Source organism: Pangasianodon hypophthalmus, chromosome 29, assembly GCF_027358585.1.
Source record: "Pangasianodon hypophthalmus isolate fPanHyp1 chromosome 29, fPanHyp1.pri, whole genome shotgun sequence".
Classification (NCBI taxonomy): Eukaryota; Metazoa; Chordata; class Actinopteri; order Siluriformes; family Pangasiidae; genus Pangasianodon; species Pangasianodon hypophthalmus.
Window position 1 is genome coordinate 10,736,846 of NC_069738.1, and position 53,734 is coordinate 10,790,579.

At 39.0% G+C, this 53,734-nt stretch overlaps 4 protein-coding genes across 7 annotated transcripts in view; all 4 read left to right on the plus strand.

Moving 5' to 3' along the window:
• The window catches only part of lin28ab (lin-28 homolog Ab), a 16,873-nt gene extending 15,617 nt beyond the window's left edge, over positions 1–1,256 (plus strand). For both annotated transcript variants that reach the window (XM_026942157.3, XM_034301513.2), the window contains exon 4: positions 1–1,256. This exon is cut by the window's left edge and continues 3,319 nt beyond it. The gene's annotated coding sequence lies outside the window, so the exon portion shown is untranslated.
• Positions 1,257–7,048: 5,792 nt separating this feature from the next.
• On the plus strand, positions 7,049–22,379 carry pdik1l (PDLIM1 interacting kinase 1 like). Of its 2 annotated transcripts, XM_053231498.1 has the most exons (5): positions 7,049–7,215; positions 11,067–11,363; positions 16,452–16,736; positions 17,090–17,548; positions 17,651–22,379. In XM_053231498.1, the coding sequence occupies exons 2-4, from the start codon at positions 11,079–11,081 to the stop codon at positions 17,528–17,530; spliced, it is 1,011 nt and encodes a 336-aa protein (XP_053087473.1). In that variant the 5' UTR covers positions 7,049–7,215; positions 11,067–11,078; the 3' UTR covers positions 17,531–17,548; positions 17,651–22,379. The 2 variants fall into 2 exon arrangements, with proteins under 2 accessions (XP_053087473.1, XP_026798098.1); XM_026942297.3 differs by having other exon boundaries at positions 7,050–7,215; positions 17,090–22,379.
• A 3,683-nt stretch (positions 22,380–26,062) lies between these two features.
• LOC113543857 (replication protein A 32 kDa subunit-A) lies at positions 26,063–34,028 on the plus strand. 2 transcript variants are annotated; one of them, XM_026942359.3, is made up of 9 exons: positions 26,063–26,232; positions 26,392–26,453; positions 26,664–26,765; positions 28,025–28,138; positions 32,099–32,173; positions 32,370–32,444; positions 32,949–33,032; positions 33,270–33,364; positions 33,662–34,028. In XM_026942359.3, exons 1-9 carry the CDS (start codon positions 26,220–26,222, stop codon positions 33,741–33,743), a joined length of 702 nt encoding a protein of 233 aa, XP_026798160.3. In that variant the 5' UTR covers positions 26,063–26,219; the 3' UTR covers positions 33,744–34,028. The 2 variants fall into 2 exon arrangements, with proteins under 2 accessions (XP_026798160.3, XP_026798159.3); XM_026942358.3 differs by having other exon boundaries at positions 26,067–26,232; positions 32,370–32,489.
• An 872-nt stretch (positions 34,029–34,900) lies between these two features.
• Positions 34,901–47,404, plus strand: ppp1r8a (protein phosphatase 1, regulatory subunit 8a). Its single transcript, XM_026942326.3, has 7 exons — positions 34,901–35,020; positions 37,254–37,314; positions 39,413–39,566; positions 40,674–40,888; positions 41,017–41,161; positions 42,199–42,263; positions 44,367–47,404. The coding sequence occupies exons 1-7, from the start codon at positions 34,971–34,973 to the stop codon at positions 44,724–44,726; spliced, it is 1,050 nt and encodes a 349-aa protein (XP_026798127.1). The 5' UTR covers positions 34,901–34,970; the 3' UTR covers positions 44,727–47,404.
• Positions 47,405–53,734: the final 6,330 nt, after the last annotated feature.

A 53,734-nucleotide genomic window follows, 5' to 3' on the forward strand; every position in this document is an offset into this window, starting at 1 on the left:
TTGTATATTTCCCCACATAATAATATAATTGTTTTATTCTCTGTTTGCATGGTAGTTGATGTTAGAGTAGAATAGTGCCATGTAGGCATAGCTTTTCAGTTGAAAACAAAGCTGCTGATTAGTAGTGATTATAAGTATTCCAACTGAGTATTTGCTGTGTCTACAGTAATCTTTTTTTCTTGTTGTATTTGGGACTGGGTTATTTCTTCCTTCCTTTTTTTTAAAGAGAAAACAAGGCATATACCTTGTTCAGAATCTATACAAGTCTACCTCAGGATGTTGAAATGTAAGTGGACCTGGACTGAGTCTGCCCCTCTAACCAGTGCAGTGTCCAATTAAATGTGTAATGTGAAAGGTGTACGTGTGTGTATGTGTGTGTGCATGTTATTTAGTTTTTAGTGCTAAAATAATTTCGGGTGTAATAGCAAAGTCAGGTGTTGTCAGACTTGGAATGCAAGTTCTTTTGCAAGATATCAGTGACTTTAGAACAAAAGCTGAAATGCTGTTAGAAATTCATGTTGAGGTTAAAATACACGCAGTAGTTTGTGTGAACCACTTAAACATTGTCTTGTCATTTTCTCTGGAGAAGACAACACTGCTATCAGTGTGAAAAATTCTCAAAAATTTTAATGGATGGAATCATTAAAGATGAGAATTAGACCACTGTTATTCCTAAACAAATCACGAGGAGCAATTTCATAAATGTCAAAATATCTTAAAATGTGCCTATAAAAACTGCATTGTGCACAATGGGTACTTTTTCCAAGCCATTTGAAATAGATACAAATCGAAAATCTGTACTTCGAATTGACACGTTTTCTAAGTTCATTCATGTATTTAATGACTTCAGTCGGACATTACGTATTTAATAATTGATGCTCATGGTTTTTGTTTGAAGCACAAGCAGGAATCACCTCTCATTTATAGAATATTCTTTGTGGCTTGAGTTTGTGTTGTTTTGTACATTTTATGTTGCCGTCAAACCTGTGCATTACATTCAGTGTTCAGTGAAGGTTGAAATACCTATTTTGTATTCAAATGACCAAAGAATGTAGCCATGTTGTGGCAAGCTAGTGGGTTCATTATGGAGCCCCAAATGAATGGCCTCAACAATCACCCAAGTACATGGGTTCAGCTGTCAGCTTTATCTTTTTCAACATATTGTGACAAAGCATGCAAAGAATGTTGTGACCAAGAATGTTTTAGTGTGACTATTCACTACTTGCTTTCTAGTGAATAAATATCTTTAAATATTACACAGTTGCTGTATGTTTTCCTTTTGTCTTTTAAAAATGAATATCATGTCTCTCTTTAATCTCAGTGTAGTTTACTATTACAAAATAGACAATATATTGTACCTTGCCATGCGCATAAATGTCTGTTCTATATCTGGATTTTATTTGAGATTCTACACCCTGTGTACAGGCACTACATAGGGCATGAAATAATGATTCTGTTTCACCCCTCCTAACTGCCACTGGTGGTGAGATACACCCGGATACCTCCTTCTACACATGCTCATGCAGGCTGATATCTGCAACTAGACATACCCTCGACATACCACGCTAAACCGCAGCTCTGGGGTTGGAGTTGGACTTCCCCACACACAACACAATTGCCCTTTTTTCTCCTCAGTTGGGATTGCCCCCATAGAACATGCTGTCCTGAGTGGACAGCCAAAATAACCATGCTGCAACACTTTCACCCAGCAACCAATGCCTGAATCACTTTGGAAGCTAAAGATGGGCATCAGCTCATTGCCTGAGCACTGGAAATCTCAAGAAAGTGGTGGCTCAGGCATATACCTGAGTGGTGATTCCTCTGAAAAGGAGCTGATTGAGACCTTGCTCCTAGTGGTGGGACCCCTAGGACTGGATATGGAGAAACTCTCCACTAACATGGTTTATACACTCTGTCAAGTGTAGTTAGCACAAATCACACTGCTTGATGTGTGCAAATCAACTCTGCAGAATCTCCCTTGTGTGCTGGGGTCAATCTTCTGGCCTGCCACCAAAGAGGCCCTGGTTAAGATCATGCAGGTTTCAGTATCACAAATCCAGCATGGCCAAACAGACCATTCTCATGGCACCTTTAGGTCAGTGCAATCTGGTTATATATTTCAACACCCAAATGGGAAGTACCTGCCTCATACAAACCCTAGGCAGTGGGAGCAATGCCCTCAGACCTCTGGTAGGCATCTGAATGCCCCTACCCTACTCCATGCAAGCCATAGATGGCTTCCACCCACCACAAAAGAATCTTGTGAAGTCTGAATACCAGGGACATGGGATTGGTTGCTTTAGAGCCAAAAACATTGCTCATTGAACTACAACTACAGCAGATCAGGTCCTGTTGTCAGAGTGATATAACTTGCAGGTCCAGCATAAGCCCCCAGCTTCATCAATATAAGACCTAATATCAGAAGTCGTTGCACTGTCCCAGGAAGTATGTTTCCTATTGGAGAGAGATTCAATAGAAAAGGTAGATCTCAGAATTCTGTTCAGCTTACTTGCTTGTTCGATAGAAAAGGTAGATCTCAGAATTCTGTTCAACTTACTTGCTTGCCTGGCATATTCCTCCCCCAAACAGAAATGCTGTCCCAAATGGATGGTGAGATTAGGCATCCTCACTTAGGACACCTGTCTCAGTGGTTCCTGCCCATTGGGCTGAATTGCCAGTTGAGGACTGTGACCTAGTAGCCCAGGAAAAACTTTTGAATGCAAGAATTAGCAGATTAGTCTTGTTGGCCTATAAGTGGATGCTGTTCTTTGAATGGACCTCATGCACTTGGTGCATTGAGTGATTCCCAAGATCCTGATTTTTGTTCAGGGAATGCTAGACAGTGACAAGCCCACATCTATGATAAAGTTGTACGTGATAGCCACAGCACCATGGATCTCTCTTTCTGGGGTCTCATAGGCTTATTACTGCCATTTTTAAAAGGGCAAGGCACTTCCATCCTCAATGATTCCCCTAGGAGCTTGGTGTGGGACTTCCCTCTTATGAACTACAGTCCCTTAAGGACCCATTTCTGCCCAAGTTCATACTACCCAACTTTTTGGGAGATTGACATCCTACGTAGCCTGCAGAGTGTTCCTTGCAGTGTCTACTACATGGTGCATGGTATTATTTAGACCAGACAGCATCCATCCAATACTCAGACCAACTGCCATGGATGAAAGATACAAGGGGCATCCTTACTCAAGCCTAGAGGCTGGCTTGGTGGGTGGTGGAAATAATCACCATGTCCTATAGGATGGCTGGATGCCTAGCTCTTACTGTGACAAGCCACTCTAGGTGGTGTCTTCCCCCTTCATGGGCATTATTTAGAGGCTAGAGTGCTGCTCCAGGACATCTGTGCTGCTGCTTCCTGGGCATCACCAGTCACATTCTCTAGGTTCTACAAGGTTAACATCACCCTTCCATTGGTCTGAGTGGGGCAGTAATCTCTGAGCACCTTTCATGGTAGTCCATAGGTAAGCCCTTGACATTATCGGCATACATTATCCAGTTGTTTCTCACTGTTTACCCTAGTTGATGCACTATATGTCCATCTCTAGATGCCCTCTAAAAAGAGCCTGATTTGTTCAGATTATTTGTCCTATTTCCAGACTCTTTGAAATGGTAGCCAGTCAAAAAATGTCCTGTGGTTTAGCTGTGTTACATAGCCACAAACTATCAGGAGTCAGCCAGATTAGGATATTTCATTTGGTTCACATTAGTACCACTAGAGTAATTTCACAACACAGCCATATTTATACCAGAAGTCAGGCATATTAAAAAATTTATTGGCCCACATCTGAGTCTTATGTGGAATATTTATGGCTGAGTTCTGGCTCTTCTGTGGCCCACATATGGCTGACCTACCAAAAGGAAGTGGAACTACAGATCTTAAGCAAAACTGCATAAAGCCTATTTAACCTCACAATAAGAATAAACATTTGAATCAAAATGTCCTATTAATACCAGTTACTGTATGTTATATATCCGTTTCAAAAGGTTTTCATTTTCACTAAATACAATCAGGTAAAATCGGGTAAAACATTTGCATCAAGTACATTTTAGCGTTAATTGAAAATCAGCAGTTTATGTTTTGATGGTACCCGGTCTCCGGGAAAGGAAAAGAAAAATAGAATGGATAGAATTATTTATTGCTCAAAAGTGTTTTTGGTTTGGTGTAACAAAAAGTGGTTTGGGCTAATAAAAAGCTTTCAAATTAGTTCCAAAACTGTTTTTCTTTCCTGCTAATTACTACTACTGCTTCTTTTTGTCTATGTTCTTGATGGAAATTATAGTATATTGTAAATATCTAAATAGTTGGATTGATTGACTCACTTTCAGTAACTGCTTTATCCTGGTCAGGGTCACTGTGGATCTGGAGCCTGTCCTTGGAGCGCTGTGCGTGAGGTTGGAATACACCCTGGATGCCGGTCCATCACAAGGCACCATTCACACACACACTCACACCTAGGGGCAATTTATCTTAGCCAGTCCACCTACTGGCAAGTTTTTGGGTAGTGGGAGGAAACCAGAAAACCCTGAAGAAACCCACATGGACACAGAAAATCCACACAGAAAAACCAGAGAATCTTCAAGTTTTGATATGCACTTTTAAAGTATGCATTACTTTACAAATGCATTACCTACTTTCCCCTGAAAAGAGTTGGCAACACTGCTATTGTGTGATCCAAATATGTATGCCAGGTGTTCCCAAACTAAGGATTGGGACCTCACCTGGGGTGGCTTGATTTACAAATGGGGTTGGGAGAGAAAATCTCAATCTCGTCTTTTGTTTCATTCATTTATTTTATAATTTAATATTACAAATTTTGAAGCTGGATGTGTGTGCTAATATTTTGAAATGTTACTGGGAGTCCCAATCAGACAAGCCACATTTAAATTATCAGGGTACATTCATAGGGTTATTTTAGTCTTATTCATTATCCTGACAGGCTGCAGTAGCGTAGTTCAGCACCTCTGTAGAGTTGTTTCTCAAGTCGCATACTTATGTACTATTATGTATGTATTATGTACTGGACCATTATTGAGTACTAACACTAACCGGTTTTCCTGTTACATTTAGCGTTTGAATTTTAAAAAGCCTTCAAACCTACCAAAAGATCTGTTTTGTGTACCACTTTGTCTTCTGGACTTTCTAGACTACTAAATAACTTTGTATGTAAGGTCTGAGTTTTTTATTTGAGAAAAAGAAGAAAGCTTATGACAATAATCACGATGACTAGAGAAAACAGCTCGCCAGTGTGTTTGACTTTGCTGTGCATAAAATTGCTAAATATTTTACATTTTCACAGTACAACTTTGAAACCTGACAGACAGGCTCTGGCTCTGAGATACCATCGAGTGAATATCGCTTTTAAATCTTCCAGATGTACATAAGATACGCAGCGAGAGTGAACAATGTCGCTTGCATTACCACAGCTTGTGCAAAATCATGTGTCAAGTATAAACCTGGCTGGCATGAATAAATAAAAGTGGATTATTTTCCCATAAGAACACAACACTGCCCAATAGACTGGTAGGTCAGTGCAAGGAGTATTCCTTTGTTTTTTTTTTCAGTTAATTATGTGACACATACACACGTTACTGGCATAATAACATGTTTAAATGCTACACTAGTCCTATATTATTTATCTCTGTTGTGGTCAAAGTCACAGAAAATTCAAAATGTCCATTTGGGAAAAGTTTGGGAACCCCTGATGTATGCTATCTGGGTAAAAAAAAAAAAAAAAAAGTTGATGCTCTTGAACACTGAATTTGAACTTGCACACAGATTTGCACAGAAGGCAGACACATACTTGGTGGCATATCATTCAGACGTTGAACCTAGGGATGGATTATAAGAAAAATGGCCCCTTGGGCATGAACACACAGTGGCATCAATAACAGAGGATTCGGTCCATAAAGTCCTCCAGAAAACTAAAGTGATAAACACTCACTTTAAAGGAGTAATGATGGTTTCTTTCTTGAGACATCTTCAAAGTTAATGTGTAGGCTACTTCTTCAGTTTTTCAGGGAGACTTTTGGACTTTTGACTGGGTAGTTAATAAGAGTGACTTTACGCAGAAGCTCTGGCTTTGGGGCCCACTGACTCATTGGGCCTGTGTATGAGATGCGGTAATCCATCTTAGGTTTGACCTACGTGCAGAGGAATTTCGAGGCACTACAGGGTGTCCCAAAAGTCTCCATATATAGGGGACTATGTTTGCCAGCACCACGTCGTTTGTGCCTTCGTCAGTGGATGTTCGTGGACGTCCACTTCTAGGTTGGTCCGCAACGCTGTCAGGCTTTTTTGAAGTTGTGTGTGATGTGTTTGCCGTGTTTCCTGTTAAAGTCCATTGCAACCTTGTGACAGCTTCCTGATCCAGCCATAAGAATGATTTCAGTATGTTCTTCTTTTGTCAAAGGCATTCTTAAAGGATATCAGAAATAATAATAATAATAATAATAATAATATATGCACAAACACATATATAATATATAATTTATATATAATTTCCCCTGTGTATTAGAGCTGCATGATACTGAAGAAAAATGCGATAACTTGTGAAATAATGCGGTATGCAATATGTTGCATGATAATGCTATAAGTGTGTAAAATCAATTTCAATTATATTTATATATTTAAAAACTGAAATTGACATAACCAACATACATGTTTCGTGTTTTTTTTTTTGTGGAAAAGAAAGCATTCTCTGCATCGCCCTAAAACTTTGACTTTTCCTAACTTTTTAAAGTATTAAAATCATTCAGTTATCGCAAGCCCTTGTGCCCTTGTGATATGCATATCGCGATATTTGCATGTGCGATATTTCGATATATTGTGCAGCACTACTCTGTAAGAACTGGAGACTTCTGGGACACTGTGCATGGTGTGTTTTTGCAGAAAGAGCAGTGCTCCACACTGAGAAAAGCTCCCCAGCGTGTTCTGCAGAGAGGGGGCGGTGTTTCTCACACTGCTTTTCAGGCTGGGAGCGGATTCACGCCTCTCCATGTCACACTGTTGTGTTTTTTTTTTTTTTTTTTTTTTTTTGGAGGCGCTGAGAGCGCGTGAAGCGTGCGCGTGCTGGCGGAAAGGGGGGAAGCTCGCCCTGGGCAACACGCTCGCGCGGACGGGAAGTGTGTGTCTGTGTGTATAATGGCTGCCAGAAACAGCCAAGAAACGAAACAAGTGAATTTGGGATAAACCTGACGAAGGTAATTATTCCTCTCCTTTGTGTGTTGAATGTCGGCAGGCCGCAGGACTCTTTGTCTCGGTGTGCAGGTGTCTGCTGTGTCTTATGGCCAGGACATTTTACATAGTTGTCAACATTAGTTAGCATTAGATTTAGCCTGTTGTCATGATGGAGCATAGTGGACAACAATAACATTCAGGACTTTGTTAGCTTATAAGACAAAATGCAAAAGAAACGACTGAACAGTCTAAAAGCCTAGAATAACCTTAGTGCTTATCCGACGGCTAAAGGCTAATTAATTATTATTAGCTAATTAGCCAGCTAGGCAAATAGCCAGCTAGCTAGGTGTAAGCTAATGAGCATGTTTCCTACAATGTGTATTTAATTACATCTGTTTCTGATATGACAAAAGAATAACACAATTCTGGGTTGTTAATAATACCACAAAGCACATTGTTTGGCTTGGCCTAGCCTTAATGCTGTTATACATTATGCTCAATGCTCTATACAGGGTGTAAAATGCATTATATATTAATGAAGAGCACAAATATAGGGAGCAGGAGTGCATTTAGGATTCAGCCTGAGATCCATCAAGCCTTGTGTTGTCCCTGTCCGAGCCTGAGGTTTGTGCATGTAGGCTGTCTGTGTACACTGGAGCTCATTTGGACTGTGACATGCATGTAGCTGAGACAGGAAAACAAAAGTAACACGTCTTACCAAACTAGCTCAGCTTGTTCCTTTAGTTGGTTTGCTGTCGAGATGATATGCTAGACTAGCTCTATATGTTTTACAGACATCCCAAACTCACGCGTTTAAAGCATGGCTCAGTGGACACTCAGTGGTGTGCATGACCAATGTTTACCAGCTCTCTTCAGGGGAAAGTAGCTAATGCTCAGAGGTCACTAGAAGGCGCCGGGTGACGTCACACACCCTCATTTGCATATTAATTGAGTCAGCATGCTCATTTGCATATCAAAACCTATGACATGAAGAAGGAAGATTTTCCGAAGACACTTTCAACAGAGTTTTATCAGAATAAAAAAAATATGCGTAAAGGAATAAAGTACTTAAAGATGTGCTGTTACAGGAAATTAATCCAACCCCATTACAACCCTGAAGCTGATTATTTTCCAATAACAGAATGTTCGGAAGTGTTTTATTCCTCTTGCCTGTGATTACACTTTTTAATTTGTTAACGAGCAAAGCTTCATGCTTTTTAATCATGTCTAGTTACATGTACTGTTGTGGAACATCCGCAGAATAAGTAATTTCCTGTTATCATTTATTCTACTGCAGCTATAAGCAGCCATTACCTCACCAACCTCGTGAAATTCATATAACAACAACAACAACAACAACAACAACAAAACCAAACACAGCTTTTCATGTTACTAAGAAACTGGAAAGTGCAAACTCCTCTGTGCTGAAGACTCTCTGACACTGGAGACTCCTTCCCTAAATGTTTACATCAACATATTCTTACAGAAAGCTGCACTATATCAATGATGTTATGATACCACGTTTCTTATCCATTTATTGTTATAGATTATGTAGAGCGTTTGCAATACAAGTCCCTCTGAATGAGCTGTTACCATAGAAACGATTTGTGATTGGTTGTTAGGATCATAGGCTTGCACAAGCACAACTCAGTCCTCTATAACACTGCACACCTAATATAATGTCAGGTTAAAAAAAAAAATTGCAGTAACCAAATACATTGTGCCTGTCCTCCCCAAGCTCCACCTACCTGTGTGTGTTTACAGCACTGTTGTCATGGCAACCTGTTTCTCATTGATCACGCTCATTTCCTATTTTTTGCGGCCCAAGTCTCATTTTTTGTCCCCTACACATTTCAAAAGCCTGAATATAAAACACTGTTCTTAAGATGCTTCAGTCTAAACAAACAAACAAACAAACAGACAGGCAAACAAACTAATTAATTAATTGATTGATTGATTGATTCATTGATTCATTGATTAATTGTGTGACAATAAATCATACAGTGGAAGCTGAGTGTAAATTAAATGTTGCACAAATAATATGCATTTCACTATTTATCTATTTCCTCATTCCTTTAGTTCAGTGATGCGGTGTGCTACCTGAAGTAAGCCTTTTAACGTTGTTTTCACACTTGCGTTTTTCCAGACTCGGGATTGTTTGCCCTGAGAGTTCGGTACGTGTGGTGAAAGCTGTTTTTGAGCCTCAGAGCGGTCCAGAAAACCAATCCCTGGTCCTCTTGAAAACAGTGGTCTAGGGCTTACTTCCACCGAATTATGGTGCGGTCCGCATTGTGTGTGGAAACTATCCGCTCTGAGCGTTGCATGCTGAGTAATGTTATTGTTTAACTTGCTAAATTACTTCCTGTTTCAAGTTTCATGAATAAGGTACTGAGGTCATGAATAATATACCAAAGTTCTTAAATTTCTCCACAAGGGGTAAGCACCTAAAGTGAGCATCCCACTCTTTTCCAGGAGACTTGGAGGTGCTGATTTTTATCCCAGCAGCTTCACAGTTAGCAGTGAACATTTTTTTCCCCACAATGTAGATTGTCTTTTGGGAAGTTATTTGCTTTACTCGGTAGGCACTTCTATTTTTGCACATAAGGTTTTTTTTTCAGTAATATCCTGAGTAGAATTTGAACGTTATGTAAGATTCTTTATTCATACCAGTGAGCACTGGCATTAAATGAACCTGGAACATTTGGAAAATGATGAGAATGCTTTCATTATTAGTTTATGGTGAAATATACATCTACACATTATAAGGGTACCTCTCATTTGCACTTAAAAGGTGATACTAAATTTTGTCAGATTGTTTTGCATTGTAAGCTTAATTAATAGAATTTTGTAGATTGCTTCAAATAAAGAAGTGGTTGAAATTTACCTAAAGAGCAAAAAGTATGAAGCATGAAAGAGCAACTCCAGTGAATTTCATAAAAATGTAACCAAAACACGAAGCAGTAAGATTCAGATTATTAATTTCTCGCCCTAAACACAAAGTAATTTTCCATTACTAGCTTTATATCAGTTTCAGTTAAACATCAGAATGTGGGAAAAATTTTAGATCTCAGTTACGTTGACTGTGGCTGAGTTGTTGGTGCTAGACGGGTTGGTTTCAGTATTTCAGAAACTGCTGATCTACTGAGATCTTCACACACAACTAGTCTAGGGCTTGTACAGAACGGTGCGAAAAACACAAAAACATCCAGTGAGCGGCAGTTCTGTGGGTGGAAACACCTTGCTGATGAGACGGGTCAGAGCTGACAGGAAGGCTACAGTAAGTCAGCCACTCTTTACACCCGTGGTGAGCAGAAAAGCATCTCAGAACTCTCAAGTCAAACCTTGAGGCGGGTGGGCTACAGCAGCAGAAGACCACATCAGGTTCCACTCTTGTCAGTTAAGAACAGGAATCCGAGGCTACTGTAGGCTCGCCAAAATGGTTGTAAACAGGTTTTTTGAGTTGCCGTAGCCTTCCTGTCAGCCTGAACCAGTCAGGCCGTTCTCCTCTGACCTTGCTCATCAACACGGCGTTTCCGCCAACAGAACTGCCACTTGCTGGATGTTTTTGTTTTTCAGTGACGCAGATGGTGTTTTAACACAGGGACATGACAACAGGAAAAAAAGGCAGCTGGATTAAAGAACAGTGTTAGGTTGCTTTTGTGTTACTCGCCACAACTTTTCTGACATGGTATGGTAGTTGACAAAATTGCAACTTTTCGCTTATTTGAAATTTAACACCATGTTGTTCTAATAGCATATGATTAATCACTTCTCAAACTCTGTGCATAGTGGTGCATATCTACGTCCGATAAATAATTTTTAGGTGTGTCTGTATGTACTTATTGGATATTTATTGCACTCTCTCGACCCGCAGCTGAGGAAGAGGATGGTGAGCAGGCAAGCCAAGTACGAGCTGATTCAAGAGGTGGGCCGAGGCAGCTATGGTGTGGTGTATGAGGCTGTGGTGCAGCGGACAGGAGCGCGTGTCGCCATCAAGAAAATTCGCTGCCACTCGCCTGAGAATGTGGAGCTAGCTCTGCGTGAGTTCTGGGCCCTCAGCAGCATCCAAAGCCAGCACCCTAATGTGATCCACCTGAAGGAATGTGTGCTCCAGACAGGCGGACTGGCTCAGAAGATGAACCACGGCTCCGGCTCTTCTTCATACCTGGAGGTATGTCCATAGGTGATGATGATAATTCCTTACATTTATATTGAGACTGCTTTACACTGAAGGTTGCTTTGCTACTCAAACCACTTTTCAGGACTCATATGGCAACATTTGTTGTGTACGCAAATGCAGCTTGATGTGTCCCAGACAAAAGTGAAGGACTGCATGAACAGCTACATCATGTGAAAAGTAACTGGAAAGCCTGATCACAAGTGGTCACTGCGGAGACACTTTCAGGTCTTAAGTAAAGACCAAGTGTTTCGGTGGCTGCCTCAGCTATCCGCTTGTTATCAGACCACGTGAGACAGATGTTAAAAGCAGGTCTGAACGTGGTCTTCTTGTAGAGACCTAGCAATAACTAAAGATGCAGCAATCGCAGTGAATTACAATACGCAATGTCACTCTACTGAGTAGTCTTAGTGATTGTGCAATACTTTCCAAACTGTTCTGACAATGTAATGTTAGATCTTTTTCTAACATCTGACGTACAGTCTGGATGAGGGCCAAACTTGGCACAAACTTGAGTACTTGGGGAAAATACTGTAGCAAAGCCATTAAATGTCTCTCACCACTCACCATACAGCAGTGACTCTAGTTCTAGTGGCGTCCGCCTGTCCATCTGAGATTCTCTTTAGCGCTCTATATCAAGAACGAGGGGTTGAATGTTTGTAGACTTTATGTGGTATTATCATTGTAACCAGCAGATGAACTGATTAGATTTTGGAACTGATCCAAACAGGGTCAAGGTCACAGCAAGGAAAATGTTAGAAATAGATTTTCTTCAATAGTTTCCTTCATGTCTGAAGTATGTTTTAAGGGTAGTTCTGGCATAAAAATTAGTAACAAGGCGGACTAGACTTCTTGGTTGATGGAGGCATCCTTGTTCACATAGTTGGTGTCAAGTTCAAATGGTTTAAACATAAATCAGCTGAACTTCTGTAGCAGATCCTCTTCTGTGGTTTATCCTATCACATGCGTTTATTTATTTTAAATTATTTAGCTGAAGACAGCTCATCAGACCAGAGACTAGCTCCCGGGCGAGAGACATTCAGTAAGAAACGAGAGCATTTCCACAAATGTTTATAGCTTTTTTTTTTTTTTTTTTGGTTTACCATCTCTGGTCTGATTTGCGAACCGATGACATGGCTTGTTTAAAGAAACGTTGTTTACGAAAGACAGCAAATGTTTAAAGATGAATGGACAGAGGTTCGTTTATTATAGTCCTGCATCAAATTCGGAATAGATGTCTTGTCTGTTCAGTGTCTCTGGCTCTAGTCAAAAGTGGTAACATGAAGCGCCACTATGAAATAAAACATAACCACTTGGAATTGTCTTATTTTTAATGGTTAACTGTTGTTGACATTCAGTCATGTTAGTTGCTTATCCGGACCTTCGTAAGCAAGGAATTGTAAATAACTGGACCCTTCCAAAGTTTAGTTGAATATCCCGTATTTAAAGAGTCTAATGAGCTAGCTGACTTCTTTGAGTTAAATCAGACAAAGTAAAACAAAAATAACAGCAGCACTTTTTGTGAAGCCCATGCTTATATTGAATTATAGCCTCATTTCTAATTATTTATAAGCAAGGATCACTGTTTATAAATCTATTTACAGAAGACACATCAAGACCTGTACTTCATCATAATAAAAGTTTTAGTTAAATTATATTATTGTTATAATTACTTATAAGTGATGCACTTGCTTTTTCAATGTCCATGCTCTTAATGCATTATGCACTGATTTATAAGTATTAATTAGTCAGTCTTATGGTTCCATGAATATATTTATGATGCTGCATCTTTATAAATACATTCATGGAACCATGTCTGAATACTTATAAATCAGTGTATAATGCATTATGAGCATGAGCTTCATAGAAAGTGTTAACAAAATACCAACTTTTCTTAGATATGGCTAAAAGTATGTGGACTTTTGTCCTGATGTTTTCAGCAAAAGATATTCGTGTGCTTGTTGAACATCCCATTCCAGATTTAGTCCCCCCTTTGCTGGTATAATAAGCTCCACTCTTCTGGGAAGGATTTTCACTAGATGTTGGAGCGTGGCTGCGGGGATTTGTGATCATTCAGCCACAAGAGCATTAGTGAGATCAGGCGCTGATGTTGGTGAGGAGGTCTGGGGTTCAGTCGGTGTTCCAGTTCATCCCAAAGGTGTGCAGTGGGGTTGAGGTCAGGGCTCTGTGCAGGACACTCGAGTTCTTCCACTCCAACCTTCGCAAACCGTGTCTTCTTGGAGCTCGCTTTGTGCGCAGGGTGATGCTGGAACAGGTTTGGGCCTCTTAGTTCCAGTGAAGGGAAATTGTAATGCTACAGAATACAAAGACATCATAGACAACTGTGTCCTTCCAACGTTGTGGCAACAGTTTGAGGAAGAACCACAGATGAGTGTGATGGCCAGGTGTCAACATACTTTTGGCCATGAAGTGTATTCCTCTTGGACTATTCTTAGTTGTTTTTGTACGCTGCTGCATGATGCTAGTCAGCCAACCATCACTGTGAGATACAGGACTAGTGCAACAGGCCTGATACTCTGCACCGGAACAGCACATCCTGTATGTTGTTGCTTTGAGTTCATGCAGAAGAAAGTGTGGATGAACATCACATCTTGTATGCAGCTGCTGTTGGCAGAGAAGAGTAGAAGGGCATTTTGTGCTGTCGCGTGCTACCAAACACAGGAAACTGGAGGCAGCTCAGAGAGAAAAACATTGGCTAACACTTCCGCACATTTTTGTATATTAGGGTTTCAAACACATGGTGTCTAGGAAGACATTTATTGTGGTTTGCTTAACAATAAGGTTAGTGGTTACCATGCTTTACATAAAAAATAAACAAACTTTTTAGATGCATGTAGCTGGATTTTGCATCTGAAAATATCAGTCCTCTATTTTTGCCCCAGATCATGGAGATAAGTAACTCTCATGGTGCTCATTAAAAATCATGCCAGACATGTTAGCTTCAGCATGTTTTCTACTGATGACACATTCCAAAAGGATGAGCACACACACACACACACACACACACACACACACACACACACACACACACACACACACACACTCACACTCACACGCTGTAGCAGCCATGTGTACTGGATGTGTACATCTCCCAGTGAAACCTAAACATTTATGCCATTTGCTCAGGGCTGCTCTTGAGTATCACATGAACCAAGTGCTAGACTTTGCTCTGTTTTTAATATCACCTTGTATAAAGCCACATGCTGATTAGGCCTGGCAGCTAATTAAAAAAATTAGACTCCAAGAATGCTGGAGTATTTTTTTCTCTTCAGCCTGCATGACTGTGGCAAAAATGAAACACTTGAGCAAGCAATTTCCTATATCACTTTGATAACTTGGCTGATGAATACAGATACTTTCGATGCGGCAGGATGTGGTGAGATGTACCAGCACGCAGCAGGTCCTAGTGGTCTTGCAGTTGTTTTGGTTCTGATTCATAAACAGCACTGATATGCACCATGATTGGCACAACTGGGGGAAAATGGATCCTTTTGCTGCAAACAGTGCCACACACATGGAGGCTCATTTCACAGTATAACGTAGTAAATGCATCATCACAAGAAGTGTGCATTACTGCATGTTTGAGTGTGCATGCACTACAGCCTATGCACTAGCTGAGAGCTGGTGATAGCTTTGTTGAACAACACAATGCAACAACGACACAGTGACGCATGCACACTTAAAGGAGCTCTAATGCATACTTCACTATCACTTCTGTGGATGCTTTTAGCTCTGAAAATTACAAGCAACAAAATATAGAGTCTAGCAATAGACAGTGTTGAGCCTTGGTGTTGCTCTTACCTTCCTTTCTCTGTTCCTTTCTGAAAGACGTTATTATAAAAGTACCCCAGAGGCTGCTGGTGCACGATTATAGTCTCTCAGTGACAGCTAAACTATTGTCCAACTCCTCGTTAAGCCGTACAAAGCTCACTTTGGCTACTTTCCCAGAACTCCATAATATTTATGCTTTTGTTCTTTCTCTTTGTCTCGTTAACTCTTTTTATTATTTTTGTTTCTATTTTTATTTTATCCTCTTTGGCTTTGTCTTTCCATAGCCTGTCTACAACTAGCAAACATTAACAAGACTGAATTGCATATAATGATTTTGTGGATTGGATTCTGTTATTGGTATTGATCAGCACACTTTATAGTCCGTTTGCACACAAGTTACTTCTTAAGTAATGAAATTTGTAAGGGAGTGTTAAGTCTTTTTGTAAACATGTGTTTTTATGTAGTTCAAGGGTGTCAAACTCAAATTCCTTCAGGGCCACATCAATATTACTTTGACGGAACGTAAACTAAAGCTATTAATTTTTTTAAATATTTTATCTATTGTCAATTTACACCAATAATAACCATGGCTCTAAAATTAGAAAAGGATAATTATAGGGAAAAAGAAGTGCTAATATATTAGCGGTTGTGTAGACTAGTTGTTTAGACTAATGCATTCACTAGTCACCTTATTCTGAAGTGAACGTTATAGAAATATTGTAACCATAAAATGTGTACTCATATTGGATAACATGTAATCCTCAATGTTGTAGACGTATGGAACCGGTATAGTGCACAAGGTGACACGGAGGCCTGAAAGTGATGTTTATGACCTTACATAGGCATTGGTATCCTGCTAAGCGGGGAGAGCAGGAACAAGCTGTAAATTTAAGTAAGAAAGGCGTAAACACTAACATGAGCATATATGGGAATGTTGGGTCTTGTGAAAAAACTGGATGTGGAAGTTTTTGTTCATGTAAATGTATATAAGAATGGCCCTCTGAAGAGTTGGGGAGCTTTCTCTGCAGAGAACCGCTTGGCTTTATTTTTTGAAAGAATAAAGTCTATGGCCTCAAACATCTGCTCTCCGGAGTGATCTTTGATCTTCAGTACTGGCTACAACAACGTTCATCTGTTATCTGTAGGAAAGCTTACAGATAATAATAGTAGTAGTAGAAGCAGTATAAAACTAACTTCTCTTTTTAATACGTCTCTATGTTAATAAATTTTTGTTATTAGAAGCAAGCAGATTGTTGCTGGATGTAACGTTGCCCATTTTTGCCTTCTCAGTTGGTGGAAACGTCCCTGAAGGGTGAGCTGGCGTTTGATGGGCGCCGTTCCCGCTACCTGTGGTTTGTGATGGATTTCTGTGATGGTGGCGACCTGAACGCGTACCTGCTCTCGCGCAAACCGAGCCGCCGCACCAACGCCAGCTTCATGCTACAGCTGGGCAGTGCGCTGGCCTTCCTGCACCGCAATCGCATCATCCACCGGGACCTGAAACCCGACAACATCTTGATCTCGCAGGGTCCAGCCGAGCCCACGCTTAAGGTGGCTGACTTTGGCCTGAGCAAGGTAGGAGTGTAGTATCTTTTAAAAGATGCCAAGAAGATACGATCAGAAATTCGAGGTCTGATTATTGTACCGTACAGCTGAATGGATAAATAGCAGCAGATGTTTTTACACAAACACCAGCCATACAGCTGTCATAAAAAATGTAACCGTAAGTAAAATTTTAAAGGATAGGAATTTTGGCCGAAAATAAAAATGAAAATAAAAAACTTCATATTTGAAAGTAATTTATTTAATGTGGTTTTTTAATAATGGTCATTTATAGATTACCGTGTTGTGCCATATTACTTGTAATGTAAAGCACCCTGAGATTGAAAGCTATGTGAAAGTTGAACTTTTCTTGTTATAATTTTAAGGTTTGCTCAGCATCAGGCTTGGACCCAGATGAACCGGCGAGTGTTGAACGCTGCTTCCTGTCCACAGCATGTGGCACTGACTTCTACATGGCGCCTGAAGCACGCGAGGGCTGCTACACGGCCAAGGCGGACATCTTTGCGCTGGGCGTGATCATCTGGGCGATGGTGGAGCGCCTCACGTTTGTAGAGGCTGGCACACAGCGCGAGCTGCTGGGCAGCTATGTGCGCCACGGCGAGGTCATCGTGCCGCTTGGCGAGGCGCTGCTCGAGAACCCCAACATGGAGCTGCTAATCCCAGCACGGATGAAAAGCATGAGTGCCGGAATGAAGCGGCTCATCAGGGAGATGTTAGCGGCCGACCCACGGCAGCGGCCCGACGCCTTCGAGCTCGAGCTCAGGCTGGTCCGTATCGCCTCCAGGGAGCTGGACTGGGACACGTGAGGAGTGTCCATAGAAAATGTGAATAGAAAATGTTTTTTTATATTCCTTTTTCCATTTAACCAAGCAGAATGAACATGCAAATAATTGCAGGTGTTAATACTTGTCCTCCTCTGTTCACAGGTACAAGTGAACAATGTTTTATGAGGTATACTGGGCTTTCAGATGAACAAGCATTTTATATATGCTGTGCTTGGTGTGCATTGCCTCCAGAGAGATGGCACTGGCACATGTAAGGAGGTGCACAGAAAACCTCTTTTTTTCCTCTTTATCTGTATACCATCAAACCAAACGAATACATAATTCCTGCCTTTTTCTTTACTTTTGCCCCACGTACACACAAGTGGGCATTACTATAACGTTGACCGGCTTACTAGATTAAGTAAATGATACCATACTTGTATGGTAAATATACCATACAGATTGTTTATATGGTAAGTCTGTATATGGCTGTGACAAGCACATAGGAATTGTGGATCTAGCTTTATGCCACACTGTGTGTCTCTGGAATACAGCTGCTGATCCACATCTTTTTTTTTTCTATTGTTTCTGGACTAAGCCTACACACAGATCTGACTTTTTGACCTCGAGCTAATTATACCAGCACCCTCACAGAGCACACAGCAGTTTAATTGGGCGTATCGCACACTGCTTTGCAAAACAAACCGATGACAGGTTTTCCCCTGGTGCTTCCAGCTTTTGTAGGGAACATTGATTTCATCCACTTTGACAGACTGAATTTAGCTCTCCAGAATTTTGCCTGCCTTGCCCTTGGTGCTAATGTAACCTCTGATGCAATGCAAACCCAAACACAGGAAACGCATCCAACTCCTGTACATTCAACGTTAAACTGGTGTCTGCTGATGGATCAATATCTTCACTGTATCAGTTTCTCAGGATTATACAATTTGTATATTATCTTAAACATTACTCACGTTTTCCTACACAATGTCTCACAGTGTGAATTGCAAGAATACTGTAGGTGGAGTTTTGCAGGCAGAGGAAGTACATGTGTCTGACATGTCGTCGCAGAGCAGGAAAAAAAAAAAAGATAGAAGCTGATTTCTCATCCAGCTTTGATCCACAGAAAGAACGTGTGCCATAAATAAATGGAAAACCATAGTAGGGGTCAGCTATTTATTTAAGCCTTTGCTTCCTGAATAATGTTTAGAGATGTTCTGACCTTGGCACCCAGCCCAACGATTAACATTTGCAGTGTGAGTAATGTATTTCAGGACGAGTGATGTTCCTAGCTCTTCCATTTATTCACCCCGGTCCAAGTTTTTTAATTCCAGCTGAGCTTGCCAGTGACCGAGAACTGACTCAAACATCGACAGATTTATGTTTTCCCTCTCCTCTCTAAATGTACAATTTTTTTAGATGTGTGTGATACGTCAATCTGTTTATTCAAGGAATAGAAAAAAAAAAGGAAACAAAGAATTAAAACATTCATCGAGAATGTTGGCTGCTTTGCATTTAACCATTGCCATTACTTGAATTTGCAAACTTGAAAGTCAATGTCAGACAGAAATGCTGCTGTTCAGCTGGATTGAACTGACATTCCTACGCAACAGCACTTATCCCCTGTGACTTCACATATCTTTTCAGCACGTTGAACAGTGCAGCCTCTTCATGTGTCCTGTCTGAATTTAAGTATGTATATTTGTAAGCATGCATCTTGCCTTCAGGGTGACAGTCAGTTAACACCAGCACCCACACTTGTACACTGTGTGGAAACTATTTATAAAGCCCTGAATGCCACTGCGAGCAGAACATTTTGATGCACCTCACACTCTCGTTTTTCCTTCGCCGTAATCCCCTCTCGTCAGGCGAACACTAAGCCTGTTAAATTGTCATAACAAAGAACAAAGGCTTTGAAAATGGATTGAAAATGCCATTCAAGTCAGCATTTTGTACTGAGACAAAGGAGTCCTCAGATCTCACTGCAGCAATTGCTGTTTCCCTGCTGCAAAGTTACAAAATTAAGTATTAATATTTAATACTGTTTGAAGCTGATATTCAGGGTACCCTTTCTAGTGGTGTACTTATTTCGAAACCAGCAAACATTTAGTCCTGGGATCACGTCTTAAACATCCACTTTAACACCAGAATGCATAATTCCCTCCCCAAAGTGGTACCAGTTGTTTTGGATCACCAGAATACTGTTTAAGGCTACGTTCACGTTACAAGGTTGAAGTGACACAAATCTGATTTTCTGTTTTTCAGGACTGTATGGACAAAAAATCAGATCTTTTCAAATCACACCTGAGCCACTTTTGTATGTGGTCCAAGGTCGAATACATGTCCCACAATTGGCCATGCGGCATAAAATGAGAATGGCCAGATTGGAATTCCTGTTAATTTTTTCCAGTGGACTTTAATGTGCACACGCATATCATCGTCCTCGCGGCATTGCAGCAGCGGGCGTCAGCATCTGGGGAATCAGTTCAAACAAAACACGATGAAGTTCACATTAAAGACAAAATTGGATCAGATCCGATCTGAGCAAAAATTGGAATTGTGCAGTGAAGCTTTTAATGTGAACGTAGCCTAATTTGCCTTTTTCATTGACCAGACTTATGCCTTATTTTAAAAATCCTGTTGCCTCTGTAAGCACATTGTTTATTCTTTTAAGACAACAATTGCCTTGACTCTGTTTTTTTTTTTTTTTTTTATTAAATTTTTTTTTTTTAAGAAATAATTAATTTAAACTGTACTTTTAAACAGACGCATACTTTTTGCTTTTATGGCCCTTCTTTCAGTGTGATGGCCTTTGTTTGTGTTGTAATTTATCAGTGTTATTTATCTTGGTGACTACAAATTGGTCTTCTATCCCCATAAATGCTTAAGTGTATAGCAGTTGTGAATGGAACTGTTAAATAAGCCACCATCAACCTCTAAGAGTGTTAACTAGCAGGTAATAGGGCATGTTTAAAATGTTTTACAACCTGTATTCACGGTGGCCACTTTTACACTTTTTGTTCCCTTAAATTCTAATTTGGGAAAATAAGGATTTCATTTTCATGGATTGGGCAGATCTTTGGTGCACAAGCTCCAAGGGATGCATACGTCATAGCTCAACAAGGTGTTACTCAAATCAGATATTTCAGCAACCTCTGAGAAAAATATTTCGTTTGGCTAAAACAGCAGTCTTTAAGTTGGCAATCAATTTTGCTTTCCCAGCTAACAGTTGGAATGACTTTACTTCCTTCCCCTCACTCTGGACTGTTCTACAATAGGCCTTAAGCGGAAGTGATTTCTTTGTTGCCCCTTCATTTGCATCTTCAGTTTATTTCTTTGCACTTGTAGATACTGTAAATGGACGGCACACACAAAGTCAGAAAGAAGATCTCTAAGTCCAGTCTCTAAACTGTGGTGTTTTTAATGAATGATGACAGACAGTACTGAATGTGTAAATCTGTCAAGTTTAGGCTGTAGGATCTTTGATTTATTTTTGGACGTTGTCAAATATGTATGATGATTGATTGGTTACAGCCTCTGTATGTGCTTATGATGTGAGCAGTTTTAAATTCCACTTTTCTTTGGTCCTACCATTATTTAAAAAAAAAAAAAATCTTATACAGGGAACACAGGGATCACGTATAAAAAACCAATCAGCTACCTCTATAGCATTTAAAGCAGGGGTGTCGAACTCATTTTAACTAACGGGCCATGTTATATTTATTCAAGTGGGTCAGACCAAAAAAAAAAAAAAAAAATCTATTTAGTAGACCAAGAATGCATCAGCACCTCCTCTTAAATGTGTTTATTTATTGCCATTTATCTGAAAGGTACATTTTGAATTCACAAACAGGATGAATGTATCACTTACAAAATAATTTTGTCCAAATTATGGTTTATATACATGTTATGGCACAGATATACACAAAATAGCATGGGGGGAAAATTGATATGCAAATTTACAAATAAAAAAGTTTCTTTTTTGGTTACAGTGTAAAATTTTTAGCTTGTTTTTAAAAAAATTAACACATTTTGTCAGTAGCCAAGTTTATGGCTTAGTTTATTGCTCTGTTTTTAAGTAAAATAAGACACACTTTTTTCTAATCTTTCAATTGATTTACACTAAAAATTAAAATGAAATTTCGAACTGTCATTGGGCTGGTCTCAACCCGTGGGCCGTATGTTTGACACCCCTGATCTAAAGGCTTGCGTCACTACCAAGGTTAAGCCCAAGCTGGATTACAACCATTTGGTGGTCAAATGCATTCATTCATTAACGCTGCCTTTATCGACCAACTTTAGGTGCTAAAAGTGTGAGACACTGGCAGAGTATGTCCTCCATATTATGCCAAAAGCACTAAAATCAGGAAAAGCACCATCGATGCTGTGCAAGAGGCGGCCCAAGCTCTCTCCATCCATGTTCATATTCGTACATGAGCGTCCTCTACCATGTAGAAATGAGAGTAAATGGACAGAAAATGAAAGGGTGTAAAGTGAAAGCAGGCCACAACACACTTTGGTAGTTTCCCTGTTCAGGCAGAAACATACTTTCATTAGTGGACAGTTTGATTCAAGCTGAAGTAATTCATATATAAAGAATGATACATAAGGCTTGTAAATTCAGATGAACTGATTGATGTACAGGAGAAAGTCACTTCCTTCACTGTGCCCTGCTCACACAATCACACCTAACACATCTTGTCTAATTGTTTGCTTGAATTCAACAAAAAGAAATGTATCAATAAACTGGTGTACTTTGTGGCTTGTTTTTAACTAACCATTTTTTTTGTTGTTGTTGTACAGTATTTTTATGAGATTTGAGATTTACAAGAGGCTGTAAATGTGTAATTTATTGTTGGGATTGGCTTTATAAATAAAAAAATGGACTTGAGTGAGACACTTCATTGGGCTGCATAAACTTTATAATGTGTGTGTGTATATATTGCTGGATTTTGTTAATTGGCGACACCAAAACAGCAAAGTAGTAAAACTAACCATGTTGCAATACGGCAGTGAACAGACCAACATTAAAGCGCAGTTTGAAGCAATAGACTGCACTCACATTACAACTAAGAGAATAAATTTTTTTCATGTCACCAGAAGACATTTTACAAATAATCTCTAATGTACAAATGTGTGTGACTAATTCTGATGACATATAACCTGATTCGTTCATTCAGTGTCCCGGTAACTCCTCTAGTCCTGCTGACGCTCCACTGATGGGAAGCTCTTCTACCTTTAATATTAACTCTCATGTCTGACCTTGTCATAACTTCAAGCATTGTCCTATGTTGGCTTTATGAGTGTGTACACGCTTACCAGGCTTTCCGTTTAAGCCACATTTTGGCGTCTGGCATACTCTTACTAGGCAGGAATAATAGCTTACTTCCTTTCTCCCATCAGACCAATTTGATGCTCGATATGTAGCAATAACAACCTTTTTTTAGTTAAAAACTGAAATAAGAAATCATGTCAGTGATGCTAAAAAAATTATACTACATCCTTCCAACCCGTTAAATGAACACAACCCGACTGTAGTTCTTCCTCTGTAGTTCCCCTGTGGTTCAGCAGCTTTCTGTGCTGATGGTGTGTCTTGGTATATGTGTGAGGTACTGATATGTGTCACGTTGTGCAAATAAGGCAAATAAGTCCCTGCCCTCCTCACCTTCCTGAGTTACAGTCAGTATAATAATTGTATACGTTTGGGTTTAAAATATGAGAAACATGAGATATTACAGCCTTAAGCATGGAGATTTTAGCACATTTTCACATACATCTACAAATGCATTTATCTTGTTTTTGTAGTGTGTTTGTCCTGATTATGGTTCTTCTCCTTCGATTATTCCTAGTTTAGTTTAAAAGTTCCCACATTTTTCAGTAAGCTGCTTTGCTCGCTTGTTGAGTTGTTTCTCTGGCCATGGTGGAACTTTGACAAGCCCAAGCTTGAGCAGTGCATTTTCCAGGTTTCAGTCTGCTGGATGTGCCACGTGATTTTATGGCACCTTAAAGACCTTTATTAAAGACTCAAGCATGTCTAAATCCTCACATTTTAGGGATAATGAAGTCAACTGAATGGGCCTATTCATTATTTTATTTTGCAATTTTTTTATGAAAATATTTTTTTCTCAATTACATCATGGAAGGTTAGCTATATATTTATAAAACCCCTTGATAACCTCCTAATTATTAATGGAAACATAAACACACCTTAAAAATACCTTAGAAAATATGTGTTATTTATTATAGAAAGAATTAATGACCAAGTAATATGTTAAATAGATTAAGTGGAAATTAAAGGCTTCTTAATGCATTTTTCACACTGGGTGTGAGGCGGGATTATATCCTGGATGGGATGCCAATCAATCACAGGGCCATATACACACACATATTCACACACTCATTCACACCTAGGGAAAAATTTATCTTAACCAAACTACCTACTGGCATGTTTTGGAAGGTGGGAGGAAACCGGAGAACCCAGAGTCCTGGGAAGAACATGCACAGAAACTCAGCATAGGCAGTAAGAATGAGCTCAGAATCTAACCGGGGACCCTGGCGCTGTAAGGTGGCAATGCTACCTACCATGCAACCATGCCGCTGTAGTTCTTTAATGTATCATAATTATTTAATGTTTAGTGTTCAGTTTAATGTACAGTAACTGCTATTTCCCTGGTGGTCTAGTGGCTAAGGAGGCCGCACTCTCACCACTGCCCGGGTTCAATTCCCCGGCAGGGAACCGGTCCAGCAACTGGGGGGTTGCGAAAGCCAGTACACTCTCAGTGCTGGTCTTAAGCCTGAATAAAAAAAAGAGGGGAAGGGCATCCAGCATAAAAAACTTTGCCAAATCAGATATGTAGGTCAACGATCTGATCTCAAATATGTAGGTCAACGAACCCTAACGGGAGCAGCCGAAGGAAAACAACAGCTATATTGTTGTCAGGTTATCAGTGGATCCAGAGATGACCCCGGGAACACTAGATGTGAGGCAGGAAAACACCCTGGTATGGGACACCACACACACTCATTCACACCTAGAGAACGCAGAGGAAACCTGAATCCATGAAACTCCTCACAGATACTAACCCAAGCTCAGAACTGATCCGATGGTTCCTGTGCCACTGCATTACCAGTTTGCATTATTTCATATAATTCATGATTTCATATAGTCATGAGTGCATTTCAGGTAATGTGTATGTTGTCTGATTCCACTGACTGTTACATTTCCACTTTATAAACAATAAAGCTAAACTGCACATCATTGGAACACAGTTGCCCAGCATTTCAGACATTTATCAAAAGCGTTGCTTGCAGAGAGAGAGAGAGAGAGAGAGGTATTATCAAGGACACCTCCCGTCCCCACCATGGACTGTTTGTACGTCTCCCATCAGGAAAAGGCTACAGAAGTCTGCGTTATCGCACAAAAAGACTCATGAACAGCTTTTTCCCTTCAGCTGTACTAATGGATTAGACACCATAATATGTAGTAGTGTTCATTACTGTTATTATCTGCAATTATTTGCAAGTACTTGCACTTTACTGCAATTATCTGTCACTACAAAATTTATATCAGACTGTTATTTGCACATTATTGCTGTTGGCACATCTGCATTTTATCCACTCTATGTACAGTATCTACTGCATCATATTGCATGCATTATGCTGTTTATCTTTACCTGTATACTCTTTATCTCAGCTTACTGCACCATAATTCTTATTTATTCCTATTATTTGCATTACTGGTATGCATCATACTGTTTACCTTTACCTGTACACTGCTATCTGAACTTACTGCACCATAACTTTATTACCTCATTTAACTTATTTGCTATTTTCACTACTGGTTGGATGCTAACTGTGTTTCATTGTCTCTGTTCTCATACTCTGACAAAGACAATAAAGTTGAACCTAACTTCACCTAACCTAAGATTCAAGATTCAAGAGGTTTATTGTCATATGCACGGTGAAAACACAACGGTTTAGACCATTCAGTGAAATTCTTACTTTGCACGTCTCCCTAAAAGAAGAAGAAGAAGAAGAATATACATAAAAAATATAATGTATATAATATATAAAAATATAAAAATATACAGTCCCTGAGCTGGTAAGTAAGTAAGGTGCTCTGTGCATTGTGTGACGACAGGATAACAGTCAGTAGGGGTGATGGGGAGTGAGGTGATTAGTGTTTGAAGTATTGTTTAGGAGTCTGATTGTTTGTGGATAGAAACTGTTGGTGAGTCTTTTTGTCCTTGATTTCACACTCCTGTAGTGTCTCCCAGACGGCAGAAGTGTGAAAAGACTGTGTTGTGGATGTGTATTGTCCCTGATGATGTTGTGGGCCCTCCTGATAATCCTGGTGGTCATATACAAATACAAATAAAAAAAAAATTAAATTAAAAAAATGATACAAATACAAATTAAAAAAAAAAATTAAAAAGGCCACTTTTTTGGCCATGTTTTTATCATTTAAGCAATGGCAAGTATGAACTGTATAAACAATCAAATGTGCATATACACACTTTCACCACTAGAGTTTTAGACATACCTGAGAAGAGGAGAACTCATTTTGATTCGAACTTGCGAATCGGTTCGCTCAAAAGAGTCGTTTAAGGTGAACCGATTGCTCATTAATCGACCATCACTAGGAAATTAGCTATACTGGCCGGCCTTCAACTACAAACTAAATAATTTATCTTTATTTGGCTATTTGGGCTTTTTTCAGTTAATATACATTATGGAGAGCCAAGGTTTGTTAGATTTGGTATATATATTGTCTAAATGTAATACTGTAGCTTTAAAGGGATTTCTGTTAGGCCTGTGTCATACACACTACTTACCGAGTTCATTCTAGTGTTTAGGACATAATACTAAAAAAATAACTTTAATTTTAATGTAATTTCATTTAGGTTACGGGTATAGCTCTTCTCCAGGAGGATTTTCATCTTCAAAAAATGAAAGAAAGCCAAAAGTAAGCTTAATTACTCTCCTGCTGGTGTCCTAAAGCTAGGCCTAGAGGCTACTTTTCTTCAGTGATGTAGCAATTAGCTTCACTTTGTCAACTTTTGTTCACATTTTGGAGTTAATGTGAATGAATTCAGCATGTTAATGAATTAACTGACTAGACTACTTCCAAGTTGTATGTAAACCATATCTGTCCTGTGTGTGTTTTTGTCCACAGACAGCAGGAATACTGTGTGTACTGCCATGCACTGTGTCTCAGCTCCTGTCAGCTAGAGAACACAGAGACTCCTTCTTTGTAAGAGACATGGAGCTCAACCAGGTCAGTCTAAAAATATTAGAGTGAATGCAAATATATTTGGACATTGTTTGAATTTCCACCTTGTCTAAGCTTTCTTGCAATGAATTAAAATACATTATTGAAATCCTCAAACTGTTGACTATCGATATGAGAGAAAAATATGTATCATATTCTGAAAAAGCATGGCTTACCATTTACATGTCGAATCTTGAGGCCGATGGGCTACTGCGCAGAAGACCATGTCAGGTTCCATTTTTGTCAGCCAAGAACAGAAAGCTGAGGCTGCAGTGGACACAGACTCCAGTTGACGACTGGAAATATGTACCCTGGTCTTCTTGAATTTTGATTTCTGCTCAGCCACACAGATGGTAGAGTCAGAATTTGGCATCTACAGTAAGAATCCATGGACTCAACCTGCCTTGTGTCAACAGTCCAGGTTGATGGAGGTGGTGTAATGGTGTGGGGAATGTCACATCGCTTGAATGCCACAGCCTATTTGAGTACTGTTGCTGACCATATGCATCCTTCATGGCCACAATTTACCCATCTTCCAGTTGCTACTTCCAGCATGATAATGCACCAGGTCACAAAGCAAAAGTCGTCTCAAACTGGTTTCATGAACACGACAGTGAGTTCAGTGTTCTTCAGTGACTTTCCCAGTCACCAGATCTGAATCCAGTAGAACGTCTTTGGGATGTGGTGGAATGGGAGATTCACAGCATGAAAGTGCACCTGAAAAACCTGGACCAGAATCTTAAAGGAATGTTTCCAACATCTTGTGGAATCCATGTCTCGAAGAATTGAGGCTATTTTGAGAGCAAAGGAAGGCCCTACCCAATATTAGTATAGTGTTCCTAATAAAGTGCTTGGTGAGTGTAAATAGCTATGTTGCTCCTATTAATTTTACTACAGTCAGAGGACACCCTTCATAAAAATAAGAATAATGAACAACTTGCAATAAATGATTTTTTTTAACACACAAGAAAGCTGTATAGTTTTATGTTAACTGTATGTTAAAATTGAAGTCCAGCACCTAAAACTTATTTGAATTAGAGTATTAAATTGCTAGGTAAAACTGTACCATTGCATTAGTCCATGTCATACTGATACACTATTAAAACACTATAATTGATTAAACAGAAAGTGTGGGTTATGGATGAATTTTCTTATAGCAGATATCCAAATGACTAAAATTTCTGTCCAAAGCTATGAATAAAAATGAGTGTTACCTTGTCTTTTTTCAGATTTAAAAACTGGTACATCATAATCTCTTCACATAGGTGACTGTGGTGGGTTTGATCAGAAGAGCCAAACCCACGATGACACATCTTGTGTATTCTCTGGATGATATGACTGGCCCTGCTCTAGATGTCAAACAGTGGCTGAATCTTGAGGTACAAATGCCAGGACAGTATTTGCATATATAGCCATTTTATGGATACACATTTCTTTCAAAACCTTTACTGATATTCAATGCACATTTTTGTTTATTTGTATTGACTGTAGTTTTGTTACATCACGTGTTGTCATGCACAATTTGCACAGTCAGTTATATCCAGAGTGGCAAATATGCAGAAAGTATTTACAGAAAGTAATTGTACAGTTTAGCTACAGCCTGCATCCAAGAAATTGTCTTTTCTAATTTTTTATTGACCCACGCAGCTTTTAATAATAATCTCCAATTATCAGATATAAAACTGCTTGGTGGACATTTTTTGTAGCATGCATTTAAGCTTGACCATCAAGTAAACCCCTTTAGAGGTTTATGGTGCTGAATGCCACTACAGTCGTGTTGCACAAAAACATCAAACCTAATGGACTCAAAATGCCAATCGATCATATTAAACTACAAAATAGTTCAATTGTATTAAAATAAAATGCTATGTATTGCGAATGTACAAAAATACATTTTATAAGAAGACATGAAATTATTGCTGCCACCTCAGGTAATTAAGGTAATGCTCAGGTAGATAATATCTGTTGCTAATGCTAGGTAGCCTTCAGAAACCACACTGATGGTCTCCACAAATGTTTTTAAATTGTTCCAGCTAACTATTTAGTCAAAAGTATGATGAATAATAAAGTACCTTATGAACATCAGTTTTTAACTTATTAAACATCCATTAAATATAACAGAAACAAGTCAAGCATCATATTGCTACATCTTTTTTCTTTTCACCTTGATGAGTCCAGGTATTTGGAGGCACTGATCTGTATACCAACAGAATCTGATGCTTTTGACTTGGTGTCTATTAGCTTTGAATTGTTTTTTCTTCTTTAGCGTTACTAATCGGTATTGGCTATCACTCACTGTGCTAATTGCTAGGTTATCACAGAGTTTGCACTGTGTAGTTTTTTTTCTCTCCGCACGGTAGGTAGCACGTACCTCTCATCATGCTCCCTCTGCATTGTCTCCTATGAGTATTAACATCTGTCACCAAACCAACTAGCCTTGGCTGCATGCCGCTAGCATGAGTGAGTGGTTTTTCCTCCCCATACCACATGCTGTTTATTGCTGAGTCTGGTAAGTTAACTGGATTTCCATTAGTACTGGGGCAAAAATCCATTGTTTTTGCTCACATGGTTTGGATTTAAACCATTTTGTCACAGTACACCACAAGTGATTAGCCAAAAGAGCCACACTGCTAGACTGGTGTTCATGCAGCTTGGGATTTGAAGATATGTGGTCACTGCTAGTGGATTTAGATCCTGATTTGAAGTTGAATCTGACCAAACCCCTGAGGCCTAAACAGTTTCAATGACTGATAACCAGACCGCTTTCTTGTTATGCTTATTTCCTTGGCAAATTAATAACCTGGCTCCAGTTAATGCTCAGCTGAAATCGATGATTCAGGCACTGAAGTTATACAACTTGCAGGCTCATGCCCTTCAACAGAACCTTCCTCATTAAAGGAGTATGAAATTTGCCAGGGTTGCCCTGGATAGGCCCAGTGTTTTGAATCAAAAAGCCAGTTTGTTCAACTCATCGCAAGGTCTCATCCCAGGTCTCACAAACAAATGTCAGGGCCTAGACAGGGCCCCCTGCCACTAAAGACTCCTTCTGAGCAAGCCCTTGAAGGGTATGGGCTGGCACCGGGACACTTTTCAACTGAAAACATCACTCACTGGGCAGCAACTACATCAGAGCAGGTTCTAATAACACTTTTGCAGGGATACAAACTACAGTTCTGCTGCTAGCTCAGGGACTCCTTGATATCAGACCCTAACATAGTTTGCACTCTCTTGAACAGAAGGGCAAATAAAAATGGTGACCTTACAGTTCAAGCAAGGGATTCTACTCAAGTTAATCCCTTATTCACAATAAGGACAGCAGTTTTCATCCAATTCTAGATTTGAGGCAGTAGAACTGGTTTTTAAAAGATTCTCCATTTTCATATGCCAAGAGTGTATTTGAAAGCGTAGCGTCAAGCCACGCAAGCCATATGCTAAGAGTGTCTGATGTAGTGTCGAGCCGTGCAGTCACAGGGCTGGTTCACAGCAGAAGGATCTAGAAGGCTCTTTATTTCCATGTCCCCATCACCCCACAACAATGATGCTTTTTACGCATTGCCAATTCAAATTCCTACACTATTCAGTCTCTCCCAAGTGCCATGGGTGCTCTTTATGTGTGTATATTTGTCTCCCCTGATGGTCAGTGGCATCAGGATCCTGCTGTGTTTGGATTGCTAGCTCCTATATGTCCCAACCAAGGAGCAGGCCATTCAGAGTACATCCACCCTCCTCACACACAATATAGTGCTTGGCCTTATAATGAGCAGGCAACATAATTCATCAGCAGGTAAAAAATTACAGTACTAGCTTCAGTTCAGAATGATAGAACTGATGACAGCAGCCTCAGCATTAATACCCCTAGGTTTTCTGGATCTGTTGGGGCTGTGCAATAGTGCAGAGGACACACTGTCAAGAAGGTGAGTATGTCCAGGGGAGTGGCATCTGTACCCAGAATTGGTAGCCAATATCTGAGAGAGGTTTTTTTGAGGCATAGGTAGCCCTCTTTACCAAAGTCAAAACATTACTGTTACTGTGGATCTCACCCTTCAGATAACCCAGTGGTATAGGATGCACTGGCACATGACTGGCTTCACCATCTATTGAACCCCTGTCCTCCTGAACTGCCGAGGCTTCCCAAATTTCACAGAATTCAGCAATAAGGCGATAAAGACATACTCAATGGCCTTGACATGGCTGGGCTGGTAATCGGCTTTTGGTAGTGTTGGCTTTCTCCTGAGCAGAGATTTGGGCACCTCAGGCAGGTTGCCTGTGGGTCAGGCTCCTCAGAATGAATTGGCAACTGAGGACTGTGACATTATCGTCCAGGAAAGACTGATGAATGCAAGAAGCCCTAGCACATGGACTTTGTACGCCATTATGTGGAAGATGTTATGAGAATGGTGTGCACCACATTTACTGGATCGGGGCATTCCATAATTCCCGAGATACTAGGAACCTGACGTGAGATCTCCTGGACTGGAGTCCCTGAAGGCCCTTCATATGAACCGTGGCTATCTGCCTAACTGAAATGATTGCCTCTGAAATCTGCTAGCCATCACTTCAGCAAAAAATGTTGTGGAATAGCATACTCTAGTGCTAAGCTCACCTTGCATACATTCATGGTCAAATGACTCTGGGATGACTTTGTGATTGTAACTGGGCTTTCCACAAAAGGTCAGTGAATTTTATGAATTAGTAGACCGACTTTGCAACGATCAATGAAGGTGAGCCTGCAGAGCGTTCCTTACTTGTCCGGGACTCACTTTATTGACAGAACAGACAGTGCTCATGTCATTCTCAGATGAACTGTTCATCTGCCACGGAGGAAAGACATGGGAGGTGTCCCTTGTCTAAGTAGAGGCTGGCCCACTATTTAGTGAGCACCGTACAATTTATTCCTAATTGTGTCCTGTTCCTCATGACATTGTAGGCATGCAGGTGTTTCTCACTGCGCCTGTGTTTAGGAGGGAAATTGACTGCCAGAATATCTTTTGCAAGAACTAGTTCCAGGGAAACGTGACTTGCGTGACTGAAATATTAATTGCAATTACTGTGTCATACGTAACTATGTTCCTTTGCTGGAAAGTCTTGGTATGTGTGCATCATCCGGAGTTCACAAAACCACATTTACGTATGTAGCACGAGTTATTCCATCTCTCTCTCAATGTAATATTTTCTACCTTTTTAAGCCTCAACACGTTCATTAAATGTATAGGATGTACACAGTATGTGTTAATGATGAATAATATCATCAAATAGTTATAATAATCACGTGTTTTAAACAGTGACCACTGTGAATTAATCACTTTGCTGTTAACTGAAATGTTCTTTTTTTCCACCAGGATGTCAATATGAATCATTGCGTTATTCCTCCTGGGACATATGTCAAAGTAGTTGGAAGCCTTCGCTCCTTTCAGGTGTCTTTGTTGCTCATAATGTTTTTAGTGCTATACTTCTCATAATATAGTACATAAATAAAATAAGACAGTTGCAGATTGTCCTTTCTATAGCTGTTATGTCCACTCAGTTTTGCACCTTATATTACAAGAAAGATGGTACAATACCTCCTGTATGAGCATGCGCAGTTTGATTGTAGAGGTTTTCTTGTGTCAGCACCACAGGTCCATGGTAGCTTTCAACATCCGCCGTCTGGACAACTTTAATGAGATCACTTCACACATGTTGGAGGTGATTCATGCCCATCTGCAGAGTGATAGCAGCTCGTATAGTAGGGTGAGAGTGGTGTCATGATACACTATTACTTTATGGCAGTTGGTTGTTGCTGGCTTTACTGTGCTAAATAGTGAACTGATGGGGGTAGTGGTAGCTCAGTGTTTAAGCCATTGGGTGACTGGGCTACTGATTGGAAGGTTGTGAGTTCAAATCTTAGCTCCACCAAGCTGCCACTGTTGGAGAGCAAGGCCCTTAGTTCTCAACTGCTCAGTTGTATCCTGTCTCAGTTGTATGTCAGATATATGTTAGATAAAAACTTTATTGCTGTAGTTTGCATATTTTGATTTCCTTGTATTGAATGTACCAAATTTGAAGTTCAGCCAAATTAACTTGTTTCATGTTACTGTGTTTGTAGTGTTTGTATTTAAAGTGGGTTTCATGGTGTTAGATGCTACTAGCGTAACAGTAGCAGTTTTAAAACCAACAACTTTGTTTTGCATGTACCATTTCTTGTTCCAGATGAAAAATGAGACCACAACTATAATCAACACATCACATGCAAGTGACCCAGCCACCATGGGTTTTACAGCCAGTCAGAGGCAGGTGGGTGGACATCTTTCTTTTCCGATTTAATTCCACACATTCTTACAGCCACCTTGACACAAACATGACCAGTCTGGTGCATTAAAATTTAGAAATTAAGATGATAATGCAGGCAACTAATGTCTGTTTTTGAGGTTTACTTTGAAAGAAATGAAGTCTAGCAATGTGCATGTATTTATAGGCACCATATAGAGCTCTGTATTGTATTACTGTGAAATGCTGTGAAATGTTCTCTAGGTATTTACATTGATTAAGAGCTGTCCTTTGGCCGAAGGCATCAGTATGCAGTGTCTGAGGAATTCACTCAAATATCTCTCCTTCTATGACATCAGGTACAGTCTTAATTTATTCCACACTTTATTTTTTCTTTGACTTTTGTCATACAGTGATTGATATGTAAAGGTGTTATTGGAATATTATTGAATTTTAATATTACCTGTAAACAGATTTTTTACACTTGCTTACTGAAACTCTCTGCTGTAGTAACAGATGATTTAACCTGGTTACTCATTCAGATGGAAAATATCGACTGTAAAAATAAAATTACTTTCCCTGAACAATATTTGATTAAACTTGTTTCAGTAATTAATAAATTTGATTTGAACCAAATAAATGTCTTTGTGTTGTAGGACTTGCCTGCAGTTTCTTATAAATGAAGGGCACATTTACTCTACAATTGATGACTGCCATTTCAAGTGTACCAACGGCTAAAGTAATTTGATGGTTTGAGCAAAATCTAAGTCTTTAATTTTTTGTATCCAGTGGACTACATAAATGACAATGAAAAAAACATCTGCCCTTGTATATTTCAGTTGTTTATATTGTTAGAAAATGATTTGTAAATTGTCTATAATGCATTAGTTTTCGGTGTTTTGTGTTGTTTTGACTGTTGTTCTCACAGATGTTTGAAATTGTGAGTAAATATATATATATATATATACCTCATAACTTTTTGTGTTATTCTTACTCACAATTTTTTGTATTGTTACCTGGATAATTGGGGTAATAAAGAAAACTTGCAGTTGTTTTTGGCCTGTTTTATATATATATATATATATATATATATATATATATATATGTGTGTGTGTGTGTGTGTGTGTGTGTGTGTGTGTGTGTGTGTGTGTGTGTGTGTGTGTGTGTGTGTGTAAAATGGTTTAAATTGGATGCATAAGTGCTCAACTAAAAAAAATGAATGAAATGAAACTGGACAGTTGAAGATTGGCAAAACCAGACCAGGCGATGTTCAAAAACTGTTTGCTTTTTCCACTGCTCAGTGCTTTTCTGCTCACCACGGTTGAAACAAATAGTTACTTCAGTTTGCTCAGAAATGTTTTTGTTTTTCACACCGTCACTGAGAGGATGCATTCTGATGTTTGATGTGAACATTAACGGAAGGTCTTGACCTGTAGCTTGTCTGCATGATGTCATGCATAGCACTGCCCTTCTGGAAAAAACCCCAAAAAACCCCAAAACAATAGAAACCATCGCAGAAATTCTAATGGTTTCCATTAAAAATACCATTACAAACCATCATGGTATCCAGACATATCATGCCACCAATAGAAGGCAACAAGTTACCAGTAGAGACCCATAGGGACCATTACAGTTTCCATTAAAGCCAGTACAATTCCCATTATAACCATTAAAACCATTACAAACTCTGAGGGTTTCTGTTGTATTTTTTCAGCAGGGTGCTGCCGCATTGGCTTTTCATAATGTTCAGGTGTTCCTATTAAAGTGGCCGGTGAGTGTAATATCACATGAAAGTACTTTCTAGAGATATTTGAACGTGCTGATTTGAACTAAATGATTTTCTAGACATTTGTTTGCTTTGGGCTGCTGAACCAGACTGCTAAACTAGAATACAAACTACGATTCCCATCAGTAGAGGTGCCGTGAACAGCATTACCCAGAGTTCCTGAGCAGTGCCTCAGCAAGATGGCGGCGAATCCGAGCACAAACGCCCCCCGTTTTGACTGTCCGTCATGGTAAGCCCTGCAATTCCCAAAACAAAGCGCAAATGGCAAAGACGCCGTGTTTAGTGGTTTATATGTGTGTATGGTGCTGGTGTAGAAATAACATTAGGCCAGTTTGTAGCGCAGACGTGAGCTGTGGTAACTTTGTCAACAATCTGCAACGCTGTAGATTTCATGGAGTGGCCATGCACCCTGCAGTGAGCTGACTGTGTGTATGTGCTGCTTTATCAGTGCACACAGCTGGGTAACTAGCTACAAGGCAATCTGAATCTGTTTGTGCTTTCTGCATCATGGCAATATTGCATTCATTTATAAGCCCAGTGCAAAAAACAAACAAACAAAAACAGCAGAATAATGTAATATAATATAATATAATAAACATAAGACTTTACAGAAACACAAAATTACTACATCAGCATATGTAGAAAAGTGTGTATATATATTATATATATATATATATATATATATATATATATATATATATATAATATACATACACACACTCAGTACTGTGCAAAAGTCTTAGGCACATGCAAAGAAATGCTGTAAAGTAAAGATGACTTCAAAAATAATGAACTCAAATCTTTCTAGTTAAAAAACAACAACATTGCAGTAAACAGTAATAAACTAAACAAAGTCAGTGTTTGATGTGACAGCACTTTTTTTTTTTTTTTTTCCTGTTAATTAGTAGTCTCAGGTACAGTGTGTGCAGTTTTATAAGGAAATGAGCTGTAAGTGTTACTGAGCATCTTGCAGAACCAGCCGCAGTTCTTCTGGAGACTTTGACTGTCGTACTTTGCTTCTTATTGTTGCAGCAAAACCCAGCAGCCTTTATTATGTTTTTTGTCTGAAAAGTGGTGTCTTACGTAATATGCTGCTTTTTTTTTTTAACTGGTGTACAAACTTTTTTTTGTAACATTATTATTATTATTATTATTATTATTATTATTTTTGAAAAGTAATGTTTGTAAAATGTTTGTAATTTTTTTAGTTTGTACTAAAAAAATAGGGTGCCTAAGACTTTTGCACAGAATATATATATACACACACACACACACATTGTACCTGAGACTACTAATTTTTTTTAAAGCAAAGAGTTGTCACACCAAATATTGACTTTGTTTCCTTTATTACGGTTTACTGCTCTTTATAGTATATTTTTGAAGGCATCTTTGCTCTGCAGCACTTCTTTGCATGTGCCTAAGTACTATATTTATATATATATATATATATATATATATATATATATATATATATATATATATATATATATATATTACTCTTGCTGGCATGGTCTCCACAAGTTTGTGCAAAATCTTATGATCCATTTTAGATCAAATCCATCAGCGTGTCGTCTGAACACATGCTTCAGTAGAAGAGATTAGGCATGAAGAAAATCTGACTTGTTCTGACCAAAGCAGTTAACATGGTCAATATCACACATTTGCTTACATTTAAACAGGGACCTAGAAATAATGCAGAATCTTGAATTTTAAATATTCAAGATATTGAACATTTACTTTCTTTGTTTTGAATATTTCAAAATTCTGAAAACTTTCTTTATTTCCAATTTTAAATAAAAAAAAAAAAAAAAAAAAAAAAAAAAAAAAGATTTTCAATATGGCCTCAGAATTTTGTACCCCACTGTATATATCTATATCTGGAAAAGAAAATGGAAAACAGTTTAAAAAAAGCAATACTAATAAAGTAAATAAAAATAAAATAAAGTAAAATAAAATAAAATAAAAAATAATAAGTGATATAGTGTTATTATCCTACTTCCAAAGTTGTAGGTTATGAGTGATCAGAGTAAAGTGTCTTGAGTCCAAAATGCAACAAGTGAACCTCCAAGTTACTCCACAAACCGAATTTCAAGTATACATGTTTCTGTTTTTAGTGCAAAAAATTGTGTAGTGTCTGTAGTGCAGCCAAAAAAACCCACCCTTGCCCAAACTCAGTACTCCATCTCACTCTGACAGAAAGGAGAGGTGTTGTAGAGTCTGATAGCAACTGTGGTGGGTGAGAGCCCACTACACAGTATAATAAATTAATAAAGAAGAATAATAGTCTGGTTTAGTTCACATCCTTCTGCTACTTGAATGTTCTGCCTGCTAAGTAACCGATCTAAATGCATGATCATCAGAATGACGGGAGCGAAAACCCAAACAGTGACAATGTATTTCTCACTGATTATTATGACACCTTTTTAGCTTTTCCTCTTTAATAATTTCCTGCTTGATCTCAGGGCAGGAAAACCACCACCTGGGCTCCATTTGGATGTAGTCAAAGGAGACAAGTTGATAGAGGTAAGACCGCTTTACCAAAATGAGAAGTGATTGTTTATTCGCTACACTATGTTGTGTCACTTGCTCAGAATTGGCTGAATGCACTTTAAGTGTGCAAGTACTGAAACGGAGAAAAAGAGCTATTGAACAACTACACTTTCTTGCCTTCAACAGTCTGCATATGTCAGTGTTTCCACTGCTGTTTGCAAGAACATTGTCGGTATTTGCACTTTGACATTTCGAACGAATTCCACACAACAGGTTCGACAGGTGTAGAATACTAACAACTATTATTCAAGTAACAAACATGACCAGAAGATGGAGCCTGCTCCTGAGACGCAGCTGTCGTTACTGTCTCCTGAGAGTGCTTTATTCTGACTCTGCTTGTGAAGTCTGCGTATGATGTAGATGTAGAGCTCCAAGTATTGGCACAATGCCAGATGGCTGATACTCATTTGATCAATTCAATTCAATTTTATTTGTATGGACAGTTGAAGATTGTCAGAACCAGACCAGGTGTCTGAGACGATATGAGGAAGAAACGAGGAAGAAACTTTGAGAGGAACCAGACTCAAAAGGGAACCCATCCTCATCTGGGTGACACCGGATAGTGCGATTATAAATAAATCCCTTCTATTACTGTATACTATATGGTCAAAAAGTGCAGTTGTGTAACCACGAACATTCATTTACACATGAAGTCTATTTTGTTGAAGTTATCAACTGTTCACTGATGGAGACTTGAGCACAAAACTGTTTGTGGGAATTGCAGTCCTAAAGCTGTCAAAGCAATTTTAGTCCAAAGCTATCGTAGCAAAACTGTTCATATCAACTGCAGTCCAAAGCCGTCTTCATGGTTTTTAAGTGGTACCAGCCATGGTAACCTCGTATCTTTAGGCTGTCCGTATCGGGCCATCCTCAGCAGCAGCGAGTGATTTCCAAGTGATGAGAACTCCAATCAGAAGTAGGACAGCTGGTAGATCAGCTGGTATAAATGGGCTAGTTGGGCGTGTCTAATTTTTAGAGAGATTTTTGACATCCACATCAGATAATTTGCTGGTAACAGATGTCTTAAAGCAGATTATTGTGGACTTTTGTTGAACCAAGCGCAACAGCACTGCTCAGAAAAATACACAGAATTCTTTGAAGAAGCAATGCTGAGGCTGATTTCTTTCTATCCCAGACTGTAGAGTCATGCAGCCTGTCAGAGACAGTCAGTCATGGCAGCTCATTCTTGTGCACTGGGGCTGATATTTTTCAGCCCTTGTCGCTGACACATCTGTAACACGTCATCGGCAGTAATGGAGGAATCGCATCTGAAATACAGTTGAGGGTGCAGTGAACATGAATGTGTTGGATTATTTACTCAGTCATGCTTTCTTTTTTTTTCCAAAAAAGCCTTTGGAGGGAAAACCAAGAGTAGATAGCCTAAGCACATGTTGTCCAATCAAAATGCATACACAAAAGGACAGTTGTTTCAATGAAAGCGTTGCAGCATTTCTGTTTGGTATTCGGAGAAAACATGGCGTGAATCCAGTGTGACATTACAGACTTGAAACACATAAATAGTAGTTTGCGCCACATCATTCTTATTATGCCATTGATGAGACTCTTGATATAATGCATTGATCTGCCCTAATAGTGACATAGTGTCAAGCCATTGGTAGATATTAGATTCCAGCCTACCCACCTACCCATCTAATATCATGATAAGCCAACACTGGATTTGATAATGACATCATCAGGACTCCCCTTGCTTCTGTTGTTATGCGCAACAAAAACAATTCATGCTTTAAGACAGTTTTTGTGTCTTTAGATTAATATCTGTGTTGTGTCATTGAACCTTACACACATTTACATCATGCATAGGTTAGTTATAGTTATATAGCTATATTGCTATAGTTAGAATAGGTTTGAAAAATAGGTCAAATCTGCTCTGATGCTGATCCAGCACTTCAGGTCAATAACAGTCCAGTACTTATTAAGAGATTGCTGCATCATTAGTATTATTTGCTCAGGACTTAGTGACGTCAAATCTTATGATGTCTTTAAAGATAGTAGTTCCAGTGGCTGGTCTGCTTTTGCTTCTCATCTCTAAGACACCGGTTTCTGTCCTTAGAAACTAATCATTGATGAGAAAAAGTTCTACTTGTTTGGGAGGAACCCAGACCACTGTGACTTCACGATAGACCATCAGTCATGCTCACGCGTGCATGCAGCACTCGTCTATCACCGGCACCTCAAGAGGGTCTTCCTCATCGACCTCAACAGCAGTAAGTGTTCAGTACTGACACCAGCACTGAGAAACAGAACAGGCCTCAATTTCTTCACTGAAGGCTAAAATTAGGTTTAGAAAACTCATTTGTTTGCAGCGTAACCCATTTTTCCCCCTGACAGGCACCATCTATAGTTTCACAAGTTCTAGTTTTAGAAGTGTGCTTCTTTGAATAATGGTTGGATGGGAATCTTACTGTGCTGTTTCTCAACTTTTAAGATGAGAGGAAGAGCAGATAAGTGAATGTCATTGAGAATAATTAAAATAAGAGCAAATCTATTTCCAATTTTTCACTGATAATGATCACTTTATATTAAGGTTTACTTGCCTATGAGGCAATAAGAAAATGCATCAGTATTGTATTTACATTTGTAATACAGAACAGTTACAAAGCATTAAATAAATAAAAAAAATGTCCTTGTCCTCCATTGCATGTAGCATTTAGGTCCATTATCAATTTTGCAATTTCTATTTTTTCAGTTATTACAGTACAATTAGAATTACAAATGCAGCAGAAATTAGTTACAGGAAAATGTCCGTGTTTTTTTTCCCCCCTAACTAATCATTTCATTCATTTCTATGTGTTTTTCTGTACTGAGCAAAGAATGGAAACGTTTACATACGCAGTTTATTGACAGAAACCAATAACTGTCTAAAGACCGCCATTATACACTCACTGGCAACTTTATTAGGAACACCTGTACACCTGCTTATTTGTACAGTTATCCAAATAGAAACTCCTTGTTGAAGAAAAAAAGGGTTCAGGTTGACAGGAAGGCTACGGTAACTGAAATAACCACTTTTTACAACCGTGGTGAGAAGAAAAGCATCTCAGAACAGACAAGTGTCATGTATATCTCCTTTTTTCCAATGCCTGGGCTAGTTCCAAATTTTTCCCACATTTTCGGCTAGTTTCAGTTCTGTTACGAGGGTTTTTGAAAAAATTCACTAGACAGTACCGCATAGCATAAGTAAGTTGTGAGTTAGCCTCTTGAGTTAATTTTATGTGATGTTGTTGTTAATGCTGTCCTGTCCCACCAAAATCTGTGCTCACAAAATCTATGCTTAAGCTGCTGTAACTGGAGTAATGTTTTTGCTTTTCCAGCCCATGGCACCTTTTTGGGCAGAATTCGTCTGGAGCCCCATAAACCTCAGCAAGTGCCCATCGACTCCACTATGTCATTTGGGGCATCCACGCGAGTGTACACGCTGAGAGAGAAGCCGCAGACGCAGCCCAGCACTACAGCAGGTGACAGTGGTGTGGAGGATGAAGAGCTGAAAGGACTGCTTGGCTTACCGGAAGAAGAGACCGAGCTAGATGTATGTTTGTGTTCCTGTGTGTAGGGAGGCAGAGAGATTTTTAATGTCCTACAGAGAAAAGAGAGATTTCTCCTGGGAGATAACCTAATGGTGCTTGTTCTCATTTTAATGCTGATATTCTCACGCAGAACCTGACTGAGTTCAACACAGCGCACAACAAGCGCATATCTACTCTCACCATCGAGGAGGGCAACCTGGACATCCAGAGACCTAAGAGGAAGAGGAGAAGCTCTCGAGTGTCTTTCAGCGAGGACGAGGAGATCATTAACCCTGGTATGTATGGAGTACATAAACACAAACATAATGGTGACTTTGCTACAGTATTTTTGATAATATTATAATCCCTATAAGCAGTAATAGTTGTTATAAACAACAAAACTCAAGCCTACCTGGTTAATAGTACTAAGGCTGTATAATTATTCTTATTTTAGTAATGTTCATGATTTCTCTCCTTCTTAATGAAATAAACATAACCGAATATGATATTGGTGAGCTTGGTTACATTAACTGGTTAATGTCAGATTAGACATGGGCTGCTTTTTTTTTTTTTAAATTGACTGGGGCCATCTTCCCTTGTATGTGTGTTATTGATCTAATCAGTTGCATAATGTAGTGGGCTATCTAAGGAATACATGCTTGTAATGTACAGTGGTCAGGAAGTATTCATTTTCATTCAGGTTTATATTTATGCTCAAGTGATAACAGGAACTAACCTGTTTCATGGATGTTCCACAACTTTAGATGCAACTAGAAATGGATAAAATGTATAATGTTTAATTTTTTTTCTTAAATAAAAATAGAGAAATAAAACACTTCAGGATGTGATGTTATAGAATAATTTTAAGCTTTAAGGTGCTAACCATAACTCTGCAGTAAAGTGGTCCTAAATTAACAGAGTAAATGTCATAAATAGTACTGACCTCTGTCTTACATTTTTTTAAAAATTAATGTGCCATTCTTTTTTTTCCCTGGAATTTCTGGACTTTCACTGGCTATTTCCTGTTTGACAGCTAGTCTTAAACAGTACATGTAGTCTGTGCACGGTGCTGTATATTAGATAGTATAACAATACACTTTATTGATCCTTATGTGGTCAATGAAGTGTTTACAATGATCCTAATAAGCATTTAGACAGTCTGCCAAACATATTGACTTTAGTGCTTTACCTATGTTTTAGATATATTGCATCATAATACACAATATCCCACGCACACACAAACATTTTGTTCATAATTTTTATTCCTTTTTTCTCATTTTATCAGATTAATATTACCGTTTGTTGACTCTCTTCTCTGTGTTTGTGTTCTCAGAGGATATTGACCCATCGGTTGGCCGTTTCAGAAACATGGTGCAGACCGCAGTCGTACCCTTAAAGGTAGATACTGTCCTATGTTCAGTATATCATCTGAAACAAGAAGGACTCTTTACATCCTGGTTAGAGTTCCTAGACCAGAGCTATTTCTTAGAAGGCCACACCATGTTTTTTTTTTTTTTTTTTTTTTTAAATTTAGCACGTCTGATTCAAAGATGTTCAACTGATTAGCTCTTCTGGGAATCAAAATAGGTGTGTTAGAACAGAGTAGAACAACGCATACTGCAATCTTTAGCTAATCAGCTTCATCAGCAAATTAATGACTTATTGAGAAACCTTTCTCTGTCTAGATTCCAAAATACATTATATCCATTTTTAAAAACTGGGTAATTAAAGATTTTTAGATTAGGCAGCCCAGACAAGTATTTCATGTCATATTGTTTACATTTATTGTGAAAGTGTCCTGTATTGTTAAACTGTTAAATTGTTACAGGAACACCCATTAATATTTATTTGGAACATTTGTGTGGGGCACAGTGTCTTAGTGGTAAGCACTGTTGCCTTGCACCTCTGGGGTTGGGGGTTCGAATCCCTCCTCTGGACTGTGCTACTCCAATCATCAAATCAGCCAATCATCAGGCAATGCATAAACTCGTTCAGACGTTAAGTGTTAAAAGATACATGTTCGCATCAAACACTAGACTTTGACTGTGGCATGGTTGACGGGCTGGTTTGAATATTTCAGTACCTGCTGCTATCGTGGTATTTTCACACATCACAGTCACTAGCGTTTACATAAACTGGTACGAGAAACAAAAAAAAAGTCCAGTGAGCCACAGTTCTGCAGGTGGAAATGCCTTGTTGATGAGACAGGTCAGAGGAGAATGGCTAGATTGGTTAAAACTTACAGGAAGTCTCCAATAACTCAACTAACCACTTGTTACAACCCAGGTGAGCAGAAGAGCATCTCAAAACACACAACACGTCGAAATCTGAGGCAGGTGGACTATAAAAGCAGAAGACCACATTGGGTCCCACTCCTGTCAGCCAAGAACAGGAAACAAACAAAGAAACCAAACAAATTAATAGTGAATACTAATGGATAGAACTGGTTAAAACATAGTGTTTATAAAATTGAAAAAATAACATAGTTATTTAAAAGTAATGCATTTACAGTGGATATAAACAGTCTACACACCCCTACACACCCCAAACCTGTGGAATAAAGTGAAGAGGGCTGTGCACAGGAGATCCCCTTGCAATTTGATAGATCGGGAGCATTTTTGCAAGGAAGTGTGGAATAAAATCACCAACTCAGGATGTGCTAAGTTGGTAAACTCTTACCCCAAAATGACTGAGTGCTGTGTTACAAGCAAAAGGTGCTTTAACAAAGTATTAGTTAAGGGGTGTGCACACTTATGCAGCCAGGTAATTGTAAGTTTTTTTTCCCTCTAAAACATTTCTATTTGGTTTTCACTTGAATTTTATTGGTTGCTATATCAAATTAAAGGTGGAGAAAGGTCTGACATGATTGATTTTGGTTGCATTTTTTTTAATATCACAATAACCTGCAATCTTAACAGGGGTGTGTAGACTTTTTTTTATGTCCACTGTGTATATAGCTTTGTAAAGTTCTCGGACAGATGGGTTTAATTCTGCTGGTAAATTTCACATTTAGTTAAAAAAAAAACAACCAAAAAACAGACGTGACAGATATCATGTCTCGCAGTGGAACTCCTCTTTTAACCCTGAAGACACACATGCTTGATTGTAATGTTGATCATACATATTCAATACTATATACAATGACCTGTAAGTATTCAGTACCACTGATAAAAACCAAAGGTAAGAACAAGTCATATAAGACGTTTTGGAAACAGAATCTTCAGATTTGGAATTTGAGTGCAGGTCTAGGATCAGATTGCATGCTGTTGGTGAAGTGGAGGGCGCTTAGGGGAGAGTTTATTACAAGCCAGGAGGGACATAAACACAACCACAGTCTGTTACAGAACTTTGTTTTTTACTGTGGCTTGCTTTGGCCACAAAACCTGAACAGTATTTTACATTGTGTTCCTCCATGTACTGTTATGGTACATGGAGAAACCGTGTAGACTATTTCACTGCAGTCATCCTTCTGTGGTTTTGTTTTCCCCATTCTCATTACAGAAGAAGAAATCTGAGGGACATGGCGCCCTTGGTGTGGAGGACAGCGTGGTACGTCGTTTCCAGAACTTCCCCGTCAGCCCAGGCCTTTATGGTGACTTGCCCCCTGCCAGTCATGACGCACGCACCCAGGACAACGAGCACCAAGCAGGCTCGGCCATCTTGAGCGGCCTCCCTCTGCCCTTCCCCAACCCAGCTCCAGAGGTGGACGTCTTCACCCCCTCAGCACAGCCGGCAGCTATGTTGAACCCAAGCCCCGCCCCTGGACCATACACAGCCGAATCTATGAACGAGCCACGCAAGAAGAAGTACGCCAAGGAGGCGTGGCCTGGAAAGAAACCCACACCTTCACTACTCATCTAATGCGTATTATTGGATGGTGTGACGACGTGTACTTGACTTTTATGAACTAAACTCTAAACGTAAAATTTCTGAAGTTCCAAAACTGCATTTTCAAAAATCTCAGTCATGTCTCAGTATCAGAATCTTTTTAAAAAAGAGCCTAATTCATAATTCATTATAAACCATAGCTCGTGTTATATCAGAGGAAAAATGTTTACCAGAGACTTGCATAAACAACATCTGATTTGTTATTGTAGGTTCTTTACTGAGGTGTTTTCCTACTGTTGTGGACACGTCACCACGTTTTCTGTTAGTTACACAATACAGATCATAGCACACCTTTAAAATAGCAGACGAGTATAAGGTTAGAATCAGTAGATTAATTCTTAATGTTCAGTCACTGAGTATGGTATACTAACTACTTACATGCATTGTAACCTTTTACCTTCATGAACGTAAATGTCAGTACTACAGTTTCTGTAACGCAAGAACAGGACAAATCCTTCTTACTCCGTTTGTTAAACGGCTACAGTATCAGAGCGTGTAGACGTGAGTTTGTTTTGTGTTTTCTATTTTTATATCCGAGTATATGTTGTAAAATGGTGTGTGCAGAGAGCAGATTATAGGAATTCCTAACTTTCTTTATTTATCTAATAAACAGGATTCCTTTCTATAAGGCCGGATGTGTGGGTTGAAATGGAGATGGTTCCTGGAAGTTGAGCTGGACGTTTATTCCCTTGAGGCATCTCGCTCCTCTAATGGGTTTCTCTCTGTGCCATTTTGAAAATGGACTAGTTATAATTTATCCTGAGGTAATGAGGCAAATGAAAGTGTCCCGGGCTTGAAGAATTCCCTGTGGACATCATATTGTCAATGAGTAGGAGTTTTTCCTTCTGGTTTATATCATTGAGGAGGTTCAAAATACAGTATTCTGGGCTACTGTTGAAATTTGTGCCATACTATTGTGAAAGCTGTCTAGAGGGAGGAAGGGGTGTAATAGTTATCAGTCCATCTGGTTTAATGTGAATTGAATTTGTGAAGCAGAGGAAAAAGGAAAAGGAAACTCCTAAAAATATACTTGGCTGAGGTGGGGAATTTGGGAGAAGATTTTGTGTCCACTTCGGAATATTCACATAACATTCATTCATTCATTCATTCATTCATTTATCTTGGGTAACTGCATTATGTTGTTCAGGGTGAATACACCTTGGATGGGACTCGAGTCAATCACATGGCACCACGTAAATGCACATTCATACCTAGGAGTACGTTAGAGTTGCCAGTCCACCTACTGGCATGTGTTTTTTTTATTTTTATTTGTTTATTTATTTCTTTCCTCCCCTCAGTAGATACCTCCAGTACAGTATTATGCCACTATGCGATATTCATGTAACAAAAAACTGCCTTTTTTAACCTTTTGGAAATCCACTTACTATTGGTACTGGAATTATATCTTTTGTCAACTGGTAAGGACTATTTCTAGTCCAATATGTCAAGCTAAAATCATTGCAACTAAATTATCTGCTATAATAACTAAATTATCTGCAATAGTTGTTCTGGCTCTCGTAGTTTCTCTCGTTGTATCCAAATGATTGAGTTGTGACCTCATACAATACATTTGTTTTTTTTTTTTTTACCCAAAAAAAGGTAGCTGTCCAGTGCATCTTTTTTTTTTTTTTCCCTGTTGTGAATTTCCAGTTGTACTTCCATATCTGTCCAGCAGGGGTCTCCCATGCACCTTATTGCCTACGCCTGTTCTCCACCTCAGATAAATGACACCTCATTAATCAAATCTGCATGAATGCGCTCAGGTTGCCATGGCAATAATTATCAGAGCTGCCTAATTAACTTTCTCAATTGCTTAATGATATACGACCCTATGAACTCCCTCATTTCTTCTCTCTCTCTAATTCGAGCATGCATCTTTTTTTCCCTCCTTCCTTTTTCCCCCACTCTGTGTGTTAACCTGTGACCACTGTTTTATTAAACGCAAAAGAAGAACAGATTGTCAGTCACGGGGATGAAAGAGGAGATCTGCGTCCTGGCTCTTGGCTTTAACCTTTCTTTCTTTTTACCAATGCAAAGTGGAAAGCTGGATTTAAAAAAAAAAAAATTCTCACCTACTCTTTAGGGTTACATCTTGAAATAAGTGGCTTTAGATATGAGTCCTCATAAAAATGAAGGTGTCTCTATTTGTTTAATAGTCATTTGCATATAATTCTAGAGATAATCTGGGTCAAGATTCTTTAGTAGCTAGTATATGCTTCAAATACACATAAAACACCCAATGCTTTGCGTCGGTATTCACCTCCCTGCTTGGGAAAAAAAAACAATAGAAACCATCACAGAAATTCTAATGCTTTCCACCACAAATACCATTACAAACCATCAGCTAACCATTAAAACCATTACCATAACTGGTCCTTAATGGCATCCAGACATAACATGCCACCAATACAAGGCTACAAATTACCTGTAGAGACCCACAGGGACCATTACAGTTTCCATGAAAACCAATACAATTCCCATTATAACCAAATAGGAATTCTTGGGCCTTAATGGTATCCACTAGACATAAAGTGCCACCAATAGAAAGCAACAAATTACCAGTAGAGATCCGCAAGGACCATTAAAACCATTACAAATTCTATGTAGGTTTCTATTTTTTTTTTTCAGCAGGGCTTTCTAGAACTTTTCAAAATTCTGTAGTGTTACAAGCTGGAATTGAAATGTTAGACATGTTTATGAAAAATCTCTGACATTTTAAGGTGTGATTTTTTTTTTTTTTTATATAAATTGTTACATGAATTTGAACAAAAAACAGATATTTGTTGGTTGCATAAGTATCCCTCTTGGTAGAATCACCTTTGGCTATGATTACAGCTGCAAGTCTTCTGGAATATATTTCTGTCAGCTTTGCACATCTGGATCCTGATATTCTTGCCAAAATTGCTTAAGCTCTGTCAGATTGGATGGAGAATGTTGGTGAACATCAGTTTTTAAATCTTGCTACAGATTCTCAATCGGACTGAGGGCTGATCTTTGACTGGACCTTTCTAACACATTTGGGTTCTTGATTTTGAACCACTCCAGTGGTTATGTGCTTAGGGTCATTGTCCTGATGGAAGGTGAACCCTTGCCCCAGTCTCACAGGTTTTCTTCTAGCATGTATTTGTATTGGGTTCAGTCCATCTTGCTCTCAACCCTGACCTGTTTCCCAGTCCTTGCCTAAGAAAAGCATCCCCACAACATGATGCTACCACCACCATGCTTCACTATGGTGATGGTATTCTCACTGTGAAGAGCAGTCTTGCACTGAGGCAAAAATGTTGGTCTCATCAGACCAGAGAACATGCATTTTGGCAAACTCTAAATGAGTTGAGCTGTGGATCTCTCCAGAACCTTTCGAGTTACCCTTGGCTCCTTGGTTTTTTTCTCTGACTGATGCCCTCCTTAGGGTGGTCACTGACATCTGATGGACGGGCTCCTCTAGGTAGCACTTGTGCCATATTGTTTTGATTTTAAAATAATGGATTTAATTGTAGGGTATTCAAAGTTTTGGATTTTTTAAAATAACCAAACCCTGCTAGATACCTTTATAGAACTGAACTTGTTTTGATAGCTCCTTGGTTTTCATGGAAGGTCTTTATCTATGTTCTCTAACAAACTCTGGGGCCTTGCAGGAGCAGGTGTATTTATATTTAAATCACATGACCCAGTTGAACTCCATTCAACAAATTATGTGACTTCTAATGGTAACTGGTTGCACCAGAACTAATGTAGGGATTTTACAGCTTGTGACTTGTAGTTGTAAAAGTACAAAATGTTCAAGGAGGGTGAATATATAAACATAAGTGGCACTGCAGTTTTGGAGGGAAGACTGGGATTATGGGTGGGGTTGGTTGCATGATGGGGAAAACAAGTTAGTTTGGAGAAAAGTAAAATCGAAGTGTGTGTGATTGTCTAATTTTTGGAAGGAAGGAGTTCTAGAAATTAGGTGTTGTTCTGGAGAAAACATGGTCAAATCTGTGGAATATTGATGGAGGAATATGAACAGACAGGTTGGATTGGTAGAAGAGGAGAATATATCTGAGGGCCTCATGGGTAAAGATAATTTTGAATCAGATGAATTGTTTTATGGGGAGTAGGAAATACAGAATAAGTGCAGATATAATATGGCGGGGAGACCAAGTGTTAGGAATGAGAAGTTGGAAAAAAAAAGTATGAAAGTGTGCTTAGGGTGGTAAAGAAGATGCTATGTGTGTAAAGTGACAGGGCTAATGTTAGGTGACCTTGTCTGACAGGCTGAGTGAAGGTACTGTCATTGCCTGTGTTGTGAGCCAGCCAGCCAGGCGGAACTTGCCAGAACACCTGCTGACACTTTGCCTGCCCGGCTGCCTCCACATGACACACTGTACAGTCATATAACTCATTCCTCACATACAGGCATCACTCCACTCACACAGTCCCCACAGATCTTTGTGTGCACAGCACATTTTACTTGCTAACACTGTGCTTGCTCATGAGAGTTGGAAATCTATTAACCCCCTGCTGCCCACTCACACACACACAAAAGAGTTATCTCTTCCTTCTTTCAACACCTTCATTGCATGTGCGTGTGTTCACACATAATTATCATGAATCCAACACATTTCACAGGCACTCTACCTGTCTCTTCATCTATTGTACTGTCTCTCTTTCTTCCTTCCTCTTTGTCTTTCTATGACACACAAAATCCTGGCTTTTACAAGAGAATTTGGCCTTTATACTAACTTCAGGCCCCAGGATCTTTTAAAACTCAATGTCTGACAGTCTTGATGTATCTTGTTTAGATTTTATGAATTCAGCAAGATGAAGAACATAATCATTGTCATGATAAATCTGGAAAGATTGGAGACATGCACCTGCATTCTGTTCCCACTGTTTGAATTGCTGCTTTAGTTGAGGGGGAGATCTCAGACGAGATTAAGTGTTAATTTGTGTTGGATAAACCTTCACCATTCTGTTCCCTGAGAGAGAGATCCCTTGCAATTCCTTGAGAATATCTTGTGTTTCTATTAGTATATTTTCTCCTAAATTGAGTGAGATTTCAAAAAGGAGTTTTCATGGCAAGAGGATGTAAGGATACCCTGCTGAGACATGGTCAGCATCACTTAACCTCAGAGAGGAAGAAAAGGGCAAATGCAACAGAACACAATGCACACAGCCAGGCAGGAAGTATTAGTCAGTGTTATGCACAGTCAGTGTAGAGGGACAGCGTCCCAACGCTGTGGCTTTGGCCGGACTGCTGTAGTTATGTGCCAAACACGTCTCTCCGTTTCTCCCTCTCTAACTCTTTCTCTGTGACATTGGAAGACCACATGGTTGGCAGAGGCCCAGGCTTGTGGAGGAGGCGCATTCCTGGGATGGCCATTGGCGCAGAAACACCCAGATGCATGACTTATGCAATGCTACGGAACTTGGAGAAAGAGGGAGCTAGGTTAGGTTTGTCGAAAGAGGGGAAGCTAGGACACTGCATTATTATTATTATTGGCAGTACAAAATTCTGATTCAGGCAGCCTAGATGCAACAAAGTGAAAAATAGGATTGGGGGAAAGGGTCAACAAGCTAATTAATTAAATGGAAAGGAAAGACAGAGGGAGGGAAAGTAATCAAAAGGAAAGTTAGATGTAGACAGAGATAGAACAGCAAAGAGAATTAAGAACATTCATTCATCATTCATCTTTAGTAACCACTTGATCATACCTGCTGCACCACTATGTCACCCAAGTTAAATCTAACTAAAAGCTGCACTGTTTTGAATAACTGTGTCACTAAATTTGTATGCATGGTCACAATTTTGGTAAAACCCTTCCCAAAATGCACTGACGACATGTCATTGAGCACATCATTATGTCATTGAGCGGATCTGTGGAAGGCAAGATCTGGAAGACCAAGTAAACTCTCAGACAAAACTGCCTGTATGCTAGGCAGAAAGGCAAAGCAAAATCCCCAAATGACAGCAAGGACCTGTAGGAATGTTTAGCTGACATGAGTGGTGGTGCACTGTTCTACTGTGCAGCGTTACTTGCAGAAACATGATCTGCATGGAAGAGTCATCAGAAGGAAACCTTACCTGTGATCTCATCACAAACATCAACATCTGAAGAATACAAAACAACATCTAGATAGCCAGAAGCATTTTGGAAACAAGTGCTGTGGACTGATGAATTAAACTGGAACTGACTGGGCACAATCATCAAAGGTAGGTTTTGGTGGATCAATTATTATACTTTGGGGTTGCATGGGTAGATGGCAGAATGGATTCCAGTATATATCAGCAAATTCTGGAAGAAAATGTGACACAGTTGTCAGAAAACTGAAACTGAAATGCGGCTGGTTTCTACAAGACGACAACGATCTAAAACATAGCTCAAAATCCACCATGAACTACTTCAAAAAAAATTCAAGCTGAAAATTTTGGCATGGCTCTCGCAGTTCTGACTTGAACATCATTGAAAATCTGTGGCTAGATCTTACACATACTGTGCATGCAAGATGGCCCAAGAATATCTCAGACCTTGAAACATTCTGCAAGGAATACTGGTTGAAATGTCTTAAAACAGGAAAAGACAGAATCCTAGCTGACTACAAAAAGCATTCACAAGCTGTGACATTTGCCAGAGGTTGTGTTGCTAAGTACTGAGTAAGTACAATGTATAGATTTTTGCACATGCACAATAACTTTTTTTTTTTTTTTTTGCAATTTAAAATTCATAAAATATAAAATATCTGTGCATTTTTAAATATAGTTTGCTGAAGAGTTTGTGTTACCTCTTTTCACTTCAACAGATCAACAAAATATATAATATGGCTGGGGGTGCCCAAACCTTTGCATACAGTGGTGTCTATTAGCATATGCAAAGAGGAATAGATGGTGTTATAACCCTAAATATGTTTCACCATGAAAAAAGACTTTCTAATGTTTTATCTTGCTCTCCATAACACACGGTGCATTCTTTAAATTCTATTTACTTTTGACTTTAAGAATGGACACCTACATGTCTTATTGTGAGGTTATTGCAATACACAAGTAGTTAAAAAGTCATAGACAGTAAGTTATTATTATTTAATTTATTATTATTATTTACTATTTAATCAGTAAATTCAATATTCTATAATGAATTTGAAGAAAATGTTCATCACCATTTTTGAAGTTTTGCATAAACATAACAGGCCTATTAATTTGCAGCCAAATCCCTTAAAATATCTTCCTACAAAGCAAAGTCTCAGGTGTTGAATTAACTGTTAGAGTGTTCATTTGTTTAAAACTTGTATTGTATAAACATTATATGTGTAAATTAAACACAGTGACTGTTAATTCTACTCTTGGGATTTCGCTGTGCTCAGACGTTCTTCTTCAAGGTACATCATAGTTTTTGTAGTACAAAGAAATAAAATGCAGGAAGCCTAATAAATGTTATGTGATTTATGATTTTTCCTGCTTGTTCTTCAGCAAGAATGCATGAAATCTCTGTCCTTATTGAACTCTAGGTCTGGACTGCATACTGCACAGCAGGGAACTCTAACGTGCAATTTTAAGTAATGGTTTTTGCAGACTGACATCCTAGAAAATGACAATAGGCATATTCATTCATTCATTCATTCATTCATCTTCAATGACCACTTTATCCTTGTCAGGGTCACTGTGGATTCAGAACCTATCTGAGGAATTCTGGGCATGAAACAGTAACCTGAACTCAGGACTGAACTGGGGAACTTGGAGCTGTGATGGTGTGAATGCTTCCCGTTGTGTCCATCCTAGCAGCATTTGTCCATCATAAAACATAATTAGGCTCAAGTTAAAAATACCTATGTTGCAAAAAAAAAAAAAAAAAAAAAAAAAAAAAGCACATGCCTGAAACAAAATCTGGAACAACTCTTCACATCCAGAAGTATAGACAGAATAAACTATTAAATTAATAACATTAGTAACATTTCTTATATTTTTCTGTCATTCGGTGAAGGAAATGTGTGTATAGAGGTTATACGGATATCCACAAGGAAGGAAGTGAATTTATGAAGAGGTTACATTTTGCTCTGTTTTATAGAAATTATGCAGTAAGAAAAGGTATGAGCTTATAACTTTTAACTAATGTTGTAAAAAAAATAAATAATGTGACTTGTTATGAATATGCAAGTGTGACACCATGTCGGATCTTTACTGGGTATTTGCCATTTTACCATTTTCTAAACACAGCTAGACATGATTAATGGAGGTAATTACCGTAAATGAGAGACTGACACTTTCTATAGCAGTGAATTTTCAGTGTGATGTAGATAATATCTTTAATAGAGAGCATGAGGAAGGCTGACCTAAGCGCATGAACATTATCAGTGAGTGTTGTAATTAACAAAGAGGTGCAAGGTGCACTGAGACATGTGAGCTCTGTTTTCCCCTTGCTCGGCAAGGTCTACACTTTGCTCCCACGTTGATTTTCGAGACTTTGAGGTGGCGATAAGATGTATGTCCACACGCCTGTGTTTGGTGACTCTTGCAACCTTCTGGAAACTGCAAGATGACTTCTTACTACTAGGGCTCCTTTTTGGCTACATTCTTGAAATTAGTATTTAGTAAGTCAGTTGATAGTTCCTGGTGCCATGATGAAAGACTTCTTACTTCTAAGTGTCTTCAGAAAACTTTCCCTTCCTCACGTAACACGTTTTGATATGCAAATACTCATGACCATTCAACTGATATGCAAATGAATCTATTGCGTCATCTGACGACTTCTAGCGACCTTTTTTGGAGCGTGCATTACTTACTTTCCCCTTAATAGATGTGGCAACACTGCTCACGCGGAAGCTTCGTCGCTTGCCAAGACCTTTGTGCGCGCGCAATTCACGCACTTTTTAATGATCACGCGCGCTGATGGGGCCTCGCGCTCCATTAAAGGCACGATTTAAACACAATTACTTCTCTCTCTCTCTCTCTCTCTCTCTCTCTCTCTTTTGTCTCTGCTCTCCCTTCACTCTCTGTAGATTAATAA

Excerpts from the sequence above, each read along its gene's own strand:
- ppp1r8a (XM_026942326.3), top strand. The coding sequence starts at position 34,971 with ATGGCGGCGAATCCGAGCACAAACGCCCCCCGTTTTGACTGTCCGTCA. Across the intron at positions 35,021-37,253 it reads CGTTTTGACTGTCCGTCATG|GGCAGGAAAACCACCACCTG; the intron begins GTAAGCCCTGCA and ends GCTTGATCTCAG. Across the intron at positions 37,315-39,412 it reads AAGGAGACAAGTTGATAGAG|AAACTAATCATTGATGAGAA; the intron begins GTAAGACCGCTT and ends TTCTGTCCTTAG.
- LOC113543857 (XM_026942358.3), top strand. Across the intron at positions 32,490-32,948 it reads ATAGCAGCTCGTATAGTAGG|ATGAAAAATGAGACCACAAC; the intron begins GTGAGAGTGGTG and ends TTCTTGTTCCAG. Across the intron at positions 33,365-33,661 it reads CTCTCCTTCTATGACATCAG|GACTTGCCTGCAGTTTCTTA; the intron begins GTACAGTCTTAA and ends TTTGTGTTGTAG.
- pdik1l (XM_053231498.1), top strand. The coding sequence starts at position 11,079 with ATGGTGAGCAGGCAAGCCAAGTACGAGCTGATTCAAGAGGTGGGCCGA. Across the intron at positions 11,364-16,451 it reads GCTCTTCTTCATACCTGGAG|TTGGTGGAAACGTCCCTGAA; the intron begins GTATGTCCATAG and ends TTGCCTTCTCAG. Across the intron at positions 16,737-17,089 it reads CTGACTTTGGCCTGAGCAAG|GTTTGCTCAGCATCAGGCTT; the intron begins GTAGGAGTGTAG and ends TATAATTTTAAG.